The sequence below is a fragment of the Cynara cardunculus genome (assembly GCF_001531365.2).
Source record: "Cynara cardunculus var. scolymus isolate 2C chromosome LG 5, CcrdV1, whole genome shotgun sequence".
Lineage (NCBI taxonomy): Eukaryota > Viridiplantae > Streptophyta > Magnoliopsida > Asterales > Asteraceae > Cynara > Cynara cardunculus.
The window spans coordinates 35,404,856-35,457,447 of NC_037532.1; the positions used below are offsets into that span (position 1 = coordinate 35,404,856).

Here is a 52,592-nt window from a genome sequence, read left to right on the forward strand (position 1 = left end):
CATTAAGCTGCTAATGAACATGCCCTTATTTGTGATTGTTGATATATTCCATGTGGTCATATATTATAATCATTGAGCATTCATATCTATTGCAACTAGCTAAGTGCATGCTGATCAAGTTTTTGATGTCTTCAAGCACGTTTGTTAGTAGCTTAATGAGATTTGCAATTTATTCGGTCAGCTATATATGACTGTTTGGCAGTGGCTTAATTATATGGAAAGTGCCTTATTCATTAAGCTTTTAGGAGGGAGTTCTCCAAATTAAAAATCATGCTTCTTACATCTATGAAAAAAACCCTTCCAAACAAAAACCTTCCCAATTTATATAGACAAATTAATCCACACAGAAAGCTTTATCCATACAGGACTTAATGGAAAAACCAACCAATAGCCCTTCATCTTCTAGACACAAGGCTGTCCAAACTTCCTCAGTTGCAAAACTTTTTAGTTGCTACAAATTTTAGCCTGTTTTATCACTGTTTTCCTTCCTTGATTTTGCCTCTATTGTGTACCCTTATTCTCTTAAATCGTTCATCTGATTGGGAACCAAACTTTTGCATCAGATTCCTGGACAACGGTATTGTCCATCCACAGAAACTTGTAGGAATTTCTGCAGAAACAAAGTTAGTTTTGACAGATCTGACAGTTTTCGAATCTTTAACTCGTTCATTGAGAACTCGTTCATCGAGCCAGATAAAGAGGTGAAGATCTCAGAACAAGAAGCTCAAACAGATCAGAAGACATGCCTTGACTGCTGCTTTAATAAAACAGTTCAGGTGTGATTCCCGTAAACCTGCATTGATGAAAGATGTCCCGTTACTCAAAATCGAGGTTTCTATGAAATAATTACCACCAACTTTTGGTTCGACAGGTTACTGGAGATGTCTGTGTCACATTCTATGAAAAGAATATCGGGGGCCGTCTCTTCTATGCTTGTTTCAATACTGCTTTCATCGAAAACAGCTCGCTACAGGTACTGAAACAAAGTTCTTCAAAAATATTTTTCTTATGTTTCCTTCCGTCCATACGTTCTATGCTAAATGTTCTGGTTTGGTTTTGTTTCTGAAATGCCTTAACTTCCTACTTCCATTATGTATTAGAGGTGATCATTTGTTGGATTAGGCCGGGCCTAACATATTTCTTTTGTCCAACGGGCCTACTATAGCAAACCCAAGCCCATTCTTACGGGATTGAGAACTTGGCCCGTACCACCCTATAAACGGGCCAGGCTCATCCACGGGCTAACGGGCCTAAATTTTTCTCCACTAGAAGGTAGGGTCTTGGGGTAGATTGTACGCATACATTTCCTTAAGCTTTTTAAAAAAGGATCTTTTTCTTTCATCGGCAAAAATGCAACCCGATTACATAGACCAGGATGCTCCCTTATATCTCACTTAGAGGTAGGGTCTGGGGGTAGGATGTAGATAGACGTTTTCTTTACCTCAAGAATGCAACCTGATCAAAGAGGCTAGGATTTTTCTATATATCTCATTCGGAGATAGGGTCTGGTCCGTTGGGGTAGGCTCAGAAGTAGGGTCTGGGGATAGGATGAAGCTAGACCTTTCTTCTACCGTAAGGGGTAAATATACCATTTCCGTGAGGATCTATTCTTACATAGACCAGGATCTTCCCTCCATTCTTTTTGCATGATTGTTGTACATTATAAAACAAAATAACCACATCCAAATATAAGGGCAGCTTGGGAAATTCACCGGTACTTGTACCCTTTCTTCATTTGCTTAAAGAACCTATTGTCTAGTCCTTTTTGTGTAAGAAAAATAAAATAAAAAAGCAAAAACGTTGATAGAAATCCGCTTTTCTTCCATGGTCACATACTTCAATTCTTGCAAATTTACAATCATTTATGTTAGTGTTCACGTTACTTGTTTTGCACACACTCACAGCTGTAGCTTATTCTCTTGTTTCTTTCTTTTGTTTTGCAAGCCGGGGGTTTTCACTTTTCACAAAAGTAGAGGATAGATCTTTTGTACATCCTACCCTCCCCAGACGCTACCTCTTCATGGGATATACTGGGTTTGACTTGATTTGGCTTCTAGGAAAAGTCTGCATACATCCTACGCTCCACAGACCCTACCTCTTCACGGGATATATTGGGTTTGGTTTGATTTGGCTTCTAGGAAAAATCTGCATACATCCTACACTCCCTAGACCCTACCTCTTCATGGGATATATTGGGTTTGATTTGATTTGGATTCCAGGAAAAGCCTCCATACATCCTACCCTCCCCAGACCCAACCTCTTCATGGAATATACTGGGTTTGGTTTGATTTGGCTTCTAGGAAAATTCTGCATATATCCTACCCTTTCCAGAACCTACCTCTGCATGAGATATACTAGGTTTGGTTTGGTTTGGTTTGGCTTCCAAGAAAAGTCTACATACTTTCTACCTTCCTAGACCCTACTTCGGCATGTGATTTACCGGGTTTGGTTTAATTTGGCTTCTAAGAAAAGTCTGCCGACATCCTACCATTCCTAGACCTTACTTCTGCATTTAATTTACTGGGTTTGGTTTAATTTGGCTTATAGGAGAAGTATGATCCTACCTTTCACATACCCTACTTTTGCATGTGATTTACCGGGTGTTTGGTTTGATTTGGCTTCTAGGAAAAGTGTGCATACATCCTACCCTCCTCATACCCTACTTCTGCACTGGATTTACCGTGTTTTGTTTGATTTGGCTTCTAACTTTGAGCCTTTGGACCCTCTTGCAGTTTTCCATTTCGGAATTGGATAAAGTTGGAAACAAGGGCAAATCAATAGCGGGTCCCGAGTTCCGTGTGGAGTTGCTCTTTGGTCCCGCACCCTAGCCACTCGTCCCCAGCTCCATCCGATGGTAACGATCCTAGCTGAAATTCTGACCGTTGATTTAGCCCTGGTTCGACATTCTTCCTTTGAATTTTTGAGGAGGGGAGTGCTGATTTATTAGGAATGGCAGTACCTAGATGTCAAGAAAAAAGCCAGAAAACAATTCACCACATCTTTAACTGATTTAAGTTGTTTTGCAATATATGAAATTAATTAACTTGAGTATTTTGTTCATAGGGTAAAAACGGATTTAAAATGAAACGAAGTTTGTCTTGGTTTCTATCGAGTGCAATGATGGTTCTTTTTCTTCAATTTTATATGCATTTTGACATGTGGATCTTGTAACTGATACTGGCATGGATAAAGCTGTCTGTGCGGATTGATGTCTACGTAGAGTGGGAAGATATTTGTTTGAGAGTTTTTGTAATGGAAGGAGCAAGTTTTTTTAATTCGGAGGGATAGGTGCAGAATTTTTTTGGATTTCTGCATAAAACTCGTCCTATAAGCTTATTGAATAAGTCACTTTATATATCATTAAGTCACTACCACAGTCATGTATAGCCGACCGAATAAGTTGCAAGTCCCATTAAGCTCGTTAAACTGCTAACAAACAGACCCTTAAGCAATTGTTATAGTGTGATTGTTAATGTGAGCAAAAAGTTGATTACCGTCAACCTTAACCGGCCCAACACGGAACCCGCCTCCAAGGACACCAATGTGGGGGGCATTTTTTGGCTCACTTAGCCGCTAAGGCTATTCAGGGGAGGGCTCAAACCCGGTAAGGAAGGGAAGGCCAAGGAGGAAATGGGACGAGCAATTGACGTTAAACATGACAGTCTTAGATAATTCCGATGACATGATCTCTGATAAGAGCACTCCGAGACATATGATTAGGGTAGTAGACTAAGAATGGTGAAACTATAACTAGCATAGTTGGGCAAAAGAGAGTTGGGGGTTGTTTGGTAGTTGCTGAATAGTTTGGTGCAGAATGATTAAGAGACTCTTATGATATAGTGTAAAATGAAATATGAGTGTTTACAATGAAATTAAGACGTTTAATAGTTAAGGGAGCCCAACATGCAAAATCATACAGAGGATTTAAAAATCATTAGAGACAGACTTTTTTTGTCAAACAAGATTCAGCTCTTAAAGATTCAGAGGTTGTCTCTTAATAGAACTGTTAAGAGGTAAACAAATAATCCTTTAGTGGAACTATTCTGACACCCATACATACTATTCAGTTAACAAAAAAGAAACATTGATAAGATGTTCATCATATTCATTTAAGACGTACCGAATTGGCTATATGGATGGCTCCTCAGACTATGAAGAAGCAAAAAAAAGATACGATAATAAATAATTTTTTTTAGAACTGTCATAGATTTAGGGATGTGTAAAACCCGAATTGTTCGAAACCCGAACCCAAGGCCGAACTGAAAATAAAGTATTTACGTAAAACCTGAATGCCCCGAAATCCGAAAATTGACATTTTTGGGGAAAATTCAGATATGGGTTGGGTTTGATTTTTGATCATGCGATCCGTCCGAAAACCTGAATTATATATACATATATATATATATATATATATATATTTTAAATACTATATAAATATACTTATTTATCTAATTATCTTTTGAAAATTCTAAAAATCTTAGTTTGTCGTGTTTTTTTTTTCTAATTTCTAAGCATACTATCGATTTATTAATCATCTAAATCGATTGAATTCATCATCAAAAATCAATTGGATATTATATATTATTTGCACTATAACTAAACCCGAAACCGACCAACCTCAATATGAAACCCGACCAACCCGAACCCGAAGCAATCCAAAATCCAAAAATTAGGGCTTGATTTCCTTATCCGAAATCCGATCGGGTTTTTGATTCAATAAGTTTTTTTGTCACTTTTTATCAATTATACACTTTATTGATATTAATGGTTATTTATTATTGTTAATTATCAGTTAATATTAATTACATTAAATTGGAATTATTATTAAATGTTAATTTATAAATAAAATATTTTTTATTAACCTGTATATCAATCTGTTATGCGAGCCGAGCCGACTAATTCCAAGAAGACAACCACCTGCTTTACGTGTTGGCTGGAGTCGTCGCATTTGAACCTCTGTAATCACGAAGAGATTTTTTTTCCTCCTCAAATTTGAACATGAAATCTTCAAACACTTAACCTTTAGAACCCAAATTCAAACCAATCAGACGCCTATTAAGTTGGTAGATCTTGTGGCTCTCGTTGGTCGATAAAAACAATTGATTTTAAATTATTTTTTACTATAAATACCAATCAGACTTGGAGGGTTGTTCATTAAATACTTATTGGGTAATTGTTTATCTGTAGAAGTGTCATCCTCATTTATTTTATCGGGTAGGATTATCGATCATTAAAATAGACCGTTGATAATCATCTTTTACCTGATAAATGCTCAACGAGCAAGAGTTTTTTCTCCTTAACATATCGCGTAAGATTTTCGGTTCCAATTATGCCTCTTACACGGTAAGATTATCATACTCACTTAAAAGATAAGTAGCACCCAGTAAGCGCTTATTTAGCATGCGTTTGATAAACGATCCTTTATTTTAAATTAAAAAAATTCTAAGGTAAAAATAACACAACCACAAGGGTGGTGTCTGATTAGTTTGAGCTTAGCTCCAAAGGTCAAAATGACCAGGAGGTATCAGGTTCAAATCCAAAGAGGAATAAAAATCCTCTTGTGACCACGGAAGTTCAAATGCGGTGACTCCGGAGTCCGGACTATCTACAAAGCAGGTTGTCGTCATGGGATTAGTCGGCTATAATAAGTGATACAACTGACTCCGTACAACCGGCTATAATAACCAATCCAACCAGCTACAATAGTCACCACTCACCATTAACTCACCACCATCACTCCACCGTCAATGTCGACCGCCACCGATCTACGCCACCACCAACCACCACATATTGCTCTCTTCCCAAGTGCCGGAATGGGCCATTTAACCCCACTCCTCCGTCTCGCTTCCATGCTAGCTTCCCGCAACTGCCGTGTAACCCTCATCACCGCCCAACCGCCCGTCTCTACGGCGGAGGCCTCCCACATCACCGCCTTCCTGGCGGCGTATCCCGCCATCAACCGCCTTGACTTCCAAATCGTTCCTTATACACCACCAAACGCCGCAGCCGCTGCCGACCCTTTCGCACTCCAATTTGAAGCCATCAACCGCTCTGTTCACCTTCTTACTCCAACCTTATCTTCTACATCACCACCGATCTCCGCCATTTTTTCCGATATTGCATCAGCTGCCGGAGTTTGCCAAGTTGCCGATGATCTTCGAATTCCGATCTATATCGTTTCCACCACCTCTGCTAGATTCACCGCCCTCTTGCCACATATTCCGTCGTTAATCGCACCTGGAAGCTCCATAACAATGGCGGAAACCTCCGTTCGCATTTCTGGTTTAACTCCGTTTGAAATCTCGACGCTTCCACCGCCGTTTTTCATTCCGAATCACGTTTTCACGAATACTTTAGTATCAAACTCTCTTGCAATGAAAAAAGCCAAAGGCATTTTGTCGAACAGCTTTCATGCATTTGAACCAGAAACAATTTCGGCTGTTAATGGCGGCAACTTCATACCCGATTTCCCCCCTTTTCTCCCAATTGGACCTCTAGAACCACACAAATTAGAACTAGGTGATCGGCAACCACTTCCATGGCTGGATCAACAGCCACCGGAATCGGTGGTATACGTCAGCTTCGGAAGTAGAACCGCCATGTCAAGAGCTCAAATCAGAGAGTTACGAGACGGATTGGAGTTAATCGGGCGAAATTTCTTGTGGGTTTTGAAATCAAGGATTGTGGATAAAGAAGACACCGAAGATATTGAAGAATTACTGGGAAATTCGTTTGTTCAGAGAACAAAATCCAAAGGGATGGTGGTGAAAGGGTGGGTGAATCAAGAAGAGATCCTTTCACACCCTGCAATCGGGTGTTTCGTTAGCCATTGTGGATGGAACTCGGTGATGGAGGCGGCGGCGAGAGGGATTCCGGTGGTGGCGTGGCCGCAATTGGGCGATCAGATGGTGAACGCCGGAGTAGTGGAGACGGCGGGATTGGGGATTTGGGAGAAGGGTTGGGGTTGGTTGGGGGTGAAGCTGGTGAAGGGGGAAGAGATTGCAGAGAGGGTGAAAATGGCGATGGATGATGAGAAATTAAGGGAGAAAGCAAGAAAAATTGGGGAAGAAGCAAAAACCGCCATTAGAGCCGGAGGAAGTTCTGATAAGGCGTTGATGGAGATCATCCATGATCTTCAACAATAATAAAAATCCAATCAACAATAAAAATCCCTTTGTGGTCACGTTAAAATGTGATGACTTCGTGCTATCTGTAAGTTGGATATCCGATTAATATTATATTAAATCATGTATCAAAAATAAAAAAATAGTTAAAATAATTAATTTAAACCTTTATGCAAAAATCCGAGCCCTTATTTGTTTTTTTATAAAAAAATTCTTATCAACCCTTTATGTTTGATCTGTTAAGAGACAAAACTATACAGACTGTTCTTACCAACCTCTTATTTGCTTCTTATTGTTCTTTAAATTCTGAAAAATGGTGTTTCTTAAACGATTAACCTTAATCGATCATTTCTCTCGACCGATCATTACCAAATCAATCTTCACCTCTCTCAGTTAATGTATTTTAATAGTTTGTAAATGTGTTAAACACCGTTAGTGACATGTTTTCGTTTAAATGAATGTTAATTATATAATTTTAATGTAAATTTTATAATGATTATGAATAAATATGTGAAATTATATAAATTATCTATAAATTCAACACTATAATTTTTAAAAGGTAAAATAGATACCTTAAACAAATTTAGACATTTATCAGTTTACAAAAACAAACAGTCTTATTGACTTAGATTTCAGACTTCAACAGCACCACCTCTTATAAATCATAAGTGAAATAAAACTTCAGACTTTAACACATCTTAAAAAACAAACGTCACCTGCATTTTAATGCCAAATTTTTTTTTTAATTTGAAAATCAAGTTTAAGCAAATGCGTAAGACACATGTGTAAACTCTGACTAAAACGAAAATACACCTCAGAAAATGGCTAAAAAGTGAAGTTGGTTGGGGAAGTTGGCACTTTTGGTCGATCTCCCTTAAAAATATGAAAAATGGGTTCTGATGTTATGCGTTTGAGATATAAATTAAGGGGGTGTTTGGAATTGCTTATCTAATACAACTTATGCTTTTTTATAAAAGTGTTTATCAACTTATATGGTGGTTAACTGGAGTTTTATATATAAAAAAAAATGTTTGAATTAGCTTATGGCGGTACCATACTGGATAAGCTGAAAAAAATAGATGAGATACCCTTTTTTCTCATCCAAACACTGGAAACCCCTTATTATCAGTACCACATCGAAATAAGTTAGAAGAAAATAACTTATTAAACACTCCTTATTACTAGTACCACACCAAAGTAAGTTAATAAACACTTTTAATAAGCAATCTCAACCCCCCCCCCCCTCCCTCCTTAAGAGGTAACAATGTATTTAGCAATACATAGGGGTGTATGAGGTATGCTAAATGCACTCTTATATATTGTTAGATCTGTCTCTACTTATTAATTTTCTTTTTATATATATCAACATCAAGACTTATTTTTACATTTTCAATACATAAATTAACTTAATTCTAACATAAAAAGGGAATACATATAGCATTCAATGACCCATCCCCCGATAAAAATCAACTTTGGTGGTTGAAGGACACACACACACACACACACACACACACACACACATATATATATATATATATGTTAAATAAAGTTGTAATGCGTTGTACTTCGATCAATGAAGTGGATTGCATATCCTTAATCGTTCTATTATGTATTTTTTTAGGAATTTCTTTTAATAACTGACAATAACAAAGTTGTGTTCTTTTTGGGTACGTTTGATATGTAGACAAGTAATGACAGTTGTTCGGCAGTCGGTAAAAACATAATGGAACTGGACATGACAGATAACTGGTTAAAATGACCAATTTAGCACTAATGATTTGTTTAATTTTTTTTTTTACCAAATAATCAATCTAGATGAAAATTAACAAAAACTTGACCAAATACACATACATACATACATACATACATACATACATACATACATACATACATACATACATACATACATACCAAAATCACTGCTTCCTATGTACGTGTGAGATATGGAGGCGTGAAATCTGTCAATGGGTACGGAGGAAGGAGGCGTATTAGTGGTTTTTTTTTTTATCATCAAAGGGTATATTTGTCTAAATCTTGTTTTTTTTTTCTTGTTCCAGGGATAGAATGGGACATGTGTGTCAGTCTATAAATTATAAAATTCTTCTTTTTATATTAATTTGTTTGATTATTTTCAAAAAAAGTAATTTATTTTAATTTAATAACAATTTTTTTTAATATTATTATCTTGTTATATTTTAATATTCTTTAAAATGATTTTTTTTTTCCGATTTTACCTCAGGATGAACGCTGCACGACATGCTTAACACATGCAAGTCGGAGTTTTTTAGACCTATTGCCGATACTAAGTAGCAGTCAAACATTTGTATCCATTTTTCATGATATTACGTACGTGAATTCTCGAGCCCTGTTGTTATCTGCTACATTTAAATGGGTCTAAGGTTGAATCATATATCATTTTTTTTAAATAATTTATTTAAATAAATAAATTTAAATAAGAATAAGAAACGCAAACGGTTCTATGGTGTAGTGGTTAGCACTCTGGACTTTGAATCCAGCGACCTGGGTTCGAATCCCGGTAGGACCTTTTTATTTCTTCTAAATTTTTTATATTTATTTATTATTTAAATATTTTTTTTATTAACCTGGATATCCAACCCGCTATGCGAACCGATTAATTTCAAAACGATCACCTACTTTACGGGTAACTCAGTCATTGCATCTGAACCTCCATGACCACAAAGAGTTTTATTTCTTCTAAAAAATTATATTTAATTATTTAATTATTGATATTTACTGTTTGAATCTTTTTTTGATTAACCTGGATATCTTATCCGTTACGCGAGCCGACTAATCCCAGAACAACCACTTGTTTTATGGGTAGCTCGGAGTCTCCGCATTTAAAATCACATCGTCATAAGTGGAATTTTATTCCATTTTTCATGATATTGCGGTCATTGAGTTTATCAGAACTGATTTTGTACAGTCGCAATTTAGCAGGATTAGTCTAGACATAGACCGGTACACCTTTCCAATAAAAAAGATTAGTTAGTGTTCTCACGTACCTTATCGAGTAACGTTCTTGGTTATTAAAATGGATTTATGGTAAGCATCTTTTATCATGTAAGTGCTTACCGAGTAAGACGTTTCGTTATGTACTTACCACGTAGGATTCTCAGGCACTGCTATGCTTCTTACCGGACAAGATTCTCAGTTTTTGTGATGTTCACCAATAACTCAGGGGTTGTTTGATTACCGCTTAATAGTTCCATTAAAAGACAGCATCTGAATCGTTGAAAGATAAATCTTGTTTGGCAAAAAAAAATGTCTCTTAATAGTTCTAAAACTCTCTGAATGGTTTTGTATCATGGGTCTCTTTTAACCATTCAGCGCCCTAATTTCATTGTAAACAATTATCAAACAATTATATTTCATTTTGCATTATATCATGAGAGCCTCTTAATCATTCTGACAACTTAATCATCTATACTATATTATAAAACATTTGACAAACAGCCAATAAGATAAGTGACGTCCAAACAGATAAAAATTTAATAAACGACTCCTAAAATGTATCCAATAATAAAATACTCTTTTTAAAAGGAATTTTTTTTTTAAATAATGCATTAATTTTATATGCATTTAATGTATTTTGTAGCCAAAAAATCACTTTTTGATTGAAAATGATGTTTTTGTAACTCATATGCCAGTTGTATATTCCAGCCAACATTTAATACCTAATTTTCTTTTATATTTTATTAAAAATCTATTATCTTTTCATACATATATCATATGGGTTGAGTTCACGTGAGATCAACTTGTTTTCGTAGACCAATTTTTTATACTTAAAACTTTACAGCAAAACGTTGTGAAGGTAAAAAAAAGTCAGACCTTCACCGCAAAAATACTGTGAAGTTTTAAGTGTAAAAAAATAGTATCATGAAAATAGGCTGGTCTCACGTGATACCAAGTTTCACCTGCAACTTGTTTCATTTCCCACCAACACCCAATCATTCATTTCAATCCCAACACTTTTGACGAAAAGTTCGTAATCCACCCGAACATCGTTTTAGACGCACGATATATCAAAACGAAGCTCTCGTACAGTACTACACAAACCCACAAACATATTTCCGGTTAACGTTTAGAATTCACATCGTTTTCGGGTCCAAAACCGACATAAAAACCCATTTTTATTTCCAAAATGATTATGTGATTGAGATGGGAAAAGGCTAGTTGATGTGGTGGTTGTTGCAAGTTGGTCTTTGGAAGCAGTTAATGAGAGCAAGTAGGCATGGAAATATCCCTTTTTATATCCTCTTTTTGTACAGATATCAGACCATAACCATGGCGGAGACCGGCGGAGCACTGCCACCACAACGGAGAGTTCCACCGATGACGATAACGCTCCCGCCGCGGTCTTCGGCGGATTCATTCCTCAACGCCACCGAAGTTAGCCCGGGTCCGCTGACATTTGTCTCTAACTTCTTCTCCGATCATTACGCGGATGGCGATATCCAATCTTTCTCTCAAATTCTCGCCGAAATCGTACCTTTTCCGGCCGTTCAAACCCCGACTACTACCCCCGTATCTCGACCGGAAAACGGGCCATTTTTAGTAGCGGCATTGAAGGAAGAACCGCAAACCACTCAAATATCCGATGCTGACGACTCCTCCTGGATCGAATCATATTCGGTTTCTGAATCTTGCAATCCCGAACCCGTAATCATGGGTGGATCGACTTGTAAGGATTTTATTCTGTCGTAGTGTAAAAAAATTACGATCCGTAAAACTGACACCGCTCTAATTTGTTTTGTGCTATCACCGAGCATCGTTACTTGGAAATTGAGAGGCTACAGTATCATATCGAGACTTAGGCCTTGTTTGTTTAAAAAAAAAAAAAAAAAACTCTTATCAGCTTCTTATATCTGATTCTTTAAGAGGTAGGGTCATTCAGACTGTTTGTTTTTTCTAATTTTCAGAGACACGTATGTCTTATTCTCCTCTTATCTGGTAAGAGGTAAACCAACCTCTTATATGTCTCTTATTGTTCTCTGAACACTTATCAATGACGTTTCTTAATCGATCATTTCTCTCAATCAATCCTTACCAAATCGATCCTCACCTGTCTCAATTAATGTATTTTAATATGATTTAAATGTGTTAAATACCGTTAATGACATATTTTCGTTTAAATGAATGTTAATTATATAATTTAGATGTAAATTTTGTAATGATGATGAATAAATATATGAAATTGTATAAATTTATCTATAAATTCAACACTATAATTTTCCAATGAAAAAAATAGACAAATTCAGACATTTTTCAGTTTACAAAAACAAGCAGTCTTATTAATTTAAATTTCAGATTTCAGCACCACCTTTTAATAATCAGAAGTAAAATAAGACTTTAGATTTCACCACATTTTTAAGAAAAACCCCACCTTAAATATGAGAATTGAAATTGTATAAATTTCTATTTTCATTTGTAACAATAATAATTTTTATTTTATAATTATATTTATTTTATTTTATATTACTGTAATTATTGGTACTACCATTGAAAGAAATACTGAATTCGTCCGTGTTTTATAGTTTCAGTAGCGAAAGCCGTTTGTGATGGGTACAACTGGCGGAAATACGGGCAAAAACAAGTGAAAGCAAGCGAGCTTCCGAGGAATTATTACCGATGCTCGCAAACTAACTGCCCGATGACCAAAAAGGTCGGGCATTTTCTTGACGGTCAAATCAGCGAGATCATCTATAACGGTCATCATAACCATGAGCCACCTAGGACATGTAAACGAGCCAACGACGGTGCAGCTGTGGACAAACCAGTGGACTCGTATGAACAAGTTGACCATCTGATAGCGAATGGGGTCGCGGGTGATGATTGTGATGAAAAAAGAAGGCAAGGTTTCATAGATTTCCGATCGTTTTTGTGTCCCCTACCTCACAACCAATTACGTAAAGACACATCATTCATTGGTATAGCTTTACGTGATTGACAGGACACAGAATTTGAGGATAATAAATATTTTTGAAAACAATAACGGATTTTGAATGTTAGATTTTTGGAACAAAATATCAAAATACTTGGATAATTCAAGTATCGTGTATAACACACTTTCCAAAATCTGTGATTTCGACCCTATAGCCTGGGATACCTCGAAATCAGATTTGGGATAATCCAAGAACAACGATCTGGATTTCAGGCAAAATTCAATATCAAACACAAAATTTTCTTGTTTATGTACCTTAGGAGACAAAATTCCGGCACAGTAATGATATGCACAAAGATCGTCACCCTGCAATCACCGAATATAAATCTTATTTATAACCACCGGTAGTTAAGTTGGTTATTTTGGCAGGAGTAGCGGGATCGCTGCTGCCAGGGGCGATGCCCCTTGGAACCCCACGAAGGGGAGGCTGCCCTCGGACCCCGCGTACCCGAGATTAACTTAACTTATCCGAGTGTGCACTCCGCACCTCCGGATTCAAATTATAGCTAATTCTAATTTCGGCTTGTCACACATTAATCCCGAATTCCCGATCATACTAAATGGCTTGATGATACTAAAATCACCAACATATTGATAATGACTTCACGTAATTGGTAGGACATGAAACTTGAGGATAACAGATTTCTATTCGGAATTTTTTTTCTTATAATTTTTTTACGAAATGCAGGAAAACGAAGGTCGAGACGGAGTACGGGAGTTGGCCGAGTCGAATTACGGTGAGTGAACCAAAGATTGTGGTGCAAACAAGAAGTGAAGTTGATATTTTAGATGACGGATTCAAGTGGAGAAAGTATGGGCAAAAAGCAGTGAAGGGGACTACTTATCCCAGGTGATAGATTATCTGATATTTAATAATTAGAATCAGATAAGTTGTTATTTGAGTTTTACATCGGTTAGATACAAATTATTAAAAATATCTGATCTTTTATAAAGGCTCTTTAAAGAGACATTTAAACAAGTTTCTATTTTCATATGATATCAAAGTCGATATTTATCAAAATCTAAAGCATTCAACACACTTTTTTGCTTTTGTTATGAGGGCACGTTTAGCCTCCATTTCAGAGGGGTGTGGGAGTCTCATATCGGCTAGACACAGACCATCAAACTTGTATGTATGTATGTATATATATATACACACACACACACACACACACACTAGAATGGTACTCGCGCAATGCAGTGAAATACATCTTGATCTTAATGTTTCATTTTATATTTTGGCTCTATCGATGTTATAATGCGATTTTATGTGGTTTTGAGAAAACGAGAATGTTTTTTATTTTTGAATAGAATATAAATTTGAATATATTATAAAATTTTGAAAAAAAAAATAATCGATATTAGTATCAAATTAACTATTTAAACGTTCTCGTTTTTGTGCAATTTCTTTAATTCAATTTTTTATTATAACTTAATTGAAGTTTAATAACGAACTAATTTATTTTTGGTTTAATAATTTTTTTTTTAAGATAATAGTTAAGTATTCTGTTAGAACTCAATGATTATCCTAATTATATTTTAGATTTTTATATTCAAAATGATGTTTATCTGCAATTAGTTACACAAATTCAAACATGAAGCTTTAATAAGATGTACTCACGCACATTCTGCTTGTAATCTTGAATTTAAGTAATACTTGTGGATTACAGGAGTTACTATCGATGCACGAATGTAGGATGCAAGGTTCGGAAGCATGTAGAGAGAGATTTAGCAGACCCGAAATCCGTTGTAACTACATATGAAGGCAGACATAAACACGATATTCCTGTGGTCGCTAAACGTTCAAATCGCAAAGAAATTGACTTCAAGAGCGAAATCCCAGTTGTATTACATTTGGAAGAAGATCAAATAACAAATCTGAGGTGACCAAGTTCACATCAATGAGAACATATAATAATTTGTACGAAAAAGAAGACTCGGGTTTTTGTTTATTCTAATCGTTACGTTCTTACCCGAAATGTATCACGTATAATTCATGGTACACAAACGGAATTTGCTTTATATCGTATTATCGAGAAGTTTTCTTGATTTTTATTGTTGGAGTCATTTGAAAACTGCAAAATCTGTGAGAACTGTGAGAGCTTTTACTTTAAAGTTTTGTTTCATATGATTTTTTTTTTCATCTAAGTATAATATTAAGGGGGTGTTTGGGATTGCTCATAAAAATAACTTATTGACTTATTCCAGTGTGGCGCCGGTAATAAGCACTTTTGAGTGTTTGGATAAACAACTTATACCGGTGCCAAACCGGTAATAAGGAGTTTTTGAAGATGTTAAAACATTTAACTTATAATAAGTTGATAAGCACTTTTGTAGAAAATCATAAGTTGTTTCAAATGAGAAATCTCAAACAACCCTTTAATGTACTGATAAACATATAGTTGTTTCACAATGCGTTGGTTTGATATGTATTCGGTTCACAATGTAATAAAAAATTTACGTGTATTTTTTGTTTCACAAACACATCAAAAGTGTTTACATCATGAACCAAGTACATGTGAAACAAAAAAAAATGTTAATCACTACATTAAATTCTATTATAGATGGAAAAAAATCACATGAAATATAATTGTTTGGTAAATGTTTACAATGAAATTAGAACACTGAATGGTTAAGGGAGCCCATGATACAAAATCATTCAGAGAGTTTTAGAACCATTAAGAGACAGATTTTTTTTTTGCCAAACAAGATTAATATCTTAACGATTCAGAGGTTGACTCTTAATGAAACTATTAATAGGTAAATAAACAACCCCTTACTAATGCATAAGCACGACTTTTTAAAGCTCCACTGTTGAAAGATCAATGGTATTTGTAAACATTAAAGATATCATAGTATTATACTTTTCAAACAAGAAAAAACTATAAGGTGAACTTATCGAAATAGAACTATGTAAAAGGACATGATGTATTGAATATTGAATATGAGTATTTATTGCAACTACAAAATGTTGGATTAGTCTCTTTAACATACACCTTGAAAACATAAAATAGTTGATGAGTGGAGGCTTTATAAACTTGTAAATAATGCATAGATGATTAAGTTGTCATATTGATTAAAATGTTTTTATGATATAATGCAAAATGAAATATTATTATTTGATAATTGTTTACAATGAAATTAGGACGCTTAATGATTAAAAGAGACCCATGATACAAAATCATTCAGAGAGTTTTAGATACATTAAAAGTCAGACTTTTTTTTGCCAAACAAGATTCATCTTTTAACGATTCAGATACCACCCATTAGTATAGCTATTAATAGGTAAACAAATAACCCCTTAAAGTTTTTTTCTCTTATAAATGAAAATGAGAATTCTGTGAGTGAAATAAACAGATTTGTGGTCGGTTTCCCTCCAAAACGAAAACTGGAGCTTCTCCAACAGTAATAAAAAATGGAGACGAACCCACGAATATCGCTTTCTCTTTCGTCTTCCCCGCAAATTCCGCCATTCCCGAATTGCAGTACACACAATTTCAATTGGAATCGGAAGAAAGGGGGAAATCAACAACAACTCCAGTTTCATCAATCGGAAATTAGGTCTAAATTTGTCTCAATCCTCCAAAAAGTTGCTCTCCCTTCCTTGTATCCTCCATCCTGAAGGGGTGATTAATTCTCCCCTTCTCCATTTTCAAACCCTAATCTTCTCCCCGAAATCTGTCAATTCGAATTGACGGGTTTTGGGGGGTCGATCTATATATAATCAATGGGTTGCATCAATTCCAAAAACGTTGCTAGATCTTGTGATTCCCCAATTCTTCGTGATTCTCCCGACGAAATTCGTGATGATCATGGTTCATCTTCGACAGTTTCTTCTGATTCGTTACCGGTGCGAAAATTGAAGAGGAATTACAGTCATCATAGCTATAATCATAGCTTTGAGCCATTGGAGAAGATCAAAGAGGAAACGGAAGATGATAAAACGAGCGAAGGATCTGGTGGTGGTCGGGAAAATGTTGAGAAACTTGAAGCTTTGAAACACAAGCAGAATTCGAAGAGGTTTGGGTTCAGTATTAGGTTTGGAAGATCCGTTGAAGGTGAACAGGTTGCCGCCGGTTGGCCGGCGTGGCTGACGGCCGTCGCTAAAGAGGCCATTGATGGTTGGGTTCCTTTGAAATCCGAGAGCTTTGAGAGGCTAGAAAAGGTATATATACCATTTTCAATTTTTTTAATATATTTTTTAAATTTTTATATCAACTATAATAATTAATATATATATATATATATATATATATATATATATATAGATTATATTATACACGAGAGTTTGAGACCTAGGTAGCGTTTGTTTTTTAAATGGTACTGAACTCTGAAGTTTGATTTCACTTCTGATTTATAAGAGGTGATCATGAGGTTTGAAATTTGGATTAGTTAGATTGTATGCTTTTACGTCTGAAATCTGAATGGGTCAAATTAATGCAAAAATATAAAAGATAAATAGTTTTTACAGAAGTATAAAATATAAATAGTTTTTGCTAACAAATCTTTTACCACCTCCAAAATATGAACCATTTGGTAGAGGGCGAATTAGGATAAGAGGTATTAAAGGATACGTTTACAACTTAAAATTTCAGATATCATTCAGAGCTTTTAAGCTTTTATTTTAGAAAATAAAACAAATACCCTTAAATATCCAAACTTCTGAACGAATCAGACTTGAGAGGTTACAATTTTGTTATAAGGACCCACTTTTTGTAATTTTGCTTGCTAAGTCAATGGTAGTTTTTACAAAGAACTTTTTTGTGGGTCCCATGTATTTATTATGTATTTATGAATAAATATGTAAAAAAAACTAGCAAATTGTCACTTTTCACCAACTTCAAGGTAAAAACCAAGGTTCTTGTAGAAGAACTTAAAGGGGTTGAGATTCTTATAAGAATTATATACAGTGTTGGTTCTTGTAAGAAGCTATACTTTTTGCTTTTAAAAACCTTTCAAAGGAGATGCTCTAAGAATTTCCGTCGGAGATGCTTTTTTTTTTATTAACCTGGATATCCAACCCGCTATGCGAGCTGACTAATTCCAGGACGACCATTTGTTTTGCTGATAGCCTGGAGTCATTGCATTTGAACCTCCATGGCCATAAGGGGATTTTTATTCCTCTTTGGATTTGAACTTGGGATCTCCTGGTACTTTTGACCTTTGGAGCCAAGCTCAAACCAATCAGACACCACCCTTGTGGTTTGCTTTTAGCATAGCTCTGGGCGAAAAAACAGCTCATATATCTTCAAAATCTCTACTTTAACATAGTTGTTGAATATAATGGTTTGGTTTGTTAGATTCCTTTTTTGCTTCTGAATGTGGTTATTGCATCTCTTCTTTACGAGTAGATCGGGCAAGGTACATACAGCAACGTCTATCGAGCACGCGAACTTCAAACTGGTCGAATGATGGCACTGAAAAAGGTGAGGTTCGACAATTTCCAACCCGAGAGTGTGAGGTTTATGGCTCGAGAAATCAAGATTCTTCGAAGGCTTGATCATCCAAACGTCATGAAATTGGAGGGTATAATCACATCCAGGTTATCATGTAGCATATATTTGGTTTTCGAGTATATGGAACACGATCTCTGTGGACTCCTATCGAATCCTGAAGTCAAGTTTAACGATTCGCAGGTTCGTTTCTTATAACTTCTCCAAAAAAATATATATAATATGTATAGAGGGAGGTTCAAGAGAAAACTACAAAAAAATGAAAAAAAATGAGGAACACCTCAGTAACCACATATGGACGGTATGCACATGTGCATACTAGTAATTGAAGTTATTTTTTGATTTTTATGCATGTGTGCATGTTATGCACATGTGCATACCGGACAAATTTCTTACAAATTACTTGTATGCACATGTGCATACCGTCCATATGAACTGTTACAGAGTGTTCTTCAGTTTTTCATTTTTTTATGTTTTTTCCCGAATCCGACCTAATATTTATATACAGTAGATATTCATACACACTTTTTACCTTTGGTGAGGTTTGAACCTTTGACCTTCCAGGAGACCATGGTCTTCCGGTTCACCAAAGCTGTTATTTATGTAGATTCTGGTTTGGTGTGCAGATTAAATGCTACATGTTGCAGTTATTGAAAGGAATCGAACACTGCCATTCACGGGGAGTTATACATCGTGACATTAAATCATCCAATATTTTGATCAATAACGAAGGAGTCTTGAAGATTGCGGATTTTGGTCTCGCGAACTTCTTTAATTCTAGGAGCAAGCAGCCGTTGACTAGCCGTGTAGTGACCTTGTGGTATCGCCCTCCGGAACTTCTCTTAGGGTCTACAAATTACGGGCCGTATGTTGATATGTGGAGCGTGGGTTGTGTTTTTGCTGAACTTTTCGTCGGGAGGCCCATCCTTAAGGGGAGAACTGAGGTGAGAACATTTCGAATGCCCATTGTTTACCTTGAACGTATGCATAGTAAGCGGCATTTGGTATGGCGCCTAACGTTAGGATATGTGGAACCTCTTTAAATCTTTCCTTAAGAGAGCCCTTATATGATATGTGTCTAGATGATGTGGGACTGACGAGATGGTGCTCCGCAAGAACGGAGGTGAAAGAGTGGGTTGACTTTAGGTGGTACTGGACTTTGGCTCTGAAACCATGTTAGGATATATGAGACCTATTTGAACCTCTCTTTAAAAGAGTACTTATAGGGTGTGTTTGGTGTGAGGACAGGACATGACAGAACAGGAATTGATAGGATAGGACATGACAGAACAGGAATTGATAGGATAGGACATGACAGCTGTTCAACGTTTGGTAAGATAAAACTGGACAGATAAGAACAAGTAAAATGACTAATTTACCCCTGATGAGTTGTTTATTTTAATTAATTTATGTAATTTATTAAATTATAATAGAATAATTATTTTTTATAACAAAATATATCATTTGAAGTTTTCGTCAAAACAATTAAAATGACACCAAATAAAAAGTTTATGTAGTTTTCTATTTTTACTTTTATCTCTTTTCTACATTATTTTTTAATATTAATATATAATAAATTACATAAATTAATAAAAATATAAAAACCGTGTAAAAATAATATTTTGAGGACAGTAAAATGAAAGTTTAAGAAACATAAAATACAATAAATAAAATTTAAAGAATGAATAAAATGTAAAAAAGAGACTTATTTGATGTTTTATAAGAGAATTAAGTTTTATTTTGAGGTTATATTAGTAAAATATAAGTTTGTTCCACCTTGTTCCATCTTGTTCCATGGGGTAGGGGTGGAGCAAGCCTGTTCCACATAAAATTCATGCCAAACATGGGACAGGGATCCTGTTCTGTCCCTTCTCTGTCCAGCGTACCAAACGCACCCATACGGAGGAAGGGGTCTTACATATATACAAGTATGACAGTCTGGGCTTAGCTGATACATGGACCCTTAAGCGGAGGCTAGACAGTGCCGTCAAGAGTGGAGGTGAAAGAGTGTGTTGAGTCCCTAGACTCCGACTCTGATGCCATGTCCTTGAACCTCTCTGTAAAAGAGTACTTATACAGATAGGGGAGGTTCTTACACACAAATATGTATATTATAAGGTTAGGTTCATTGGGAAAGTGCAAAAAAAAAATAGAAATAAAAACTGAGGAACACCTAGTAACCATTCATCTGGACAGTAATTTATAAGCAATTTGTCCGGTATGCACATGTGCATAACATGTACACATGCATAAAAACCAAGAAACAACTACAATTATTTACTTGTATGTACATGTGCATACCGTCCGGATGAATGGTTGTCAGGGTGTTCTTCAGTTTTTCATTTTGCGAGGGTTTTTTTTTTCTAAACCTCCCTCTATCTATATTATACACACAAATATATATATATATATATATATATATATATATATAAATACACACACACACGTTTGATGTTTCTTTTTACTGATTGCAGGTTGAACAATTGCACAAGATATTCAAGCTTTGTGGCACTCCACCTGATGAGTATTGGACAAAGTCCAAGCTTCCTCTTGCAGCAATGTTTAGACCCCAATTTACTTACGCAAGTACTCTACGAGAAAGGTGCAAAGAACTCCCGAGAACCGTGGTCGACCTTATTGACACCCTCATTTCCGTAGAACCCGAGAAACGTGCAACTGCTAAATCCGCTCTTCAGGCCGAGGTAACACTTGCCATTGTGTATGCATTCTTTATGTTAGAATTACATGATTCCGTCAAAGAAAGAGGGTCCCTTACGAAAAAACAGTCGCTCTACTCGTTACATTTTTACTTTTCTTACTCCCCTAACGGTTAACCCTACTTCCGAGTAAAATTACATGATTCTATAGAAAAAAAAATATTGTTTTTTATTAAAACAGTCGCTCTATTGCTCGGGTAGAGGTCAGGTATGTGTAAATCTTAATCCTCAGACCCTACTTTCGAGTAGAATTGCATGATTCTAACAAAGAAATGGGGTTTCACGAAAGTAATCGCTCTACTCTTTTGTACATCTTACTTCTGAGAACGTACATTAAGTTTTGTATGGATAAAGCTGTCTGCGTGGATTAATTTGTCTGTATAAATTGGGAAAGTTTTTGTTTGGAAGGGGTTTTTAATAGACAAATAAGCGTGTTTTTAATTGGGATGGGCATATTTGTAGAAAATGTGGTTTCTGCATAAAGCTCTTCCTAGCCATTTCTATATCATCAAGCACACTACCAAATAATCATGTGCAGCTGAGCTAGGAGTCAAAGTAAGCTCATTAAACTGCTAACATACATACCTTGCTTTCGAGTGGGCCATACCAGGTAGAGGTAAGTCTGCATACTCCCCCCAGGCTCTACTTTCAAGTGGGATTTACTGGGTCCGTTCGGTTTGTCATGTTTGCATACATCTTACTTTTTAGACCCTATTTTCGAGTGGAACATGTTGACTGTGCTTGGTTTTGTTCCTTTTTATCAAAGAATTCATGTTTGATTCAAGTAATTAATACCCTTCAAAACCGATTATCTTAATCTGATGTTTTTGTCTTCAGTACTTTTATACGAGACCTTATGCGTGTGATCCTGCAAGCATGCCAAAATACTCGCCTAACAAAGAGATTGATGCAAGGTTCCGCGATCAAGCAGGGAGGTCGGTTCCCTTTTGTTGTTTGCATACAAATAACATTTCACTTGTCCCAAAATAACTGTCCACAATGAAAGAGCCCACAGTTTTAGAAATATGCAATTATTACAGTTTTTAAATATTAAATGTCAATAATAATCTTAATAACAAAGGGAGTAATGAATTTCTCCATCTCACAGTTAATGACAAAATTGGGAGGGGCAGGTTCTGCATAAAACTCTTCTCGAGAAACTTATTGAATAAGCAACTTTCTATATCATTAAGCCACTACTAAACAGTCATGTATTGCTGACCGAATAAGCTGCGAGTCCCATTAAGCTCATTAAGTTACCAAAAAAAGCCCCTAAATGTAGACACTTATTTTGGGACGGAAGGAGAGGTTATATATTTTTCAGATTACTAATGGCTTCAAGAATCACTGGTTTCAGGAAGAAGGCGGGTGGCAGAGTTCAAGCATCCGGAACTTCAAGAAACCCGAGAAGATCCCGAAGAACTTTGCAAGAGCAAAGTAGTTTTAGTAAACTGATTCCAGAAGACGGCAACAGAAACTTCACAAGAGATTTCGTTGACTCTAAAGCATCATACGACACGGTATCAGAAGTTTCCCAAATGACAGAAACTTCTCAAGCCGATAGCATTTGCACACTTCCTGCACAAGCTACGACATCAAATGGTAGCGGGCCGTCTGGTGCTCGGAGAACTCATAGAAGACATGTTGTGCAAATGCATCATAATTTTATAAAGTTTGAAACTTTCGATGCGAGTGGCGTATACGAGCCTGAGGATATATCTTCTGTAAGTTATCTTTAAGATTAAACTCGGAAAGATCCATCAGTAGGGGGTGCGATTGGTATGCTTTCCTATATTGGTGGGACATAAACAAATGCATTTTTGTCCCACTCATGTCTTGTCCTGTCTTAGTTTAACGTCGTTTAAAAATGTGGGACAAGAAGTTTTTATATTGTCCCATCTCATCCTATACAGCATACCAAACCCACCCAAAAAAAGCCTAAAAGCTCGAAAAGGTTTGAGTCTAGCAAGCCTAGGCCCATGACAGGCCTAAAAGCCCATTCGGGCCATTTTTTTTAAAGCGAGAAAAATCCTGAGACTACGATTGGGCCTAATTTCACACCCAAAGCCTAGGACCAGCCTGGCTGCAGTCTGATAAAGCCCAAGCTCTTTTTTAGCTTATTGAAACGGGCTTGGAAGGTTCGAATCTTGTGCAACTCTAAGTAGAAATGCACGAAAAAACCCAAGCTCGAAGCCTATTCAAGGCCTAAACCAAGTCCGTGCCTAGCAAGCCCAAAGCCTGGTCCAGGCCAGGCCAGGCCAAAATATTGGCAGCGGGCCCAGGGCTAGACTTGGTCTAGAAAAAGCCTGGCCTGCAAAAGTCTGATAGGAAAGTCGGCCCGGCCCAATTCTTAGTGCTTTTTTATTGCTCACTGGAAAAACAAACACCATTGATGAATTCCTGTAGAGATTCATGAATATCATGTTATAGATTTATAAGTACTCGAATTTTATCGCATTTGAATATGTACTCATTCGTGTGCTTCCTAGTTCGATTGTCCATCCAATTTGATCACTATCTGCATATGCGACAGGAGTATCAGGAAGAAATAACATTTCGACCACCACTAACCGCGCTATTTCATTCGCATAGTGCCGATGGGAGGAAACAAGAAGATCACCGTCGTTATGATGATCGTAGATCCCGTCTTTCTAGAGGTACAAATATCTTGTCTTTTTTTTATTGTTTTAAGCACATTATGCTTCACGGAAACGACTTCTCAATTCTTTGAGGTAGGAAGGTATGCATACATCTCATACCCAGACCCGACTTCGAGAATAACTGGTTTGGTTTGGTGTATGCTTGTTAACAATGATCATAGAATCAAGATAACTTGATTATTTACTTAAAATAAACCAAATGAGCCCAGTATATCTCTAGTGGAGGTGGGATCTGGAGGGTAAGATGTACGCAAAGAGTAGAGCGGTTGTTTCATGAAAACCCAACTAGTCAAAACTCAAAAGTGTGTAAAAGGGAGAAATATTGATATGTTAAAATTGAAAAGCTAGATACGAGTAAACGACAACAATACAACTAGAAAGACATGCTAATTTGGAGTAATAGTTATCATCAGTATGTGATGGCAATATTGATAACTCAAAATGCACAAGGCCTGGTGCCTTTCAAGCCTGTTTTCAATGAGGGTCCATTCCGGGTTCTTTAGGCCGGCCTTTTTTTGGGGGTTTTCAGGTGGGCTTTTTGGGCGGCCCCCGCCCCTACATTTTCAGCCTGGATTGGACCGGGCTTGGGGCTCACAACAGGGCCAAGCTCTAAATTGTACTTTTTGTACATCTATGTAAATAGTAGCAAGTACAGGAGGAAGTACATAACCAAGGTGGATAAAACTGTTTGTTTGGATTAGTCTGTCTATATATATTGAAATGCCTTTGTTTGGGAGAGTTTTTCCATCGAAAAAATGAACATGTTTTTTAACTGAGAGGGATATGCTTGCATAAAATCTCTCATTTAAAACGTTAGTGAATAAGTCACTTTCTATATCATTAAACCACTACCAAACAATCATGTATAGCAGACTGAATAAGTTGTGAGTCCCTTAATCTCATTAAGCTGCTAACAAACGAACTATAACTTAAGGTTCCACTAACCTCACTACTCACTACCATGCTACTCTAATCTTCCATCTCCAAGATTGCTTTATTCTTTAAAGTGTATGAATTACCTTTTTGCCCTTTTTTGATGCAGAATTGTCATAATGAACAAAGGGGAAAGTAGAGATTCTTGAAAAAGGCATGTTTAGTGGTTGTTGTAGCTTGTGCTTGGTGGACCATTGTAAGAAAGGAGGGTGAGAGGAAAGACAAAAGGACAAGGGTAAAAGAGACATTTTAATTGAAGGCAACATACATTACAAGTTAACTAGCATCATATAGGATTGGGTAGATGGATAAAGCTCCATGTTATATGATTATGAAACATGGGAGCTCAATTTTGTGTAAACCACAAAAGTTGTATCCCTTTCTTCCAACCCCTTATTTGTGGTTCTTTTTTTACCAATTTTTTATTGATGTATATATATGATATGAAAAATGTTGACAACTATTTGTTGTCATTTTTCATATTTTTGTATGCTAAAATAAACGAAAAAAGATTTTCTCTTGTTTTTTTCATGCTTCAAATCTAGTTTTATTTTTTTGATTATGTTTTTTAGGATGATTATTTTGGTATCATACGTTTTAAGTATAACAAATAAAATATCAAAACGTTTGTAAAATATAGCGACAAATGGAATTTTGGAATTTTAAGTAGGCAAGGAAATAGGAATAACAACAGACCGGGTTCGGGCCGGTTATTGGTATCGCTGTCCCCGAAATCGATGACTAAAACCGCTCCGATCCCCATCAGGGGTCTTATCGGGTCCCCGCATTTTCCCCAATGCCTGTTGGGGAATCCGTTGAGGGTAAAACTATAACGCTTAATAGATAAGGGAGATTAATGATACAAAATCATTCAGAAGGTTTCAGAACCAATAAGAAACAAACCTTTTTTTGGCAAACAAGATTCACCTGTTAACGATTCAAAAATTGAATTAAGAGTTAAACAAACAAACCCTAATTACAACCCAATATATTACCAAATACACCCCTACCAAATAATTTTCTCCCACCCATATCAATGGGTTTTCTCGTTGAATTGCTCTAAAAACAAAAAAAGCGAATGAAATGGAAAAACTAATTGGTAAGTTCGATCTGGCGTTGTTTCTGTTTTAGAATCAATCAGTTGTTAGCTGTTGAAACACTAATTTACAGACATAGAATTTTTGTAACTGTTGTCAGTGGTTATAATCCAGTCGAGCTATTTTCACCACAAAACGTCTTCAGATCCTAATTTATAATATCAATAATGCCAGAAAATTGAGGTGATAAACTGCCAAAAGCTTAAGATCAAGCAAAAAAACACATCGAGTTGACGTTCCTAATCATTCTAAAAGAATAAAAACTAGGCATAGGATGCTAATCATCAAATAGAAGGAAAAATATAGGAAAATCCTTTCACCTTGAATGCATCTCCTAAAATATCATGCAGACTGAACTTCAGATGAACCCTAGAGATCTCAAAATCAAAATAATCGTGTGTGACGGTGAGAAAAACCGGTTATAAGATGCTACTCATGAAATCGAAGAGAAAAATATAGAAAAAAATCATTTCGCCTTGGATGCATTTCCTACTAAATCATAGAGATAGAACATCAAATTAAGCCTAATTATTGAAATCAAAAGTTCGATGGTGATAAAAACCGGTCAGAAGATGCTAATTATATATTAAAAATAGAAAATGTAGGGAAATCCTCTCGCCTTGGATGCAAATCGAAGCAGCAAAGCGGCCATGGATTCCCAAGCACGCACAGAGCAGTAGTATAGTTGTGCGTGCAATTTTATTGATCTACGCCAGTCGCACACGGTGGTGCGCCACGATTTGAAAACCTTTTCTCCGTGGAAATAATACCACGCCACCCCTTTGTTTAYGGGATAAGCGCTCGGCCTATGGCGGATTTGCTTCTCTTGCTTTCTCTCTTTCCGTTTTATACTGTAACCCTAATTACCTATTTTACCATTTTCCCCCTTCATCTCTTTCTTAATGACATATACATCCCCTATCTTTTAAGAATTGTTAAAAAGACCTTCTACATGGAGAAAATAGAAATTTTGTAGTTTTTCTTCCCTTTTATTGCTCGAACTAAATGTTAAAACATTTTTTTAAACATTTTCAATATAAATCTTCTTTTAGAAGTTTATTAAGGTGTTGTTTGTTTACCTCTTAATAGTTCCATTAAGAGGCGGTGTTTAAATCGTTAAGAGATGCATCTTGTTTGACAATTTTTTTTGCCTCTTAGTGGTTCTAAAACCTTCTGAATAATTTTGTATCTTCGGCTTTCCTTAATCATTCAGCACCATAATTTAATTCTGCATAATTACCAAACAATTATATTTCATTTGTGCACTATATTATAAGAGCTTCTTAATCATTCTGCACCAAACCATTCAACAACTGTCAAACAGCCTCTAAATAAGCTACTACCAAACAGTAGAGATGGCTAAATGAGACCAGCCTAGCTCGGGACTGATTTGGGACCGCCGGTTATGGTTTTAAATGTATTTGATTGACCCAATTACATATTTTTAAGTATATTAGAATAACTTAAATTATTGTTAAAAAATTATCAAAAAGAAATTGACAAAAATATATAAAAAATGATTTTTAATATAGGACCGGTTTTGGTCCGACCCAGTTATCCTAACCGGTTACAAGTACCCTTAACCGGGCTTTACTATTTTCAACAGGACCGAGACCGGTCCGGATTGTTGCTGTTTCGGCCGGGGAACAATTTGGACCTGTCCCAGGACCAGTTTTTGGCCATATTTATCAAAGAATAATGTATAACTTATAGAATAATTACGAATCTCATTACACTGTTAACAAACAGACTCTAAAACAATCCAGATTCGCTTTCGGCCATGATTACGACACCTATTTTAAGCAACTCTTTGAACTACCCTTTATAGTTGAAATTCATTTTGCAATGCCAAGGAAGCATTATGGACTACGCTTGTAGATGAACTAAAAACTTTTTTCCTGAATTTAATTTATATACTATTTTTTATTAATGTTTTTAATTTAATAAAATAGAATATGCATAAAATGATATAAAAAATATGTATTATAATGATAAAATAGTTGTACTATTAATTATTAAAATATATAACATTAAATTTTGGTAAAATAAAAATATGTATTATAAATGATAAAACAGTAGTTGATATGATTTTAGAAGGATAATTACAAAAGCTGATCTACCACGTTTTAAAGATTATTAGGATTTTATTGGTACGGATGGTCTAACCAATAGACAACTTGCATAACATTATGTTAGTGATGGAGAAATCGCCCGGCCCGGCCCGACCCAGGACCGTCGGCTCATAACCAGTTATGAAGTACCTTAACCGGTCCTACCATTTTCGACCGGGACTAGTTATGGCCGGTTATGAGAAAGCTTAGGACCGATTAGGCCTGGTCCTGGACCGGTTTTTGGCCCTCACAACATTATGCAAGTTACCAAGCCCACAAAAAGGAATTGGGTTTGTAATATTAGGCCTGATGGAAGGAAAAAAATTAGATTGGACATGAGTCATGTCCAACAAGCCCGCAAACGATCACCTCTAATCTGAAAGGTTTCACATATCTTAAAAGACATATCAGTCTTAAAGATATAAGAGCTTGGCATGGCAACTTTGTGGGGTTAGCTCAATTAACAATAAGACTCGGACCTTTTGAGGATTCTCCTCAGTTGTCACTGGTTCGAGTTCTGCAAGAACACTGAGGTTTTCCTAGTTGTTCTTCGAGACCCCTAGGTTTAATCGATGTACGCCACAAACTGATCCAGATACCCACAATTGAGATCACATAGTTTTGTCATTTTGCACCCAAATATGGTGTCATAGAATCCAATTCTTTGGATATTGTGGTTGATCAATACACATGAATTTGCAGCCACACAAGGGGCTGCAACTGCAAGTTTACAGTTTACATAATTGTTGACTAACTTATTGATATTCACATGGTCAAAAAGAATTATCTTCTTCTCCTATATATATATATATGTATATATAATTCAGGATCTAGTTTCCCCTTTCTTTCACTCAGTTTACAATGGTGATGAAGGATGAACAGAAAAGTCAAAAAGTCAAAAGGTCAAGAAGTCAAAAGAGTGTTAATCTTCATCCTTGGAGTTGACCATAATAGTGGGTATTTGACCATGATTTACAAAGTCAATCTTGTTCAATCTCAAGCAGCATAACACTGTCTCTGGTAACTCTTCTGGTTTCTGAGCCTATTTTTTCAAATAAACACCCCTTAAATCAGTTTCTCTTTTTGTAACTTTAAAGCATCTCTAATATATTTTCAAAAATAACCGGGTACAACTCCAACAGCTTCTCTATTTTAGAGATTACAACATTAATTATATAATTAAAATGTTTCATATGTTTAATAAAATATTATTTCTCTCTTATATACATTTAATTTCAAATTTCTTAGACAAAGGATCGAGTGAGAGTAATAGTTATAGAGTGAGAATGGTGAGAATACTTGTAAGCAGATGGATGAGTTGACTTTTTAATCTATATTAACTTTTTTCAACTACTTTCAGTATCTTCAACTACATTCATCTACCTTTATCTTCAGATTTATCTTCGTTTTAAGTCATTTTCATGAACTTTTACATGAATTTAATCACTCACATACATGAATTTATTTCAGTTTCGGTCATGATGATAAAAATAGGTAAATAAAGGTAGATAAATGTATATGAAGACTTTGTTCTCACGTTATCACCATAACTTTTATTCCCAACGAACCCGACCCAGATTTCTTATTGGTAAAATATAATTATATCTCTCGTGGAAATCAATTTTTGTGGAGAATTTCATACTCTTTTTTCTACTTTCTCCATTTTTGAGCAAAAAATTGCCTAAAATCCGCATTTTCTAAGTTTTGGAGAATCTGTTGGAGATGCTCTTGCTAACGGTAGATCATTTTTCTGTATCAATAATTGAAAGAAATCTAAAGAAAGTGATACCATAGCTTTGAGTTTGTTAATTCAGTTATGGAGAAAGGTAATGTACCTGAATTGTGAGGCCCAAGTTCAATATCCCATTTTTCAGGCGATCACGAAATGCGTCTAATCCCTTCCTTGCTATGTAACTAAACCGATGAATGTCCAGGTCAACTTCAAAATAATTGGGACCCTGCATTCACAACGGTCAGAAACCCCTAGTGGCAATGAGAAACTTGAACAAACATTGAGTAAGTTAAAGGACGATTTGATTTTTGACAAGCTTTGGAATTTTGCCAATTTAGATAGACGCGGTCAATAGAGAAATGAAAACACAAAACATAATGTCTTGGACGAAATTTTTTTAATTATGCCATAAAGTTGAATCTACGACATAAAAACTAAATATAACTAATCTATGTGTATTTTTGGTGGTCGGTTCGGTCTAGACCGCTCAAAAAAACATTCAAACCGCAGATTAGACTGCATGGTTTGGCAAATTTTCAGACCAAACTGGACCGGACCGCCAGACCGCTCTAACCACAAAAAACGGTGCGGTTTAACTTGGTTTGAGCGGTCCAATGGTTTTTTTGAATACCCCTAGTCGGAACCTCCTCTCATTTGTCCTCAAGGGATCTTTTGGAGAATGAAAGAAAAAGAAAACTTGAAATGTGGTACCTGATAAAATTCGTGTTGAGGACGTGAAAGGACGGGTTTTTCATTGTATGCATGCAAAAGCTTCTTCTGAGTGTTGTTTGACACAAGGTCATCAGGGTTGACAACACCAACCATGATCTTTAGCCTTTCTCTAAAAGGTACAACAGTGTCTTTTCTGATTCCCTTCACTATTTCCATTTCATCGTCAACGAAACTCTGGATATCCAATAAGATCGCTTAAGAAACTTCGAATCGTATAGTCTAGTTTTGAAACGTATACACAAAACATTGGTGTTTATTGATGTATAAAACGCAAGTACATCAAGGTAATATAAAAAGATGCAAGAAGTCTACCAAATGGCACCAGAAAGGATTGAAGACATCAATGGACAACATAATTTCAGGCCACCTGATAGTTTTCTCTTTATCATTCTTATAGTTTTAGCAGGCTAGGGAATGTTTGGTTGGTTTCCATTAAGTCCTCCATGGATAAAGTTGTCTTAATGAATTAATCTGTTTGTATAGATTAGGACGGTTTTTGTTTGTGGGGGTTTCATAGGTGGAATGAGCATGTTTTTTAATTGGGAAGGACATGATAGGAAAAACTTGACTTTCTGCATAGCGCTACCCCCTAGAAGCTTACCAAATAAGCTACTTAATGGCGCAACTACCGTACGGTCATGTATAGTTGATCGAATAAGCTGTGAGTCCCATTAAGCTCATTAAGTTGCTAACAATCAGACCCTAAGGCAACCACTACTTTTTTTTGGTAACATGGGGTGTCCGGGCCAGCTTGCACCTCGACTAATCCTATGGTGCATTCAATATAAAAGCCTGGAAAATTACTAGTGGTCCTAAGGAGACTCGAACTGGGGACCTATGGGGAGGAGCCCCAACGCCTACTCTTTATTTTCCAGTTAAGTTGAACCTCAAGGTTACCCATTGCTTTTTTTAATTCTAATTCCTATAGCTTTAGCTTTTGCTGCTATTTTTTGTTTGAGTAATCAATGTATAGAATTGTACTTGTTAACAATAGATAAACCATAGCCTATTCTTTGAGTGACTTTGATTCCATGCTCGAAGAATTAGTTAGTTAACTAAACAACCGTCATGTTAAAAACGCGATAGCGTCTTACGTACCTTGATTAACCCTTGAAATTGAGGAGAGATATCTTCCTCATATGTTTCAGAGAGTTTGAAATATAGAACAAGGCTCAATCCCTCACCATCACCATCTCCATGGAACATGGAAGCAGGATAGGTGGGCAACTGTGACAACCAAATAAACATTTATAAGAATTTGTATCCTGCTAACCATGATTGATTGTAAGATAAACCCCAAAATGGCAACAACAAAAAAATTGAACCTGAATATTGACGATCAAGAGAGGCGGCAAATTGCCATCTCCTTTTAAAGAAGGAAGCTCAATGTGTTGGGCAATGTGGTTAACTTTTCTTGGACACACAAAGAGATCAACACCGAATGGAGTATAAGGACAATAACTCGGGGCTGGGCTTTTCTTCTTATCTCTGCAAATTAGTTTTTCAGTTTAATTTAAGTTATATGTTACTAGCATTCTTTAAATAGTAAGAGAGGTCATTGGCATACTGAAAAAAGGTTTCGCCTCTGAGAGTGAAACATGAGGGATCAATAGCAGACCAACATCCAGGAGTCGGCTTCTCATCGGTACAACATGGGATCAAGAGTCCTGCTCGGGGGTGATAAAAGAACTTATTCGAAGATTCTGCATAAGCCAAAAGGGGTATATTATATGTTACAAGATATAGGTGTCAATCTTTTATGAAACAAATAATGGTAACTCCTATAACAGGATAACTGTGGAGGCTATAAATCATTCTTTCCTAGAAAGGAGAAAAATACACTTACGGAATTCATTGGCTTCTTCTCCATCAACTGAAGTTCTCTTTAATGAAAGCTTGATAACTGTCCTTGTCTCAGTCTGTTTACCTGCATCTTATGTGTTATTGATGTTTTCATTGGAACTGTGAGAATACGTAGAACCCTATCAAATTACATTTCAAAAGAGCCCTCGAGAAGAGGAGGAAGTTTCAACATATATGGAGGAGAAATGGTCCAAGTCTAGCCGATTTGAAACTCCAACACGCCCCCTCCAACGGAGGCCAGGCAGACATAGACTGTCCAAGGTGTTGAGGGGGCTAGACAAGTACAGATTGCCCTAAAGTGTCAGAGTCCCTAGAATGGCAGACTATGTCTTGGATACCATGTGAGAATATGTTAAACCTTATTAGATTCCTTTCCCAAAGAGCCTTTAAGGAGAGAAGAAAGTTCCAACATATGTGGAGGAGAAATAGTCCAAGTGCAGCCGATATGGGACTCCAACAGAAACTAGCAAAAGGAAACAGCCTACCTGTGCCAGACTTCAAGATTTTGGCTTGGGCTTTCTCGATAACAACATTGTTTATACCATTCAAACTCCCATGATGACAGTCTAACATCTTGCGCATCTCAAGTGGATCACCTTTACTTCTCAAGAGTGAAAGTTCATGTCCCCCAAGTCCATCTTTGCACAACATACTCTCTGTTTTGCAGCCATCTATTTTCAAATAGCTTTCCTGGTACTTGCCTTCGTTATCGACAATGCATGAAGATGTCTCATACTGAATCACTTCTCCATCTGATGCAAAAGGAAAACCATCTCTAGGTACTTTTTAAGCCAACAAAGAAAGTCTAAAGTTACCAAGATCATTCCAAATCAAAATGACAATGTTTATGTCCATTACCTCCATCCACACTACCATAGTCATCTGAATCGGAATCTTCAAGTTTGCTGGTGGGATCAAACCATGATTCTTCTTGGCCAGTCACTGAAAGAAAGTGTTCATTATGTCATTTCCAGGTACAAGTTACCCCACCCGAACCATACTGACTTTAGGGTATGTGGAACCCCAATTGAATCACTCTCTAAAAGATCCAATGAGGAGAGAAGGGGGTTCCAACATATGTTGAAGAGAAAGTGTCTAGCTGAGGGAAATGAAACAAATCATAATAACAACGAAACAAAAGAAAGAACAATAAAGCACCATTAGTATCAATTTGACTCTGGTGCCATTCCACCTGAGTGACTTGGACAGTGGAATTGGTATCATTGCTTTGTGTACAAGTAGTTGTTTGAACAATTTCACTAACAGCAACACAACTGCCTTTGTCACTTCTCTTCTTCCTTGATTTAGAGAACCTTCTTGAACGAATATGTCGTGGTTTCTTTTCATGGACTGTTTTATGCTGAGTTGATGCACAACTACCCATTTTATTTTCCTCTCCTGATATAACAGCAAGTCCCTGGTCAAACAACAAAGTAACGACAATTTTATTGAAGTAGCATCATCAAAATTGGTATATGTATATATATATATATATATGTGTGTGTGTGTGTGTGATTTGGGCACCCTCCTCCTCTGAGCTAGCTTTTGGGCGTGCATTTTACCCAAGCCCATTTATCAGATTTTATCCCTCAAGAACAGGAGAACGCTGCCCACGATTATATGTTTTTACCTATCATTTATACCCAGTGAAATGAGAGCTAAACAGCTATGGTGCCAGAAAAAGGTGAACCAGAAATTAATCAATTAGCTAGAAAATCAAACACATATGGCACAAATACAATAAAAAACAAGTCCTGTTAATTGTTTTGCAAATGGATGATGATAGGAGAGCATACCTAAGCAAGCTGCAAGGAGTTACCAAAGAAGCTGATATCAGGATAGTTAATTCAAGAAGACTGCAATAAACATTGATTACAAGTGAATTTGCTGATATAGAAACAGCTACAATTGGGGGAAATGCACCAATCTTCCTCTAGTTAGAGTAATTGGTAAGGGTGATAACTTCTAGGGGGGAAAATCATAAATATCCAAAAGAAATCCAAGTAAAATCCAGAGGAATAGGAAAATTGCACTTCAACTGTAGAAATCAGAACTATTAATGACCTTTTTTAATAGAAATTAAGATACTATGAGCAGTATATGGCAAGGACGAAAGAGAAATCAGGATCATGGCCAAATGAGTCCTCCTCAAAAGAGGATAAAGAAAAAGAGGATTTCTAAAAGGATTTTCTTGAGAAAAACAAGAATTTGCTGTCATCAGAATGAAACAAAAACACATATCAAATGATAGTGACGTCAATAGCTTTATCATAACTTTTCAAACAATCACAATAATCATTGTTTAATGCAAAATAAATTGAAACCTGATATCATAACACTTGTAAAATAACTAGAGACGGATTAATTTCTTCAAACCAACAATTCCATCTTCATCAAAAAAAATTCCAGAAAGGGCGATTAATTAGATCCTTACGGAAATACAGAATGAGCTAGATGAATGATGAAATACATCAAAAATCACTCAGAAAACAACGAATTAAGCTGCGTACATCAACTATTCACCTTCACTCACATGTCAATACATAATTAGCTGTATCGATCAACGAAATGCATACGAATATATAGAGAAAAACCTGAAATTGTTGTGTGGATTATGAATATAATAACACAATCTCCCTCTCTCTCTCTCTCACTCTCTCTATCTGTCTGCGATGGATTGAAGAAACCTCCACAGAAGCAGATGAGAGGGGAGGAAGAACGAGAGTCCGACTGGGTCGGATCCGGGTTCAGCCTTCTTCTTTGTCCTTTTTGGTATTATTCTTTCCCCTTTTTTTCTGAGTGAAGTTGCAGAGAAATGGATTTATAGAGGAAGGAGATGAATGACGATCTGCCACGTCATCAATTTTCTCTGGGACAAACGCCTTCTTTTTCAACTGATTTTTTTAATTTCTAGTACTCCTTTTATTCAAATATGACACAATTAACCCTTCATCTTCTTTTTTTTGTCATAAAACGTAACAATTTATTGTTGATCACAAACAGTGACATCATTTGACTAAGAAAATGACACTAATAGGATTCGAACTCGAGTCTGTGGTGAAAGAAAAGCCTTGCAAACCAACTTTATCAAATAAAACTTGTTCTATCATGGTTTCAAAATATATACAGTGTCACATAACAAATTAATATGGTATCGCTTCTCATGACCCTAAAAAAATTTACACTACGCCATATGAATAATACGATGGCATGGGCTGCCGTGTGCCCTGAATTAGGTCCGTCATACAAATGGACAACAACATTTCTATTTCTTCTAACAAACTGAACTCTGAAAGTGCCCGATTGGCTTTTTTAGGTTGGGCTTAACCGGGCCTTTTTAGGCTCGGACCTGCACCAAAAATTTCACTTGATTGGGAGGCTTGGACCAAGCTTCAGGTTCACTAAGGTGGCGTTTGTTTTTTAAGAGGTGTTGAAGTCTGAAGTCTGAATTCACGTCTGATTTTTAAGAGGTTGTGCTGAAATCTGAAATCTGAATCAGTCAGACTGTTTGTTTTTTGCGTCTGAAATCTGAAGTTTGAAGATGAGAGATCGAGAGTTGATATGGATCGACAGTTGACAAAGTTGAGAGATGAGAGATCGAGACAGAAGAGTTGATCTAGAGAAATCGAGCGCAAAGAGATCAGAATAGATAGGCGACGATTTGAAATAAGAGGTAATAAGATGTTTCGCAACCACTTAAATTTTCAGACCTAATAAGAGCTTTTAAGCTCTTAATTGGAACAAAAAAAACAAACACATTGAATCCTCTTATGTCTGATCGATTCAGACTTAAGAAGACATCAAGAGCTTTTTTATTAAAAACAAACAGCCCCTAAGAGTGGAACATGGGTCGGGATTCGGGCTTGAATCTTTTGTGCATCTTTACCACATTATATTTAGAATGACATCATTTTGGATTATTAACATGATGGTTATACGGTAAAAATATTTATAGAATATGATAATATATTTATATTAATGAATAATTAAAAAAAAAACCTAATTAATTTAATATATTTATAAGTGAATTAATTTTTTAAACAATTATAATATATTCTTTAAAACATAATATTTTTTCGGTAAAAAAAGTAAAAAAAAAAAATTTCTTTTTTCAAAAAATACATATTTTTAACGAGATAAATTGTGTTCTACTAGTTTTTATTAATATTGATATTAATGAATAATTTTATAAATTTTCTAATTCATTCAATATTTATTAAATAATATGTAAAATGTCTAAATAATAAAATATTAAAATTAAAAGTACAGTGTCGTAATAAGAATTGATAGATGTTATAATAAAATAATTTTAAAAGTACAATGTTGTAATAAGAAATGTCATATCAACTAGAGTATATGTCGACAGCCTACATAGACAGTGAGGTGACATGAAAAGCTGGTATAGTGGGTAAATATAAGAGTTTACCCAATGTTACAGTAAGTAATTTTTTTAAAATACAATGTCTAATAAAAAATAATTTAAAAATACATTGATGTAATAAAAAAACTGAAAGTACAATGTAATAATAAAAATATTTATAAAAAGAGAAAATGGCACCAAAATGGAACCAACTTTCACATGATTCCTATTGGGGAACCAACTTTCAAAATCGTCATTTAGGGGTCTCTATCAAACTTTTTGTTTATTTAAAGGTTTGGTTGACTTGTTAATGTTGATATCATCCAGATTTTTTGTCAATTAAGATATTCCACGTCATATTAATTTTTTATTTTAAAACTATTATTTCACGTCATATATAAAATTGCAAAATAATTATAAAAAAATAACTAAAATTCGTTTTTTTTCAAAAATTATTGCAATAAAATCTATTTTTCATTCCAAATTAGCACAACAAAAATTGTTTTTTACTAATGCAATAAAAAAAAATCAATTTAATAGAAAAAAATTAATTGATCTATAAAAAATAAATATTAAATATCACATTCAAGATTTTTATATCCAACCAATCTGTATCAATATTAAAGTTTAAATTAAATTTGGCAAATCAAACCAAAAGTTTGATAGATAGCCTTAAATTACTTGTTACATGTTCAACAGGTCGTCCAGACTCTTAAATAAACAAAAAGTTTGATAGAAACCTCTAAATAACAATTTTAAAAGTTGGTTTCATTTTGGTACAATTTTTCTTATAAAAATTGGTTAATGTTTTATTTATTTATAAATAATAAATTTGGATCATATTCTAATTTATGGTCATCATTAAATCCATAATATCTAAAAAGAAAGGTTTATGAAGTCAACATCTTGGAGGTTGTGTGGAATCATAATTTTGACATTTAATTGTGCTCAAGACTCAATGTGGATCAACATCTTCTATTCATCAATTATTTGAATATTAATTTAAAATACAATTATTTATTTTAAATTTCAATATCATCTCTTATGAGTAAATTGTATGAAAAAGTAACGTATTTTAACTTAATTTTTATTTTGGATAATGGATTTATATAACTTTTATTTTGGTACCTAAGATGTAAAGTTTTAACATTTAAGTATACAGGTAACCGGTTGAAGCATTAACCGGTTATCATGCTGATGTAGCGAGTGATATGATATTAACCGATTACCATGGTGGCGAGTGATATGGTATCCGGTTAATGTTTCAGCAAATAATACTGAGTTGGATACCATATCACTCGTTACACCAACATGGTAACCGGTTAATGTTTCAATCGGTTACTCGGATACTTAAATGTTTAAAACTTTACATCTTAGGTATCAAAATGAAAGTTTTGAAAATGCGTCACCTAAAATAGAAATCAGGTTAAAATACGTTGATTTTTCATGCAGTTTGTGCATCTCTTATCAATTAGAAATGAAATAATACTTCAAATTTCAGTAACTCTTAAAAAAAACAAATAACATCATAGATTTGTTGTATCGTTGAAACCTTTTTATTTATTTTTATTAGGGGTCGTTTACCAAATACCTGTCTGATAAATGTTTATCAGAAAGAGTCGTCATCTTGTCTTACTTTATCAGGTAACATTTTTTGCCATCAAAATGGATTGTCAGTAAGCATCTTTTACTTTGTAAGCATTTATCAAGTAAAAGTCTTTTTACTCATTTACTTGGTAAGATTCTCGATCATTGTTATGCTTCTTATCAAGTAAAAATCTCAATCATTGTCATGTTCATTCAGTAAGGTAAATGACATCTGATAAACTTCTAATAACTAATTGACCATTCAACCATTAGTACGAAGCTATGTAAATAATGAAAACAACGTTTCAACCAATCCGGTGGTTTTCGTTTCGCTTGATTTATAGGGTTTACGTATCCTTTTCTTCTGGGCCCATGACATTACAATAGATATACAACAATGACGCTAATACGCAGGATATGTGGAGACTGGACTGGACTGACGAGAGTGAGGTAGACGAGTGAAAAAATTAAAAAAGACTTTTTAATTTAGAATTGTAGTTTAGTAATTTATCTATCTTGTTTTACCTCTCTCTTTTTTGTTAGGACAAAACAGCTGCATTTTTGTCTCCTTAAACATGTCTTTGTCTTAGTTTAAGAACATCTCCAACAGATTCTTCTAAAATTTCTTCAAAATGGAGAAATCAAAATTCAAAATCTCTAAAAATATTGTATTCAACTCCAACAGTTTCTCCATGTAGAGACTACAACATTAACTGTATTATTATAATATGCTTTACATTATCTCATAAAAAGGTTTTTTTATTGATAGAAATATAGTAATGAGATATTTGGTTAGAGGTATTAAGCAGTAATTAATGGTAATAAAAACCCAGAATCCCAAATTTCATTTCAGATTAAACTAGAGAAATGAAAATTCATTCATGTTTTCATTATATGTTATTTTCGTTTTTATTCTCTTGCCTAAACCAATCGCCCCCTAAAAAATTATTTTCCAAATTGGAGAATTTCACTCACTTTCCTATTTTCTGTATTTTAGAGGATCTGTTAAAGCAAAAAAATTTGTCCAAGATTCTAAAAATCTTCATCTTGAACCATAAGGGGTGGTGCTTGATTGTTTTGAGCTTGAACTCCAAAGGTCAAAAGTGTCTAGAGGTCTCAGGTTCAAATTCAAGGAAAAATAAAAATCTTATTGTGGTCATGAAGGTTCAAATGCAGTGACTTCGTGCTACCCAAAAAACAAGTGGTCGTCATGCGATTAGTCGGCTCGCATACCGGGTTGGATATCTAGGTTAAAGAAAAAAAATTGTTCATTTTGGAGAACCTGTCAGAGATGATGGACTACAAATTTTGCCCAAGATCCCCAAAATCTCCATTCACTGATTTTTGAAGAATCTGCTAAATATGCTCTAATTGTCATGTCAAACATATGACATCGTGTTTTTTTCCTTTATTTTGAAGAATATGTTAGAGCAGAAATTTTGCTTAAATTTATACAGGTATTTGAATTGTCGTATCAAATGTAGAACAGGTTTTATCATGTCTTATGCCAGATATATATAAAAATATGTTTGGATCTATTATTGGGATTTGTTTATAAAAATATTAAATAAATAAATAAAAATATAAGATTTGAACATATAACCAATAAATCATGACCACTTGATAATGTAGCCTCAATTTGACTCGTGAAATGTCATTTTCTGATGGGTAAATTACATTAAAAAATAATGTATTTTAACTTGATTTCTATTTTGAATAACATACTTTCGAAACTTCAATTTTGGTACCTAAGATGTAAATTTTTAAATATTTAAGTACCCGGGTAACCGGTTGAAGCATTAACCGGTTATCATGTTGATATGGCGAATGATGGGATGGAGTTGGGTTGAATAGCAAATAATATTGGGTTGGATACCATATTACTCGTCACATCAGCATGGTAACCGGTTCATGGTTCAATCGGTTATTCAGGTACCTAAATGTTTAAAATTTTATATCTTAGATACCAAAATTAAAGTTTTAAAAGTACATTACCCAAAATAGAAATTAAGTTAAAAAAAAACGTTACTTTTTCATACAATTTACCATTTTTCAAACGATTTAATCGATCGGGATTATATTTTATGCATAAATAATTAAATAAATAAAACTACAAAATTTAGTTATAGATAAATAGATTTAAAGTTTGTTTAAAGTTATTCGATAACGACTCATAATTTTAATACTGATGTTATAGAAAATGAACAGAATAAATTGATAAATCAATCAAATCTGTTTTGATTCGTCTTGTAATTTATTTATTTTAACTCGTGTCTACAGTATGCATCTCGGCCCAATGTATGCCCCAGTTGTCGAAGGTTCTAGACTCGCCCACCGCTGCTCGTATCCACTTGGCATAGTTTATTACTCCATCCGTCTTGAAATAAACGTCTACATGAAATTGAAATTTTCTTCATCTCATAATTAAGAATAAGAATGAGAAAGTAGATATTTATGGGTTTTTTTTATTAACCTGGATATCCAACCTGTTATGCGAGCCGACTAATCACAGGGAGACCACCTGCTTTGCAGATAGCCGACTAATCCTAGGGCGACCACCTGCTTTGCAAATATCCCGAAGTCACCGCATTTGAACCTCCGTGGCCACAAGGGGATTTTTATTCCTTCTTGGATTTGAACCTGGAACCTCCTGGTACTTATGGGTTATTTACCAACCATTTATCAGCAAATGTTACTACTCACTTTATCAATAACAATCTCGACTTATCAAAATGGATTATTGGTAAGCGATTCTTAACAGGTAAACACTATCTGGGAAATAGTCTTCTCCCTACTTACCAAATAAGATTGCCGGTCATTGTTATGCTCATCTGGTAAAGTAAATGACATCTCAATGAATGCTTACACAGTAAGCATTGATGGACAGCTTCTTACTTTTGAAAAAAGACAGTTATTTTAGAACAAAATAAAAATATAGACAGTTATTTTCAAAATCTTAAAAATCCACGAGGCTAGACCTTTCATTTTTTTCAAAGCAAATTGGGTTGTTTGGTTCGTTTCCATTAGATCATGTATGGATAAAGTTGTCTGTATTGATTAATCTATTTGTATAGATTGTAAAGATTTTTGTTTATGAAGGTTTTTTCATTGCGGGAAGAAGCATGTTTTTTCATTAGAGGAGTCAGGTTCGGAAAATAACTTGTTTTTTTGCATATAGTTCCCCTTTAGAAGCTTACTGAATAAGTCACTTTATATATATCAAGCCATTATCAAATAGTCATGTATAGTTGGCCGAATAAATTGTAGGTCCCATTAAGCTCATTAAACAGCTAACAAACATATGCCCTAAAACAAGGCTAAGAAAGCCCATAATCATCATTCATGAATGACCACAAACCTACCCAGAAAACTCGAAAAATCTTCCGTAAGCACGAAACGCTTTGTTTCTGCGTATTTGTAAACGTTGGTTTCTAAAAGTTATAACAAACGGGAAAAAAACGATCTCAAAATTATACACAACTTGGTATGTACAGCCAAACAAAAAAACGGCAAGCGCTACAACGATTGCAGGGACCAGGAAGACGGTAACGATCCTTAGTAACCAGGGATGGCTGCAAAACGGTACCCTTGCGCACCCCTCCATGAATAATATGCAATTCGAGTCTCGTAGAACCCTAAAAACAAGAACCATTGTCAACATCGCTAACCAAAACCAAAATGCTGAAACTCCAAATGTCCGATTGATTGAGATGCACAAAGAAATATAAAAACTGCTCGAAATCTGCAAATTAACCTACGTAGTCATGTAATTCCAAACCAAAACCAAGACCAAAAAAGGATCGAGAATTTTTTTCAAGCGGTGGCACCATTTGACAATAAAAAACAAATATAGAGATATTTTTCAAAAAACATCACTGGTCTAATATGTGAGGTCCTGTATTCGAGTCTTTTAAGACTTCTATTGCAATTTTTTTCCTGAAACATAACAAGTCTAAAATTAAAAGCTAAAAACTAAGAAAACGGCACTAACGGGATTCAAACTCGGGTCTGGGGTGGAAGAAAAAAAACCTTGCAAACCAACTCTACCAAGGGAATGTAGTTTCAAAATATATACGATGGCACACAACAAATTATAAGGTGGCAATTTTCACGACCCTATAATTTTTTATACTCCGACGGAGGACGAAGCAGTGGCCTGTGCCACCACATTGATCCGACCCTGACCAAGACCAACCCAGTAAATCCCACACAGGGTAGGGTCTGGAGTAAGATGTGCACAAACATTTTCATCTACCCCAAGGGTAAAAGGGTAATTTTCTATTTTCATCTCCCCCAAAGGGTAAAAGGTAATTTCTACAAAGACCCACTGACTTGTAAAAGAAAAGGAACAAGAAAACATGTGTGCGTGTGCGTGTGCGTGCAAACAAGCAATGGAAACGATAACACAAAGAGGAGGCATATACAAATGTGAGAAAAATAGGTTATAATAGAGAAGGAAACACAAGAGTGAATTTGTTACCCAAGGCAAGATGGGACAGGACAAAAAAAAACTTATTGTTCCATGTTTGGTGCAACAGACACGGAGCGAGACAAAGATACATTTTTTCCCACCAAAATAGGTGGAACAAAAATCAAGGACATTAGACATGATTGGTAAATTACTAAACTACCCATATCAAATTTACCTTAAAACCTTCCGCAATTCTTTCACCTGCCTACCTCACTCTAACTCGTCCATATATGTCCAATCCAATCTCATAATCTCATCTACGTAACAAACGCACCCACAAAGTAAAATACCAAAAATTACTAGTACGAGAAAGAAATAAAAAACCAAGACTGGTGTACAGTGTGAGTTTGGTACGCGGGACGAAACATAACAAGAACTTGTCTCGCATTTGTGCGAGATTAGAATAGGACATGACATGATTGGAAAAAGAAATGCAATTTTTTGTTTCGAGGAGATGGGACAAGATTGGGGTGAATTACTAAATTACCCATGTCAAATTAAAACCCTAAAATCTTGCACAATTCTTTCACCCGCCTACCTCACTCCCACCTGTTCAGTCCAATCTCATATGTGTACCAAATGCACCCTAACAGGGGCAAAAATGCATTTTTTTTTTTTTTGTTGAAGAGAGATGGGAGAAGATTGACAAATTACTAAATTACTCCCTAAAAACCTTGCACAGTTCTTTTACCCGCCTACCTCATTCTCACTTGTACAATCCAACCTCATATGCGTACCAACACTCCCTAACAAGGAAGGACAAAAATGCATGTTTTTGTTTCAAGGAGATGGGAAAAGATTGGTAAATTACTAAATTACTCATGTCAATTTAAAACCCCAAAAACCTTGTACAATTCTTTCACCCGCCTACCTTACTCTCACTTGTCCAGTCCAGTCCCATTTGCATACCAAGCGCACTCTAGGTCAGACACGTAGATACAATGGTAGACAAGAAAAGTAGGAAACACTAAACCCACCCTCTATTTGCGTAATCATGGAGTAATTGTCAACATATAAAACTCATATAACACGTTACCTGCTACACAAAGATTAGCCGATTCTGATGACGTATAGAATGAAGTAATAATATCGTTAACTAACATACCTGGGAGGAAGGTGAGTGTCCCAAGGCCTAATAGGCCATATGCTTGGGATCTGTCTCCTCCCATGTGGCCGGTGAAGATGAATATGGCGAGGAGGAGAAGCACACATCCAAACACGAGAAGAAAAATTGCAAGGGCCACGGATTTCCAAGGGACTTTATCTGAGCCTTCAGGTGACATATCAAATCGTGGGTCAAATGAGCTTTCCCTACCGATATGGTCTTCATCAACAGCAAGTCGAGTGTAATTAATGTTCCGTCTAGACTTCATGTTGACTGATTTCAGCTCTGAATTATTGAAAAGTGTTCCGAAACACCAGAAGCATCCAATCAGAATATCAACCAAGCTGCTTTGAGCGAAACAGCAGAGTAAACAGCATGATTTAGCCATTTCGGTTAATTTAGGTTACATGTAAAGGCTACAAAGTCAAATACATGAACACTGATATAAAAGTGCAATGGATTGTCAGCCCACTAAATAATTGCTATACCATGACCAAAGATGTATCCGACTTGTGGGAAAGAAGTATCAAACCAAACCACACGAGCCCAGAATATCCCACCAGAAACCAGAGGGCCTTTGGCCTAGTGGTATCCTCATAAATTTTTCTGAGCGGGTGCACCTTTAAGGTGGATCAAGGGTCCACAAAGTAACAGTTTTATCTGGGGAAAAGTCAATGTGGTCTGACATGGGGAAAGGTTAATTGTATTGATTTGGGGAAAGAACTACATATTTTCAAATAGAATCAATTTTGATCTTTATAATAAATATATATTTCATTGAAAACGAGATAAAAAACGACTTTAAGATGAATTTGCAATTAAAAGAAAAATAAATCCATGAAGAAAAGTTATAAAATCAAAATGAGAGAAAATAAATATGAAATTGCCTTGGTGTAGTGGTAGTTAATTCTATATAAAAAACAAGACTTGAACATGGAACCTCTTGCATCTCATATAAGTATCTAAACCATCTCACCTATGTTTGATATTTGTTATAAATTTGATTTCAAAGTATTTTAAAGCACCCTTCAAAATCAAGCGGGTGCATCTTTTAGACGACTAACTTTTTTTCCTCTTACAATAATCGAGTGAGCGAGTGCACGGGACCTGCTCAGCTAATAGTGGGGTCGCCCCTGGCGGTATATGAGCCTTTGGCCTCCTAGGAGGCCAGGGGTTCAAACCTCACCATAGGTGAGGAGGGTGCGTGAGTTTATTTGTTGCATTTGCCGTATATAAATATCATATACTTCAACATATATATATATATATATACACATACATACATCCCACCAGAAAGTGATGTCCATAGCCAAGTTATGGGAAAGAAACATCACTAATGAGAATATCCAAATAAAGGTTTAATAGGAATCTTGAAGGACATGAGCGCCTCTCCTAGCACGGCTTGGAACTAATCCTGATTGAAGGTGAGCTACAATTCGTTTGTATATCCTAAATTTAGGTATGTCCCAAGGTGTGGTTCACTGTTCATGAAAGAAAGAAGACAAACGAACACTCTTAGGGTGCGCTTGGTTTGCAAAATGTTTTTGGAAGAAACGGAATATGTCAAAAGAATTGTAATTAAAGGAATTAGAAACGAATCGAGTTTGACCACACATCTGGTTGGCAGGAAACGAAATGGAATCTATCAAAAAAATTAAAAAATGTTTGGTTTGCAAAATGTAGCTTTAATATTTGAATGAGAAGATGATAAAGACCAAAATCCATTTTATGATATTTTTGTAGTTTCTTGCTTAAATTAAAATACTAGTTTACTATTTTTATGTAAATTACCATTTATTAAATAAAATATATACACAAACATGTGCAATGCAAGTATACATCCAAAAACAAAATTACCTTACTAATAACCCAAATTGTTCATGCATACGCAATATGTAGCTTTTAACAATAAAGTAACCAAGGGGCCGTTTACCTAAACACTTATCTAGTAAGCGGCTAAGCGCTTACTGGTAAGATTCAAAACTATCACTTACCATATGAGTTAAGATTTTAGTCCATCAAAATGATATCATAAGCAACAATTTATCCGGTAAGGCTAATCGGGTAAGACTTAAGAGTCGTCACCATCACTTCCAGCGTAAGACTCTCGGTCCTTGCCATCGCTCTTACCGGGTAAGAATCCCGGTTCTTGTCATGTTAATCCAATAAGGTAATGTGACTTGGTAGGCGCTTACAAGGTAAGCATTTGGTAAACAGCCCCCAAGTACTCATACTCATGTTCCAACAATAATACAAACAAGCTCATAGGCAAAATCCACTTGTATGGTAAGTGGTAACTAACACCGAGCATCATACCTGCTAAGGTTCCCACCATAGATGATGGCCTTCCAAAAGTGTAACGTCATATAGGTTTTGAACTAATTCATTTTGCCTAAGTACCCAAGCATTCCACTACCCATTGACTGCGGTTTATGAACTACCCATGGCAACTTTAGGCATTTCCGGAGACATGATCTCTGATAGGAGCTCTTGGAGACGCAAAATCAGGGTAGCAGATTAGTGGTCGGAATCTGTAGCTAGCCTTGACAGGAGGAAGGGTTGGGGTAGGTTCAGACTGTTAGTGAGCCGACAATTTGATCCTCCGAGTCCTAGATTAGACTAGAGATATGCATTCCTACCTTAGGATATTTTTTCTTGTACCTCCTTCTGTTTGTTTGTTTGCCTGTCGGTTTGAATGTTGTTGCTTACTTCCAACTCGTTTTCAAATTTTAGCATTGCCTTTCATACTTCTAAGTTCTTATGTTCTCGTTCCACAAATTTTTTAGCAAGTTTTATCGTTCCCTTTCGCACGCTTTGCAAGTTGGGGCGGGGCTTTAATGAAACATCCGCTTTCCTCTGACATATGCTTTCTTCAATATTCATTTACACAAAGCAATATCCAATTTGGCAGCAAATATTGTGATAAGTGAATGATCATATACTTTAATAAAAATAGCAGCAGGGGTGAAACACATAAAAGTGAAATAAATATAATAAAAAAACCTAAGGCCAGCAAACCAAAAGTATCCCAACACAAGCAAAAGAAACCTAGGACAAAACTTGATGAAGAAAACAGAATGAGGGAAGTACGCCAAACCTTGGTAGTCTTCTTGAATCCCGCCTCGAATCAGCAAGTACGGCCAAACGACCCCTCAAAAGTAAACCTGAAAAACGATTTTGTTGAAGAACCGCGATTTATGCAGAACGGATCAAGAGATGGAGTCGGGAAGAACAGAGCGAGTGGTGGAGAGATGGAGAGGTCGAGAAATGTAATTCAAATCTGCAATAAGTATTCCAACCTAAACATCACTAAATTTTAAAGAATTAAATTTCCAAAACTGTGCATCATTCTGAAATTATGTCACAGAAATCATGACCAACCTGCTCGCATTTTTCATTTCTTGGGTATTCAAAACAGAGTAATCTACCGATAACAAGATAACTGCAATAATGAGCATAAAAACAAACACACACATGCATACATATAATGAAAAACAAACACATTGACAAGACATGTGAACACCCATGCTGCAAAGATATGGGTGCATGATTTATGGATCCTGGGATTCAGGGATTACAAAAATCAAAGATACAGGGGTGCGTTTATATATGTATGTTTACATATGTAAGAGTCATAAACAAAACTAATAGAAGAAGAAAATTATTTATTGATTCAAACACTAAATATGTAAAATAATTACATACTAAAATAAAATCTAAGAGTTATCATATTTTGCTTTTAATTAATGTTTCCATATTAGTCCAAGCTATCAGAAAAATAAGTAGCTATTTCCTCTCTTTTGTTCACTTTCGCAGTCATAAAACTTAAGTTTGTTTTTTTATTTCAGCCTTTGTTTTCCATTTTGCATATTGTGAATTTCAGTTCTTTTTTTGGGTAAAAGGAAGATTAAAATTACCCCTTTTGGATCCCGGTTTTCATATCTCTGTGAATTTGTGTCCCATAATTTGGGGATATAGTAAACATCATATGTGCACCCCTGTAGAATGGCAATCCCAAAGCACCCAATACACTATTTAACAAGAGGGAGAAGAGTCCCTGCTTCCTAGGTGCAACCTGCATAAGCCACCTGTTTTGTTATGTTAAAAGTTTCAGCAACCCACCCGTCCTCAGTCCTCCTTGTGCTTTTATGCAATCTATGAACTGTACATAGCCTCTAGAAACCTCAAAATGGGTGTACCACACGTCAGTGATATGAAACATTATAATGATGATATACATGTTACATATGACAGAATAAATAGTTGGATATAAAGTGCAAACTCCAAATCTTTTGCAACTTATAGCTTCTTTTACTCTTTATTGATGTTTCCATACATATGTACGTGTGTACGTGTGTATATATGGTTTGTGCGTGTCTCTATCCCTACCTATGTTGCAAGGGGAAGGATAATGGGACAGATGTGAAATATGTGGCTGCTAGAATTTGATGATTCTATAAGAAAAGGATATTGGTGTGCGCTAGATATATGTGTGTTATATATAATATAAGCATAAAACAAACAAATAAATAAAAGTTATATCATTGTTTACATTAAATTTGCATCCCTAAGAGCATCTCCAACAGGTATGCTATATTTTCTCTTGTTTTTCCAAATTTAGAGATTTCTCCATTCTCTCCTCTTTTTCTCTATTTAAAAGGAGATTTTAGCATAGCTGTTGGAGCAAAGTCTTTCGAAATCTCCAAATTTTCTAAAATAGCATAATTGTTGGAGATGCTCTAGGATATTAAGATTTTACCACTCATAGTCTAGAGAAAGATATCTACCAAACTGAACCATGATACGATTTGCATGTCACATTATTATCCACGCTTACCAATAGTATCTCCTTGCTTATAGAACCATTTATTGAAATACAAGATCCTAGTCCATCAATATACGAAAAGAGAATGAAAATTTAACCAATATCATCAACCTTTAATAAAACCTATAACGCATTTTAAAATAGTTAACACCAAAAACATGCTCACGAAGTAATCAAACCACATATTCCGCAAGCAAGATTACCCGTTAGATGTAGTTCCAACCATTTACAACATCAAGCTATTTGTTTACACCATTTACCTGCATTTTTCATTCTGCTTTGTTGTGCCCCATCCTTGTTATGATGACATCAATAAGATCAATGCCACACTCAAAACCTTCAGAGATCAAGCCATTCATTTACACTGATTACCTCTAATTTCCATCCTCATTCTCATTGGTTAAGTCAAGTTTCTTCACGGAAACAACCTCCTTACCCCTAGGGGTAGGTGTATGGTTTGCTTATATCATACCCTCCCTGGACTCTCACTCCTGAGTCCTGGGTACATTTGGTAAAGTTTGTTCTTTGGACCCAATCCAATTCTCCCCACATCAAATCTTCGTTTCTCCTCGAATAATTAAAGACGGTCAAAATGTTGAAAGACCAAAACTAATAAAACCTACTCCTAACAATTATCAATGTAGTTTAAAGATACTGGGTTTTGATTCTTAATTGTGTCTCTTTAACTATCTTCAATAATCAACCCTCTTGAAGTAACTATCTGCTGAAGCTTACATAATAAAGTTTCTTATCCGTTGTCAAAATCCAGTAATCTACATCCTCAAATGGACTGATAATTATATGCTCTTTCACAACATCAAATTTCATTTGGAGACTCAAAACATCTTTTGTATACCTAGTCCTAACATAAACTGAAATCACCAAAAGAATTCAACACCATCGGTGAACAATAGTAACAAGGTTAAACCTCAATCGCTACTACGTCAAACTCGTCTAAAATTTTAGCGCAAAAATAACAAATCGAACAAGTTGATGAAAGCAACAAGAATTAGGTCAAAAAGGGAAAACTTACCAAGCGAATATCTTCAATTGATGAATCGAGAAGGCGAGAGATGAGGCGGCAATGGAGGTTTCAGCGGTTTAAATCCCCAATTCGGCATTCAATCGGGTCTAACTACTGCTGATTTTGTTCTTATTCAACAATGGCATCGCTTCTCCCCGTTCGTCGCCGACCACAAGATATCGGAAGGGGGGAAAAAGAAGTAAAGTACAAAGTTAGTCCTTGAACTATTCATTAATCTTCAGTTTTAGTCCTTAAAATATTTTTTAACCTATAGTTTTAGTCCTTAAACTATTTCTTCATGTACAGTTTTAGCCCTTAAACTACTTCTTAATGTTTTAAGGGTCTTTTACCAAAAACTTACCCGATAAGTGTTCACCCGCAAGAGAAATTACTCTCATTTATCTTATTATGTAACATTTTTAGTCGTCAAAATAGATTGTTGATAAACGTATTAAACCTGATAAGAGTATTTTTCCTCAATTATCGGGTACGACTTTCAATCTTTGTTATGCTTCTTACCAAGTACATTATCAGACCTTGTCATACTCAGTAAGACAAGTGATTCGTAAGCGCTTACCCGTTAAGCAGTTAGTAAACGGACCCTAAAAATAAGATTATAACTTTTTTAATCAATTTATTAACTAAAAAAGGATCAGAGTAAATGTAAAATTACAGGGATATTTATAATTTTAAGCGTACAGTTATTTATATAATCTAAAACTTGTTTTTTTCCGATTGGAAATGATGGTTATTAGCGTTTGTTACCTAAGGTAATCGGCTCTTTCATTGTTTTGGTTATGGCAAGTCTCGACATATGAACATCAGAACATGATATGGGATTTTTCAACTGATAAATTGTGTTTATGAGAAAGTTTAGAAATAGAAGACAAACAAGATGGATCAACTGTTCATAATTGGCAGCCAATCGAGACAGATCCCTAAAGTGATCCAACAACTTACTGCTGAAAGTCCAATCTGACCATATGATGAGGGGCGAACCTATGAAGGATTCAGGGTGGTCGCGTGCATCCGCTTAACCGGTTTTCACAAGTAGGTTTTTTTTTTTTTTTCTTATGAAATGTGCACAGGTTAAACTTTCAGGGGTGCTCTGAGATATTAGAAAGTACAAGGGGCATCAATAAAAAAACCAAGATATCCCTTGAAATCAATTAAAATGGAAAAAAGTCATTTCAAATCAACCAAATAAATTGGGAAACAAATCTTGAAAAAATGGAAAAACAAAGCGGGCTTATGCCCAAGACATTGTCTCGTGTCTTGACACGTTTGACTTTTCCACATATCAAACCGCAACTTTATGAGCGTTTCATCCGCTTTAAAGATGCATCAGTTCGGCGATATCTTGGATCCACATGCTGTATATGATACTCAATAATGAAAATGAGTTTCTCTGTGAAGACAACGAATTTTGGTGAAGTGGAATGGATGATTGAAGGATAGAATTATTCCCGGTTATGAATTAAGCATATATCCCAATAATTCTACTGTCACTGTGAGGTGTGAGATGCAAATAAAAATTCTCTTTTTGACGAGGTTGTTCAGATTCCGTATTTTTTCATAAGAACAATCTCGACAGGTTCAAATCCAATGAGGAATAAAAATCTCTTTGTGGCCATGGAGGTTTAAATGCGATGACTCTAGGTTATCTGCAAAGCAGGTAGTCGCCCTATGATTAGTCGGCTCACATGGCGAGTTGGATATCCAGGTTAATAAAAAAAATTCGACAGGATCTTGATGATGGTTATTGTGAAGGATGAACTCGATAATGAATTTCATTTCCCAAAAAAAATGAACGAGATTGTATGAACCACTCAATAACTTTGTAGTCATTAGTGATGGTTAATACAATTCGTGGTTTGGTTGGGTAATCAGTTGAAGATGTTCGGTTAAATCATGTTAAAAAAAACCTTTTACTGCTTTTTTTATATTTCATATGGTAAAATTACAGTTTACATGCATTTGTCAGTTTGAACTCTATAACAAACCCTTATGATATCCACGTTGAACAAATATAAATGAAACTGTATCAATAATTGGCTTGGGGATGCTTCAAGAAACAATAAACACAGATCATCCAAATTAACACTCTGTAAAAGATATATGTTGTGTTATATATGCATTTTTCTAAAATAGACCTGCCTAATGATTCTTTTGGATTTGGTCGTTTCGTTTATAGACAAATGATTTTCGATAAAGCGTGTATCCCATCAGTTAAAAAAACGAGTTGTGTGTTTCTATCAACGTTTTTTTACGTGGTTCCTGTGTTGATATGACACGTATCAAATGATCTTCAACACGTGGTCCGTTGTGACATATAGCATTTATTTATTGATGCTCCATACTTAGCAATCACAGTGACGCTTCACTGCCAAAGTAACGGTTTTGATGATTGCTGATAAAGCCATAAGTGATTACGTGTATTGTTACGTGGACATAACAAACAGAATTGTTAACAGTAAAATGATTCAATGAAGACAAATATATATGTGTGTATATATATATATATATATATAGGCCTAATCAAATGAGATCTTGATGTGGGTATCATAGTGGTTATATCTATACTATATTATAAAGCATTTGACTAAAACTCTTAAAAACTCTTAAACTCTTAAAACTCTTAAACTCTTAAAAATTCTTAAACCCGTTCATTCTTATCCGATTTCATCCCATATCTGAATTCGTGTAACTAACTGCAAATAAACACAATCAAATACAGGATAAACATCTTATTTTAAATATAAAAAATCTAAAATATAATTAGGATAATCATTAAGTTCTAAAAGAATACTTAATTATTATTTTTATAAAATATTAT

General features: G+C 35.4%; 6 protein-coding genes and 1 non-coding gene across 14 annotated transcripts in view; 5 read left to right on the forward strand and 2 right to left on the reverse strand.

The window, feature by feature from the left end:
- Positions 1-3,063, forward strand: part of LOC112513045 (phosphatidylinositol 3,4,5-trisphosphate 3-phosphatase and protein-tyrosine-phosphatase PTEN1-like) — a 3,576-nt gene extending 513 nt beyond the window's left edge. The window contains exons 2-4 of the mRNA XM_025119167.1: positions 555-776; positions 872-973; positions 2,733-3,063. Coding sequence (XP_024974935.1) covers positions 555-776; positions 872-973; positions 2,733-2,828 — 420 coding nt within the window. The 3' untranslated portion in view covers positions 2,829-3,063. The remainder of the gene's footprint in view (positions 1-554; positions 777-871; positions 974-2,732) is intronic.
- A 2,684-nt stretch (positions 3,064-5,747) lies between these two features.
- Positions 5,748-7,145, forward strand: LOC112513046 (UDP-glycosyltransferase 708C1-like). Its single transcript, XM_025119168.1, has one exon. It carries the CDS (start codon positions 5,748-5,750, stop codon positions 7,143-7,145), a length of 1,398 nt encoding a protein of 465 aa, XP_024974936.1.
- A 2,452-nt stretch (positions 7,146-9,597) lies between these two features.
- TRNAQ-UUG lies at positions 9,598-9,669 on the forward strand. The gene has a single exon. It is a non-coding gene; the product is annotated as a tRNA-Gln (tRNA).
- A 1,730-nt stretch (positions 9,670-11,399) lies between these two features.
- On the forward strand, positions 11,400-15,105 carry LOC112513548 (probable WRKY transcription factor 26). Its single transcript, XM_025119844.1, has 4 exons — positions 11,400-11,826; positions 12,680-12,995; positions 13,775-13,936; positions 14,757-15,105. The coding sequence occupies exons 1-4, from the start codon at positions 11,430-11,432 to the stop codon at positions 14,971-14,973; spliced, it is 1,092 nt and encodes a 363-aa protein (XP_024975612.1). The 5' UTR covers positions 11,400-11,429; the 3' UTR covers positions 14,974-15,105.
- Positions 15,106-17,119: 2,014 nt separating this feature from the next.
- Positions 17,120-22,995, forward strand: LOC112513047 (protein IMPAIRED IN BABA-INDUCED STERILITY 1-like). Its single transcript, XM_025119169.1, has 6 exons — positions 17,120-17,251; positions 18,438-18,722; positions 19,166-19,483; positions 21,014-21,241; positions 22,094-22,191; positions 22,614-22,995. Exons 2-6 carry the CDS (start codon positions 18,495-18,497, stop codon positions 22,993-22,995), a joined length of 1,254 nt encoding a protein of 417 aa, XP_024974937.1. The 5' UTR covers positions 17,120-17,251; positions 18,438-18,494.
- Positions 22,996-28,953: 5,958 nt separating this feature from the next.
- LOC112512316 lies at positions 28,954-35,244 on the reverse strand. Of its 2 annotated transcripts, none has more exons than XM_025118195.1 (12): positions 34,979-35,244; positions 34,181-34,240; positions 33,543-33,801; positions 33,243-33,326; positions 32,870-33,136; positions 32,368-32,448; positions 32,089-32,224; positions 31,847-32,009; positions 31,620-31,748; positions 30,501-30,695; positions 29,893-30,015; positions 28,954-29,099 (listed from the first exon to the last, which is right to left on the reverse strand). In XM_025118195.1, the coding sequence occupies exons 3-12, from the start codon at positions 33,766-33,768 to the stop codon at positions 28,980-28,982; spliced, it is 1,524 nt and encodes a 507-aa protein (XP_024973963.1). In that variant the 5' UTR covers positions 33,769-33,801; positions 34,181-34,240; positions 34,979-35,244; the 3' UTR covers positions 28,954-28,979. The 2 variants fall into 2 exon arrangements, with proteins under 2 accessions (XP_024973963.1, XP_024973964.1); XM_025118196.1 differs by having other exon boundaries at positions 34,181-34,189; positions 34,979-35,117.
- A 6,390-nt stretch (positions 35,245-41,634) lies between these two features.
- On the reverse strand, positions 41,635-49,907 carry LOC112512474 (transmembrane protein 230-like). Of its 7 annotated transcripts, none has more exons than XM_025118458.1 (4): positions 49,766-49,907; positions 47,005-47,071; positions 43,908-44,251; positions 41,635-41,966 (listed from the first exon to the last, which is right to left on the reverse strand). In XM_025118458.1, the coding sequence occupies exons 3-4, from the start codon at positions 44,173-44,175 to the stop codon at positions 41,887-41,889; spliced, it is 348 nt and encodes a 115-aa protein (XP_024974226.1). In that variant the 5' UTR covers positions 44,176-44,251; positions 47,005-47,071; positions 49,766-49,907; the 3' UTR covers positions 41,635-41,886. The 7 variants fall into 7 exon arrangements, with proteins under 7 accessions (XP_024974226.1, XP_024974227.1, XP_024974221.1 ...); XM_025118459.1 differs by having other exon boundaries at positions 43,908-44,192; positions 47,005-47,187; XM_025118453.1 differs by having other exon boundaries at positions 47,005-47,187.
- Positions 49,908-52,592: the final 2,685 nt, after the last annotated feature.

Coding starts and splice junctions, on each gene's coding strand:
- LOC112513046 (XM_025119168.1), top strand. CDS start 5,748: ATGTCGACCGCCACCGATCTACGCCACCACCAACCACCACATATTGCT.
- LOC112513548 (XM_025119844.1), top strand. CDS start 11,430: ATGGCGGAGACCGGCGGAGCACTGCCACCACAACGGAGAGTTCCACCG. Junction 12,996..13,774: donor GATTGTGATGAAAAAAGAAG/GCAAGGTTTCAT, acceptor TACGAAATGCAG/GAAAACGAAGGTCGAGACGG. Junction 13,937..14,756: donor AAGGGGACTACTTATCCCAG/GTGATAGATTAT, acceptor TGTGGATTACAG/GAGTTACTATCGATGCACGA.
- LOC112513047 (XM_025119169.1), top strand. CDS start 18,495: ATGATGGCACTGAAAAAGGTGAGGTTCGACAATTTCCAACCCGAGAGT. Junction 19,484..21,013: donor TCCTTAAGGGGAGAACTGAG/GTGAGAACATTT, acceptor TACTGATTGCAG/GTTGAACAATTGCACAAGAT. Junction 21,242..22,093: donor AATCCGCTCTTCAGGCCGAG/GTAACACTTGCC, acceptor TTTTGTCTTCAG/TACTTTTATACGAGACCTTA.
- LOC112512316 (XM_025118195.1), bottom strand. CDS start 33,768: ATGGGTAGTTGTGCATCAACTCAGCATAAAACAGTCCATGAAAAGAAA. Junction 33,327..33,542: donor GAGTCAAATTGATACTAATG/GTGCTTTATTGT, acceptor ACTTTCTTTCAG/TGACTGGCCAAGAAGAATCA. Junction 31,749..31,846: donor TCTTGATCGTCAATATTCAG/GTTCAATTTTTT, acceptor TGGTTGTCACAG/TTGCCCACCTATCCTGCTTC.
- LOC112512474 (XM_025118458.1), bottom strand. CDS start 44,175: ATGAAGTCTAGACGGAACATTAATTACACTCGACTTGCTGTTGATGAA. Junction 41,967..43,907: donor GACACTCACCTTCCTCCCAG/GTATGTTAGTTA, acceptor TCTTGTTTTTAG/GGTTCTACGAGACTCGAATT.